The sequence below is a fragment of the Muscardinus avellanarius genome (assembly GCF_963383645.1).
Source record: "Muscardinus avellanarius genome assembly, chromosome: 1".
NCBI lineage: Eukaryota > Metazoa > Chordata > Mammalia > Rodentia > Gliridae > Muscardinus > Muscardinus avellanarius.
In genome coordinates, this window is record NC_137786.1 from 218204645 (window position 1) to 218272982 (window position 68338).

At 52.0% G+C, this 68338-nt stretch overlaps 1 protein-coding gene across 2 annotated transcripts; it reads left to right on the top strand.

The window, feature by feature from the left end:
- Positions 1 to 7163: 7163 nt before the first annotated feature.
- PRDM11 (PR/SET domain 11) lies at positions 7164 to 53292 on the top strand (the record flags this gene model as incomplete). Of its 2 annotated transcripts, XM_080706234.1 has the most annotated exons (7): positions 7164 to 7282; positions 7543 to 7646; positions 8167 to 8429; positions 31581 to 31648; positions 45362 to 45549; positions 49353 to 49979; positions 51128 to 53292. In XM_080706234.1, 7 exons carry the CDS (start codon positions 7164 to 7166, stop codon positions 53290 to 53292), a joined length of 3534 nt encoding a protein of 1177 aa, XP_080562360.1. The 2 variants fall into 2 exon arrangements, with proteins under 2 accessions (XP_080562360.1, XP_080562361.1); XM_080706235.1 differs by lacking the exon at positions 49353 to 49979.
- Positions 53293 to 68338: the final 15046 nt, after the last annotated feature.

A 68338-nucleotide genomic window follows, 5' to 3' on the forward strand; every position in this document is an offset into this window, starting at 1 on the left:
GTCAGCCTAGAGCCCAGTTGGTTTTTCATAGCAATGCCACATCCTGTACAAACATCTCTGCGGTGTGCTAAGGATGCGTTCTGTGGCTGTTCGGAGAGCACAGGGGTGGGAGAAGATAGCACAGATCGTGGCCACTAACAGGTCAGGGCCTGGGAACCTGCCTCCCTGACTCCTTGACCACCTTCTTTGCTGCTTGTTAAAGTCTGATATCTAGCAGCTGTGCCCTGCTGTTACGCCTGGTCTTGGAAACTGATAAGCGCATTCCAGGCTTTGAGTAGCCAGCGTTTGAGCTAAAGCCCAGGAGTGCATTCTCCCTTTATCCCTACGATGGTCCCTCTCCCGTATCAGGACACTTACATGCTTTGTTTTACATTTATTTGGATTTTAATAAGGTTTCATGGTTTTTCATAAAGCATATTGGCCATTCATGGGGTTCTCCTCTTTTTTTCTATTGGGGTAGGTACTTTATAGTATAAATTGATAAAAAGTATTTATAACAGGGGTAGAAACTGCTTATAAAGACATGATTTTTTCTTTTTTTTTTGCCATAATGGGGATGGAACCTGGAGGCATTCTACCACGGAGCTACACCCTCAGCTCTATTTTATTCTTTATTTTGAAACAAGGTCTAAGTTGCGGACGGCCTCATTAAGTAGCTGAGGCTGTCTGCGAACCACACTTTTCCTGCCTCAGCCTCCCAAATGCTGGGGATTACAAGTGTGCGCCACCACACCCGGCTGTAATTTTTTGTTTTTGTTTTTGTTTTTTATTTGGTGCTGAAGATCGAACCCTGGGGCATTTTACCTATGAGCTCCACCCCCCACCAGTCCAATTTTATTTTTTATTTAGAAACAGGGTCTCACAAAGTTGCTGAGAGTCTCAATAAACCGCTGAGCCCGGCTGTGAACCGTCATCCTCTTGTCTCAGCCTCCCAAGTACCAGGATGCCAAGCAGTGCCACCACAGCTGGCTTTTCTTTCTTCTTTTTAAAGAATATGGTGCTGAGAATAAAGCTCCGGGCCTTGCTTATACCAGGCAAGTTCTTTGACACCAAACTACATTGCCATCCTGGTCCTATCTTATTTTGTATGTTTGGTAGTAGGGATTGAACCCAGGGGCATTCGACCTCCAAGGTACACCACCAGCCCTATTTTTTTTTTTTTTTAATTTTGAAATAGGGTTTTCCTAGGTTGATAAGCATCTCACTGTCTGCTGAGGCCTTTCTCAAACCTGTGACCTGATGATCCTCACATCTCAGCCTCCCAAGTACTGGGATTCTAGGCATTCACCACCACACCCCTCCCTCCTCCTATCTTTTAATATCAAGATATTTTCACCAACTACACCTGATGTCTATATACTTTTAAATAATAATAAATTGGAAGATAATAATAACTTACATTTAGAGAGTGTTTATTATAGACCAGGCACTATGATGTATAAAACAGACCAGTAAAGCCCAGTGTCTTGGTACGTGCCTCTGATCTCAGTACTTGGTGCTTGAGAGGCTAAGATGGGAGAATTGCATGTTCAAGGTCAGTCCCATCAACTTAATGAGGGCTTCCACAACCCAGTGAGACTCTGTTTCAAAATTAAAAATTAAATAGGGCTGAGGATGCAGCTCAGAGGTAGAATGCCCCTGGGTTCAATCCCGAGTAACACACACACACACACACACACACACACACACACACACACACACACGTGCGCACGCGCACACACACACACACACACACACACGACCAGTGAGAGAGGTTCTGACCTCGGTCCCACTCTACAGATGGGAAGCCAAGGTGGATGTGGTACTCAGTTGTCTCAGAGTTACACAGCTTGGGCTGTGTAACACCATGCTGGTATGAGTTGGTTAACAAACCAAACAGTGACGTGGGGCTCTTGAATTTAATAACTTTTTAAATAAATTTGTCTTTTGCACATCACAAAAGTATCTACATGCATTTGCAAATCTGTCTCTGTATAGGCAACATTCACTGAGCACGTCAATTCAGTGACTTTCCTTAGAAAATCCAAGCCCTCCCCATCCTCACCCTCATGCTTTACTGTTAAGAACAATTAGTTGACTTCATTATAATATGCGATTACAATGCACTAATAAAATTATATTTAAAAAAGGAAGGAGAACCTGGGTGTGGTGGCGCACACTTGCAATCCCAGTACTTAGGAGGGTGAGACAGGAGGACTGTGGGTTCAAGACCAGCCTCAGCAATTTAGTGAGACTCAGCCACCTACGAGACCCTGTTTCAAAAGCAAAGAATAAAATAGGGCTGGGAGTAGAGCTTGGTGTAGAATAAACCTGGGTTCAATTCTCAGTACAAAAAAAAAAAAGAGCAATTGTTTCCTTCCTTCCTTCCTTCCTTCCTTCCTTCCTTCCTTCCTTCCTGTGTGTGGCACTGAGGATTGACCCAGAGTCATTTTACTTCTGAGCTACATCCCCAGCCCTATTTTATTCATTATTTTAAAACAGGGTCTCAGTACGTTGTGGAGGGCCTCGCTAAGTTGCTGAGACTGGCCCCAGACCTGTGATCCTCTTGTCTTAGCCTCCCAAGTACTGGGATTCTAGGCGTGTGCCACCACACCTGGCATAGCTCTGCTATTTCTCAGGAAGGGGAGATGGAAGCTTGCAGCGCACTTTCTCAGGGTTACCTGAAAAGTTTCTGGCACAACCAGCCCTGAGGCTAGGGCTCGAGATGCTCCGCCCGGGTATGTGTGTTCCTGGGTCAGGCCCTGAACCTATGTCCCTGTGCCATTAGGACGGCAGTAGAGGTGCTGTGCTGGGTACCAGAGCCGACTCACCAGATGCTCAAGGTGCTGAGCTCTAGGGAAACGGAGTGGGCAGGACTCCCGACCCCCAGCTGCTCGGGCTGCGGGGCATTCCAGGATCCTGGCACCCGGCCACGGGTGAAAGCTGAACCGCAGGCTCCCGGGATGCTCACGCCCCTCCTCTTGGGTTTGCAGCTCATCGCTGGCTTTGCAGCAAGCCTAATCTCTGCAGTGCAGACTCAGAGGAGCCAGCCCGGAGGGAGCACTGCCAGCAGCCTGGTGCCCTCCACGAGCTGTGGCCAGTGCTCCCCCAAGCCACTCGCTGGGCAAGTAGGACCAGAGCCCTCTGCAGAAAAGGCTGCTGGCCCTTCCCCTGGCCCGGGGTTTACAGTGCCCGCTGAGATGGACCCAGTGAAAGATACCCGCCCACCTGAACTCGCTCCACAGATGGAAGTACATTTGATCCTACTGCATCCCAGCCTTCAACACAGACACAGAGAGTTTATCTGTTTCAAAGTAGAGGCATCTGTGGTCTACTTCAGAGTTGTAAAGTGTGTGAGTCACACAAATGAGTCTTGGTCCTCGAACTCTAGGCAGCTAGACTCTTCCAAGAATGGTAAGAATTTGTTTATACAGTCAATCAACAGACATCAAATAATGCTGTAACCCATCATGCTTCCCTTCTTGCTCTGCCTGCTGGGAAGCTCAGAACTGTCTGGAAAGCTCAGTCACTATCTTGCAACCGCTTCTTGGTATGACCGGCGCCATTCTTTACTGAGGCCTCTGACACCCCCTAGTTGTCTCTTAACTGTCCTGTTTAGTACAGATTGGACATCCCTACTCCAAAAGTCCACAAAACCTGAAACCTTTTGAGTACTGGCCCTGCCACTCGAAACGTTAAAATTTGGAGGCGTTTCAGACTTTCAGATCTGAGATGCTCAACCAGTAAAGGCGATGCAGACATCCCCAAATCTGAAGACTCTAATGCCTGGAACGCTTCGGGTCCCAAGCATTTTGGATAAGAGATGCGCAACCCATGTGTGCTTGCATTACAAAATCTCGCAAATCTTTCAGCTGACGATGATGAGGTATCAGTGAGAAACAAGACCTGAAAATAAGGGGCCCACAGACACCTCTCCTTGAGATGCAAATACATTTTTCCCACGGGGGTGGCTTTCAGACTCAGAGTCCTGTTGTGGCATCTGTTCCCGACCTGTTCTCCCTGTCTCCCCGCTCTTTCCTCTCTTCCTCTTCACCCTTTATTCTCTCAGGACTGCTGCTCTCCCCCTTCCTCCTCCCCTGCCAGTCCCCCTCCCCTCTTTCTCTCCCTCCCCTGGGCAGCCAGGGTCATCTAACCCTGTGGCACTTGGCTCTTTCCAAGGTCTCCCTCAACCTTTTCTCGGTTATTCCTCACGGGAGCCACCTGGCCACGATGATTTCTATTTTCCCAGTGACGAATCCAAAGCCCAGAGAATCAGGTGACGTGTCACCAAGCCCACACTTCGCAGGGCAGCATCAGAACTGGGCGCCAGGTGTCTCGGATCGATCACACCCTCATCCTCAGCACCCACCTCCCCCCGCCATTGCAGCCAGCGCCTTGCTCGGCAGAGATCCCTGGGAGGGGCAGCTCGCTGTCCCTCCCTGCCTTGCCTTCTGAGGTCTCCCTGGAGCTGAGCTTCTCTGCAGGGCCAGCGAGACAGCGAGACGTAGTGGAGAGGCTTACTTGTTCATGTAGCAAATATTGATTGAGAAATATGCTCTGTGCCGGGCCGGGCTGAGGCCAGCGCAACACGCAAGGCCCCCAGGGCGCAGCGTGGGGGCCTTGTGTGGCCTGAGAGTGTGTTTCGTTGATGCCCGGGCCCCAGCGCCCGGCCCGTTCTCCTGACCTCACCCTGGTGTCGGGGAGTGAAGGAGCCTGCGCGATGCCCTCCGGGGCCGACATCTATTATGGGAAACATCAATCAAACGATGGTGCTAAGCAGAAGACCTTTATAAAAATGGCAGTGCCCTCCGTGTGGCATGGAGCTAGGAAAGGGGGTGACTGGGGACCCCCGTGGCACACGGGTGGTGGGTGGAGGATGCAGGGGTCAGGGCAGGGGAGTCCCCTGCTAATCATTCCTAAGTAGAATGTTCTAACAAAGTGAGAAGGTTTGCAAATGATTGATTTAGAAATAAACACAGTCCAGTGGAGAGAATCCAGGGCCATCACTCGACGAGGCCAGGATCTCTACCCTCGTGGTCAGCTTTCTTCAGGGGGATGTACACACTTGGAGCCCACCCAAGCTCACTTCAGTGCCGTCTATTATTAGCCACGTTTTCGTGAAGAAATAGGAGTGTAGGGTAGTCAGGTGACAGGCTGCATCCACCAGTCTGGGCCGCCGCAGCAAAATAGCCCAGACCAGGGCTTAAACCAGGCACATGCATTCCTGACAGTTCCGGGGCCTGGGAGGCCCAGGGTCAGAGTGCCGGGCTACTTGTGTTCTGGGCCACCTTCTGCTATGTCCACACACCGTGGAGACAGACAGCTCCGCTTTCTCTTCTCTTATTTATTAATTATTATTATTACTCTGTGGTACTGGAGATTGAGCCCAGGGGCATCCTACCTCTGAGCTACACTCCCAGGCCCCGGTCCTTTTTGCTTTGAAACAGGGTCTCTCTAGGTTGCTGAGAGTTTCGCTAAATTGCTGAAGCTGGTCTTGAACCTGCGATGCTCCTGTCTCAGCCTCCCAGATGCTGGGATTACAGGCCTGCACCGCCATTCCCATCTCTTTCTCTTCTTCTAAGGGCACCCATCCTTGAAGGCTCATTTGATCTTCATGACCTCCGCAGAGCCCTAGCTTCAGATTCAGCCTCAATGGGGCTTAGGGTTTCAGCAAATGAATTGGTGGTAGTAAGGGGGGGGGGTGGTATGACACAAACATTCAGTCTGTAACACTCTGCCAGGGCCACACAGCCAATCAGTGGGGTCTGAACTCAGCCGTTCCTGTCCCCAGCCTAGGCACCTAACCACTGGGCTTACTGCCTTGGGGTGCACCGCGTGAATACTGTCCCTCCAAGGGAAAACTACCCTGGGGCAAGGAAGGGGTGGAGGGCACGGGTATTCAGGGGCTCTTTCCACATCCACAGGGCCTTGCCCCACCTGCACACTGGACTGACACGACCCCTGATGGTGGGGTGTTTCTGTCTCAGGTGCTGAGGCTGCGCCCGGCCTCCGGAGCAGACTCCGCGAGGGAGGGTCTGCCTGACCTTAGCCGAGGCACTTGGCAGCTTGCAGCCCAAGTCCTGCCTTGGTGGCCCCTGCCCCGGGCCCTTCCCGGGGGCTGGGGACCTCTGCTCGGGCTGTGAGGTCGGCCAAGCACCGAGCCTGGAGGCCCTGCTGCGGCTGCGGGGCGGCGGGCTGGGAAGGCGCGGTGGCTGCGGGGTCCCCCCCCCCCCCCGGCGGCGCCCCTCCAGCCCGCGCTGTCCCCCCTAGACGCCGGCGCCTTGGCCCGCGGCCCGGCCCTGCTCGGCGGGCCCACCGCCCCCCTGCCGGCCGCCAGCCAGCTGCGTGCCCCCGGGGCCGGCGAGCAGCCACATGCCCCCGCAAGGAATGCCGGGCTGGGGGGGGGCAGCGAGCCCCGAGTCCCCGCCGCGCGCCCCCGGCCGCGGCCCGCGCTCCCTCCCCCGCCGCCCGCTGCTCGGCTGGGGCTGGGGCTGGGGCCCGGCGGGGAGCGGCCGGGAGCGAGGAGCCGGGGTGTGGCCAGCGGGCCGGAGTGAGTCACCCGCTCGCCCGGTCCCGGGGCCCAGCGCCGCCCCGGGCTCGGCATGAGGACCCGGGGGTGCCTGGAGCCCGGCGCGGTGGTGGAGGGCGGTAAGCCGCGGGCCGACCGACCCCTGGGTGGGGCGTGGAGTCGGCTCGCCGGCCGGCCCTCCCCCGCGCCCCCGCCGCCCCTACCTGCTCGGGCTCCCTGGCGGCCGGCGCCCAGGCACGAGGCCAGTGCGGTGGCCCACCCCTCGGCCCAGTTGGAGGGCTTCCCTGCCCGCTCGCCTCGCAGGGTTTTGTGCCCAGGCTCCTGCGGGCCCCTCACGCCCTTTGCCCTTTGGTCTTGGGGTCCCGGCTGAGCTTCCCAGCCTGGCCTCCTGGCCTGAGCGCCCTGGGCCCTGACCCCATGAGGCTGGTGGCTCCAGTCGTCCTCAGGACCAGCCCGGGATAGAAATGGCATTTCCTCTTGGCCTGGCTACAGCTGTTTTTGTTGTCTGTGTTCTCAAGCGCTTCCTCTGGGGATGGCAGGGAGGGTAACCAGACTCCAGGGACCCCTGCTTGCCCTCTCCTCCGCTCACCCCTCTTCCCCTGTCTCTTTGATCCTCTTCCTGCACTGGTCCCGCCTCCCGCGTCCCCAGGACAGAATGACCGAGAACATGAAGGAGTGCCTGGCCCAGACCAGGGCGGCCGTGGGGGACATGGTGACGGTGGTGAAGACAGAGGTCTGCTCGCCACTCCGCGACCAGGAGTATGGCCAGCCCTGGTGAGGCCCCTGTGTGGGGACTGGAGGAGGGCGGCTGGGGTGGGTGGTGGGGACCCAGGGGAAAGTCCCCATTCTCTGCCCACTTCTACCCTGCTTGGGCAGCTGTGGGGCCAGAGGGCCACGCAGGCTATAGGGGAACCTCAGCGATGGCCCAGGAATAGCGGGCTGCCCCTCAGCCTCTGGGCCAGGTCTCAGCCTCTACCCCAGGCTCTCAACTCTGATAGTGTCTTTACTTTCTTTGCCGGCCCCTGTCTGCGTAGCTCCAGGAGACCAGAACCCTCGGCCATGGACCTTGAACCCAAGAAGCTGAAGGGGAAGCGCGACCTCGTCGTGCCCAAGAGCTTCCAGCAAGTGGACTTCTGGTGTAAGTGGGGCTCCAGGTTCCTGCCCGCTGCCCCTTCCCCGGCCCTGGCCTCGGCCCTGGCCCTGCCGATAGGCACGCACCTGTGATGTGCCAGGTGCGGGTCCGTTAGTCCTCATTGTCGGCCACAGTTGGCTGTCGTTGGCCTGTTTTCCAGGTCCCTGAGGCTTGGTGAGGGTAGGTATCCCATCCCGGGCCCCCCGCCCACAATGTACAGTGCAATCCAAACCCAGAGCCACAGGGCTGCAAGGCCATGGTCTTTCTTCTCCTTTTTCAAACTCGAGACAAAGGCAGCACCTGGGGCTGGCTGGCCTGTTCTTGGAGCCCCCAGGGAGGGGAATGGGTCATTGGTCTAGTGACCGGAGGCCTGTGGCTGCCCGAGGCACAGCCAGGGTGGCATGCCCTGTGCTTTCTGCCTGCCCTCATCAGGCTGCCCTTGGGTGGTGCCTGTCTGCCCTCTGGTCTCATTCCTGGGGATCTCAGCAACAACTGAGACCGCCCCCCCTTCTTTCCATCCTTCCAGTCTGTGAGTCCTGCCAGGAGTACTTTGTGGATGAATGCCCCAACCATGGCCCCCCAGTGTTTGTGTCTGACACGCCGGTGCCCATGGGCATCCCAGAGCGGGCGGCGCTCACCATCCCTCAGGGCATGGAGGTGGTCAAGGAGGCCAGTGGAGAGAGTGACGTGAGGTGTGTCAACGAGGTCATCCCCAAGGGCCACATCTTTGGCCCCTACGAGGGGCAGATCTCCACCCAGGACAAATCAGCCGGCTTCTTCTCCTGGCTGGTGAGTGTCCCCTGGGCCGCCCCTGGGAGAGGGTGCCAAGGGACGTACCGGCAGGGGAGTTGCACGCTGGCACGGGAGCTCTCCTGCGGGATCCTCTGGACTGCAGTGATGGACCTTGCTGTCTGCCCCTTGTTCCAGCCGAGTGGCCGTGTCCTGTGCTGCCCAAGGGCCATGCTGAGGGAGCCTGCCTACAGAAACAAGCAGATCCCTGGGTTACCAGGCAGGACCAAGGGGTGTGCTCCCGTGAATGCTGTGTGTGTGACAGTGGCATCTACAGCGGGTTCAGTTGACCCCTGCTCCAAAGTGGATGGCTTGGAGCTGGGGACTGTGGGATGCAGAGGGTGGTATCCAGTTTAGAAAGCAGGCTGGTTGGGTACCAGGTGCTGGAGGTAAAGCCGCACACACGACAGACACGGTTCCTGCCCTCAGGGAACAGCAGTCTTGTGGGAAGACAGGCGCTGGACAAGTACGTACACGGTGATCATTGTGACGGGGCCACACGATGCCCTGGGAGCAGAGCAGAGGGGCCTGGATGTTCGTGGTCCTGAGACCTTGGGGCCTAGTTCGTGTGACCTTGGATGAGTCATTTACTTCTCTGTGGCTGTTTTGTAACACAAAGCTAATAGTTGCTCATCAGCACGGTGCGTGCTTCCCAGTCGACCTGCCTTAGGAAGCTCGGGTGAGTCCAGCTGTTGTTATTGTCACTGACCCGGTTGAGAGGCGGCAGTTAGTCTTGGAAAGGGGACCAAAGAGCTGGGAGAGGAACCTGGGGAGTCCCATGTGGTGGCAGCAAGGAGCCTGAGAGTGGCCACGAGAGGCAAGGGACAGCGGGAGAGGCAGGCAGGGTGCAGCGTCCCCTGAGCCAGGGTGAGGGCACCTTTCATCCTGCGGCCAGGGGAGCCATGCAGAGGTGCCACTGGGTCAGTGGACTGCATGGAAAATTGGGATTCCAGGTGGGAGGCTGGGAGAGGCTTCATGTAAAAAGAAAGAAGGATGCTAAACTTAGGTGCTGACGCTAGGCAGATATGAAAGAGGTTTAGGAGGGAGAAGCCGGAGATTTGAGCACGGCTGGGCTATGAAGGTGAGGAAGAGGCGTTTTCAGAGATAGCAGGAAGGACTGCAGAGGAACCCTGGAGTCTAGCCTGAGCCCCTGGCTGCTGATGCGGAAAGGCGGATCTCAGAGACAGCGAGGCCACGGCACCAGAGCTTCTCCTCAGCCGTTCCACCATGCCGGGCACGGGCCGACCCTGTGGATACAGAGGTGAGCCAGACTAGACATAAATCCTCTCCTCCTGGAGCTTACTCTGTGGGAGATGGGATTAAAGAATAAGATAAATACACCTAAAACTACAACTCTGACCGATGATGGCCAGAGAACAAGAAAGTAATCAGCCAGGGGAGTTGTATGGCCAGAGACGAGTGGAGGCTTGCTAGTACTGATCTGTGATTAAGGAGGAGAATGGCCACCGAATGAGGGCTGGGGGAGGGGTGTCAGGCACGTGGAACTGCATGAGCAAAGGCCCTGTGGCAGGAGAGAGCAGCGTAACTGGTGCCTGGGGATTGGAAGAAGAGTGGAGGTGACCACACAGGGCTCAGAGGGTCAGATGAGAACTTTGGCTGTTTTTTCAGGACAGTGTAAAGCCTTGATTTTGTTGAAAGTGGGGGTAAGGAAGTGGTGAGGTGATCAAATTTATGTTTGTAAGGGCGACTTTGGCTGCAGCCTGGGGGCCTGATTGGGAGTGGAGGGTCAGGTATTGGTCAAGAAGGAGGTCCACACCAGGCCCCAGTTAGAGTGCTATAGTAGTTCTCCAAGTCTGTGGTGGTGGGAGTGTGGGCAGAGAGGCGGAGACCAAGAACCTGGTTCTCCCACTGTTTCAGAGAGGAGGGGTCTGAGTAGCAGCAGACAGGTGGCTCCAGGAGGCAGTGTCAAGGACAGCTGTGCTCCTCCTCCCGTCAGGTGGCCAAGGATGCCTTTCTCAGCACAGTGGATACTGTCAGAAGGGGCTGGCTTGGAGACTGCTTGTGACTTTGATTTTGGCCTTGTTGAATTTGCAGTGGCGATGTCCCAGCTGGGACGTTGAGTAGCGGGTGCCGACGTCGGCTTGGGGCTGGGAGACAAGGCCTAGAGATGTCACCTGTGCAGAAGTGGTCTGTGGGGTTGGGGTGAGAGGGCAGCACCCAGGAGAACGAGCTTAGCACGGGTGGGAGAGACAGAAAGGCTGGATGGGCAGGGAGGAGAGGTATGTGAGGACCTCAGCAGACGACCGTGTCTTCTGCTTGGGTTAAAAAGTGTCCACTGGGCTTCGTGTCATTGGCAACCTTAGCAGTGGGTGGGTCTCTACTTGGGGCGGTTTGTGCCCCCAGGGCATTAGGCGGTTTGTGCCCCCAGGGCATTAGGCAGTTGCCTGGACACACTTTGCTATCACAAGTCAGGGTTGAGGGGTGTGCTACTTGCAACTAGAAAACAGAGGCCAGGGGCCCTGGCTAAAGAGTATGCCAGGTGCAGGGCCCAGGGAGACCCTCACAGCACAGGTATCTGCAGAAACCCCACATAGAGCAGGAGCCCGATTAGCATGGAGATGACCAGCAGAGCCACTTCTTAGAAGTTTGTTTAGAGATAAGATTGGAACTGGAGGAGCTAGAGATAAGGGAAAGAGGAATGGTGGCTGGAGGAAGCCAGGGGCCAGGGGAATTGTTAATTAGAGGGGAGTCGCCATCCACAAGAGCCAGTGTTTCCTGAAGAAACAGTTGGATGCAGAGGTCATATGGGGTCCATATGTTTTTACATCACGGCAGAAAGTTCCAAGGGAACTTTCCAGACATGGAAAAGAGGTGGGGCAGCTGTCACCGGAGGGACAGCCTAAAGAACAGATGGAGGCAGATAGATGGGGGAGGCCAAAAAATGATCCCCACAAAGATGACCACGGGTCCCAGGCCCCCGGGACTTATATGGCAAAAGGGTGTTTGCAGATATGATTAAGAGAAGCATCTTTGGATGGGATATTATCTGGATAAGCTTAGTATAATTATACACATCTTTTTTTTTTGCGGTACGAGGGATGGAACCCAGGGGCATTCTACCTCCAAGGTACACTCCCAGCCCTATTTTTTATTCTTTATTTTGAAACAGGGTCTCACTAAGTTGCAGAGGGCCTCACTAAGTAGCTGAGACTGGCCGCAAACCACAATCCTCCTGTCTCAGTCTCCCAAGTACTGAGATCACAAGCGCACGCCACTGGCTCTTACACATCTTTCTACGAGGGAGGTAGAAAGGTCAGAGTTGGAGAGAGAGATTGGAAGACGGTTCCCCGCAGCCTTGAGGACGCAGGAGGGAGCGGAGTGCAGGGAGGCAGGCAGCCTTAGAAACTGGCAAAAACAAGGAGACAGATTGCTCTTTAGCATTCACAGAAAGGAGACAGTTCTGCCTTCTTGGGTTTTGAGACTTCTGACCTTCAGAAATGTAAGAGAATATTTTTTTTGTTTGTTTGTTTTAAACCACTATGTTTGTGGTATTTTGTCATTGCAGCTATAGGAGTCAAGTACAGTAGTAGGCTCATAGGTTGGGGAGGGGCATCTGCTGAAACATGCCGTGTGGAGGCTTTGACCTTTGTGATCCTGAGAGGGGAGGAGCACAAAGGTATCTGGGGAGAACAGATGCTCAAAATGACCCAAGAAAGCAGGGACCCCTGTGTGTGTTCACGCGTGCATAGTGTATAAGTTTGTTGGGAGCCAGTGTTCAGGCCTCAGTGGGGGAACAGCAGGCGCGAGGAGCAGCTCTGTCACTGGGGTGATGGATGGGAGAGGAAGGAAAAAGGGGAACTGAGCCATGGTATGGTTTGGGGTCCAGGCTCTAGAAACTCTGCCTCCTAAGCTAACTGCATTCATTTGCCAAATCCTATCCCCGAGCCATTGGCTGTCATCTTCTCTTGACTTTCTGCTTGACTGCAAAAGCCCTGGCCCCCATCCATCAAAACACACTTCTGTGCACAACCTCTCAGCACTGTGTGCACACTGCACACCTGTGGGAATGGTGAGGACAGTCACGGTAAGCCCAGCCGTTTACTGAGCACTCACCGCACGTCACCCTGGAAGAGAGCAGCTCCCACTGAGTGCCCCGTGCACGTGAATGCCTGGGTTTCAGCAGCCCAAAGGCCATTTCCATCCACTCTGCAGCTCTCCCTCATGGCCTGGCCTTTGAGGGAGTTTTGTATTCACTTAAAAAAGAAATGTTTGTGTATTTGGGAAGCTAAAACAGGAGGATCACAGGTTTGAAGCCAGCCTCAGCAACTTAGTGAGACTCTCTGCAACCTTGTGAGATTCTGTTTCAAATTAAAGAATTAAAAATAGGGCTGGGAAGCCAGGCATGGTGGCGCATGCTTGTCATCCTAGCGCTTGGGAGGCTGAGACAGGAGGATCGCACAGGTTCGAAGCCAGCCTCAGCTACTCAGTGAGGCTCTCAGCAACTTAGTGAGACCCTGTTTCCAAATAAAATAGAAAATAGGTCTGGGAGTATAGCCTGGAGGTAGAAAGCCCCTGGGTTCCATTCCTGGCACCACACAAAAAAAAAAAAAAATAGGGCTGGGATATATATCTCAGAGACAGAATGCCCCTGGGTTCAATTCCAAGTACTATAAAGAATAAAATAACAAAATAAAATGGTATCGAGGAATAGCTTGAAGGTAGAATGCCGCTGGGTTCAATCTCTAGTACCAAAAAATAAAAATAAAAAATAAAAGCAATGCTTCTTTCTCTGTTTTCTCATCCCACTGGAATCTACAAACGCTGCAAATCTTTGCCAAGGTGGCCCAGGCTAGCCCAAGACACTACAGGCCAAGGGCAGTGCTGAGGGGTGAGGTTCTAGGCGACCCCGCAGCCCCGTGGCTTGGTGAAGGCAGGAGGAAGCGGAGGCAGCTCAGGGTTTCTGTTGAAGTTTCTGATGCAGACTCTATCTCTTTCCAAAAAGGATTTGGGGCAGTCCAGCAAGACATAAAATGCACCATGATCGCATATTACGCCCGGGAGGGAGAGGAGAAAGGGAACAAGGGGCAGGACCCCTAAATGAGCCAGGACCGAGGCCCAGACTGTGCACCATAGTGACCTGCGTGTGTGCCGCTGGCTCTCTGGGGCCCAGATCTGGCAGCATGGGAAAGCCTTTGTTTGTTTCTCTATATGTACCCCCCATTCTTTTTTGTTTGCTTTTTCTAAGCTGTTTAAGATTGAGTTAGAGACATCATAACCCTTTGCCTCTGAAGCCACCTACTAGCGCAGCATCTGTCCATGATGTAAAGAGCTCAGGGACTTTGGAGCAGGGCATCCCTTCCAGGCGCTGGGGCTGGGCGGGTCCCCACCTGTCGGTCACCTCCTGCCTGCCACACTCCTCCTGTTCTGGCAGACGCAGAGGCAGAAGGGCATCTTAGGTCCTCGCGTTCCCATTGCGACTTCCATCCTAAGATGGGGATTCTTTTAAAACGTCAACTTTTGCTCAGCATACAGTTGGAACCCATGAGACGCAACAGGATCGGACTGGTTTGCCCAAGTTCAGGACAACTCAGAGAAGCGGGGAATGACAAGCTTGTTCAGGAAGGAGAGAAGGGACATTTGAGACAGGCGGGGTGTGCACACAGATGAGCAAGTACTTTCTATTAACTCAATTTTGAAAACTTCAAGCTTTCCATATCACATGTCACCTGCACCGTATGACAAACACCCATACGCCCTGTTGCTGGCTTAATCCTTTGCTAACATAACCTTTGCTTTGTCTCTTTATATGGACCCCCATTCTTTTTTTTTCCCCTAAGCTGTTTAAGATTGAGTTTCAGGCACCACAACCCTTTGCCTCTGTAGACTTCAGCCCACACTTCCTAAGAGCAAGGTGTTCCTCCATTCCAAGAGTGGGCAAACATTTTCCTAAAGGGTCATCTGATAAATTATTTCAGACTTTGTAGACCGTGCAGTATCTGACATAGCCACGCCACCCTGCCACCCCAGTGCCAGATGACAGGAGAACGAATGAGTGGGTGCAGCTGTGTGCCAATAAAACTTTATTTGTGCCGGACGTGGTGGTGCACGCTTGTAATCCCCGCACTTGGGAGGCGGGGACAGGAGGATCCCGCAGGTTCGAAGCCAGCCGTGGTGGCTTAGGAGACCCTGTTTCCAAATACAAAAGTATAAAAATAGGTCTGGGAGTGTAGCCCGGAGGTAGAAGGGCTTCCAGGAACCCCAGTACCACCAAAAAAAAAAAAAAACCACTTTATTTGTGAATGCTGAAATCTCAATTTCATGTCATTTCAAATGAAATTTGAATTTCAAAAAATGCGAAAACCACATCAATGAAATTACATGAAGAAAAATTTTCAATTGTTAAAAATATGCAGAAACCAGGTAGGCCTGATGGCCCATGCCAATAATCCCAGGACTTGGGAGGCTGAGACTGATTTGAGGCCAGCCTTAGCAATTTAGCAAGAGCTTATTTCAAAAGAAAAAGGACTGGGGGTATAGCTCAGAGGTAGAATTCCCCTGGGTTCAATCCCCAGTACAAATTAAGTAAATAAATAAATATGCAGAAACTTACCTTACAGGCTGTATGAAAATAGGTTGGGGGGGGCGCAGGATTTGACCAACCATCAGTAGTTGGCTCCACCCCCCCACCCCCCCGTCTTCTATTACCATGATATAATTATTACACCCGGGAAATTTAACATGAATACAGTACTGGTCCTTGATATTCCATGTTCAGATTTCCTTACGTGCCCTGGGCGATGTCCTTCATAATCTCCCCTCGCCCATGCGGAGCCCACGCACATCGCACATCACCTTAGCTGTCCTGTTCAATAACCTCCTATATTCTAGAAGTCTCTCTCCTGTTTTTGTTTTTGTTTTTGTTTTTGTTTTTTTTTTTGCCTTTTGTGATATTGACACTTTTTGAAGAGCCCAGGCGGATTGTTTTCAGAATGTTTCCCGTTTAGATTCGTCTGATGATTTGCCCATGATTGTTTCAGATGACACATTTCTGGCCCAGGCTACGTTGTATCTTTCCAAAGTCAGCTCGTTTGTTTGTTTCGTCTTTTACTCACTGGTCTTAGGACTATTGATGATTCTTGCCTGTATCAGTTATTACTCATGCTTTAAAGTGGTTTTTCTATTTCTTCCATTCCTTTTACATTCATTACTTGACTTTTTCTGTAAAAAAAAAAAAAATCATCTTTATTCTTCATCCATCCCCCATGTAGAAAATATTCTTAGTATTCACATGGGCTCATGAATTCTTTTCTTGCCCAATGTGTTACGGTCCATCCCTGTCATTATTGGTCCTGATGTTTAAATTACCCTGCGTCCGCCCAGTGGGGTCCCTTTCGGATTGGCTTTTCCCTCCTTTGACAAATCCACATCATTATCTGAGCACTGCCTTCGTTTCTCACGCAAAAAGATCTTGCAGCCATCTCTCCTGGGAGTTCTGATTTCTGTTTGCGGGAGATGGTGTTCAGAAAGCAAGATCTCAGGGCCCGCACTGAGCATCTGCTTTGGGGTCTCCTTGCTTCTAGGCCTGAACTAAGTTCTGCAGGGTATGTTGAAACTGGCCTTCAAGTCAGAAACTGAGGGGACCCTGCGTCACAGGCAGAGGCCACAGCATGTGCGAAGGCCTAGGGGCCCCCAGGTAATGCTGAGGAGGAGGGTCAGCAGAGATACAGGCAGACTTGGGAGGAAAATGAGAGATGATGCTAGAGGAGGATGGTTCTAGGATGGTTCTAGGATGGTTCTGGGATGGTTCTAGGATGCTATGGATGGTAAAACGCTGTCGGCTTGATCTCAATGTCTCCAGGAATAGAAATGTTCTCCTCAGTCCTCTGGCTCCACTTTATATCAGAAGCATTGGATGGACTCAGCTTGTGGAGCTGTTTTAGACACTGTTTCAAAATAAAAAATAAAAAAAAATAAGGCTGGGGGTGTAGCTCATAGGTAGAATGTCCCTGGATTCCATTCCCAGTACAATAATAATAATAATAATAATAATAATAATAATAATAACAACAACAACAACAACAATAATAATAATAATGCCGGTCATTCGGTTATTGAGCCACAAACCAAACAAAAGTTCCCCCCACTTCCCCTACAAATATAATATGCTAGTGGTCAATTCTAGCTGGAGGTGAGTCTATAATTCTCAAAATCTATTACATTAGGATGAAAGTAGAGGGTGTGCCAGGCATGGTGATGCCTACCCTAATCCCAGCAACTCGGGAGGCTGAGGCACGAGGATGGCAAGTTCAAGGCCAGCCTGAGCAGCTTAGTGAGACCTTGCTTCAAAACAAGAAATAAAGCTGGGCGTGGTGGTGCACGCTTGTAATCCCAGCATTCGGGAGGCTGAGACTGGAGGATCGCAGTTTGCGGAAAGCCTCAGCTAATTAGTGAGGCCTTCTGCAACTCAGTGAGACCCGGTTTCAAAATAAAGAATAAAAAGCCGGGCGTGGTGGCACACGCTTGTAATTCCCCGCGTTTGGGAGGCAGAGACAGGAGGATCGCGCAGGTTCAAAGCCAGCCGCGCGCGCTGGCTTAGGAGACCCTGTTTCCAAATAAAAATGTAAAAATACGTCTGGGAGTGTAGCCCAGAGGTAGAAGGGCTTCCAGGAACCCCAGTACCACCACAACACACAAACAAACAAACAAACAAACAATAAAAAATAGGGCTGGAGCCAAGTGTGGTGGCGCACGCTTGTAATCCTAGCATTTGAGAGGCTGAGACCAGAGGATCACGGTTCGCAGACAGCCTCAGCTACTTAGTGAGGCCCTCTGCAACTCAGCGAGACCCTGTTTCAAAATAGAGAATAAAAAATAGGGCTGGGGGTGTAGCTCAGAGATAGAATGCCCCTGGGTTCCATCCCCAGTACCACACACAAAAAAATTAGAAATAAAAAAGTCTGGGATATATAGTTCAGTGGTAGAGCACTCAGCTAGCATGCATGAGGCCCTGAGTTCAAGTCCCTACTACCCCCTAAAAAATAGAACATGAAAAATTATTCTGAACTGCTTCAGCATTTCCAGTGAAGACCAGAGACTGACCCTACTGTCTCCTCGCCACTCTTTGGTCCCTTAACAGAGTCTACCACAGCTCCGCTTCCCACGGGTGTCCAGGTGACCGTGTCCGTGGAGTCTCAAGGTTACAGGAATTCAATTTTAATGTTACTCTAAAGGCGGGAACATAAAGCTAGGCAAACACAACATTTCTTATAATTATTACTTTGAAACAACTATAAAAAATCAGAAATATAAAAATGTGAAATGAATAGAACTCCAGAAATCCTAAACGTAATCCAGATGTGCTAGATGTGGTGGCGCACGCCTTTAACCCCAGTACTCGGGAGACTGAGACAGGAGGGGTGCAGCTTTGGGGCTGGCCTCAGCAACCTGGTGAGGTCCTGTTTCAAAATGAAGAAAAATAAAAGGACAGGAGGTCTAGCTCAGGGGTAGAATGCCTCTGGATTCAATCCCTAGTCTTATAATAAATGAACAAACTAAACCCAAATTAACAGTAAAGGGCTGTTTCCCGGGTGGCTGTGGCAGTGGCTCTCGGACCCAGCTTCCTCGGGGTTTAGAGCGCCTGCGTGTTCACGTGTGTGTGCAGTCTCCTTTTCCCGACGTGCATCTCCGTTTGGAACACTGGGGGATCTTTTGTGAGTGAAACTGTCAAGATGTGCTCTGGCCTTTTCTTGGCCAGAATGTGGCATTTGAATATTAAGTTCTCAGTTGTTCTTTTTCTTTTTCATTGGCTCACGGCAAGTAGCAATAACGGGTGTTGTACAGTCAGTTCTCACTGTGAATCAAGCTACCTCCAAGTCCAGTTGCATGGAACTGGTTGGCAGGCCTTTTCCATGAAGGTTCAGATAGTGAGTGTTTTAGGTTTTGTGGACTCTATGGTGTCCATTGCAGTCACAGATTTACAGTGGGCTTCTGTCCCAGTACACTCATTGCATGTTGAAAATATCATAAATCACAAATACATTTAACCCCCCAACCTACCAAACAGTGCTGGTTTCCCCTGTGATTAAGGGGACCTTTGGGAGCTGTGGCTTCCTGGTGCTACCCAGCACCATGAGATAGTATATACGGCAGATTGCTAGCCTGGGGAAAGATCATGACTCAAAATTGCAATTTTGAATGCAATTTTGAATTGCAAAATTGAATTAATAAATAGTTTTTTTGTGTGTGGTACTGGGGATGGAATCCAGGGGCCTTCTACCTCTGGGCTACACTCCTAGACCTATTTTAAAAATATTTTTATTTGGAAATAGCATCTCACTAAGTTGCTGAGAGCCTCATTAAGTAGCTGAGGCTGGCTTCAAACCTGTGCGATCCTCCTGTCTCAGCCTCCTAAGTGCTGGGATTACAAATGTGTACCATCACACCTGGCCTGAATATAGCTTTTGAAGCATCACAAAGTAGAAAAATTGTAAGCCAAACCGTCATAAGCGGGGCCTGTCTCTACTCCACCCTGCTGTGGTAGCTTGAAGGCAGCCACAGGTATGGTGTGCTCCAATAAAAACTTGTTAGTACTGAAATTTGAGCTCCATTTAATTTCCACTTCATAAAATAATCTTCTTTTGCTTAATTATTATCTTATTAATTTCGCTTTCTTACAATACTGAGGGTCAAATAGAACGGAGGGCCTCATGCATGGCAGGCATGCGCTCTACCACTGAGCTACCCTCCCAGGCCCTGATTTATTCTCAACCAATCAAATCTGCAAACCATTCTCAGTGCTGGTCCACGCGGAAGCAGGCAGCAGGCTGGACGTGCCTGCAGGCATTGCTTGCTGGCCCAGCGTAGAACAACTGTCACATTCTTACATGTGCACCTGCTGCCAAGCTGCAGCTCCTCCTTTATAACCAGATTCCCCTGGTCACCTGCAGTTGGGCTGACTTTGCTGGGCTGTCAGGACTGCATGGCTTCAAGCTGCAGGGCGTGCTGGCTCCTGCTCTGGAGCCCCAGAGATCTGGGACATACTGCTCTGGGTCCAGGCTAAAGGACAGAGGATCCCTGGGGAGGCTGATCTGCATTTCTTTCTCTGTTTCTTTTTCTCTTTCTTTTATTTAAGGTACTGGGGATGGAACCCAGGGACACTTTATCACTGAGCTACACCTCTAGCTCTTTTAAAATTTTTTTTTCTTTTTTTGAGACAGGGTCTCATTAAGTTACCACGCATGAACTTGCTTTGAACCTATGATCCTTCTGTCTTAGCATCCCAAATCCTGGGATTACAGGCATGTGCTGTGCACCTGGCAACCTCTTCTGCATTTTAAGACCACTCGCATCATGCTGGTTAAGTCCCATGCCAATGCAAGGGCAAGGACCAGAGGCGTTCAGGCCACCTGTGAGGCAGTTGAGGGCAGAGTCACAGGGAACAGGGTCATAGGGAGGGGGAGATCTGACTCAGTTCTGAACAGAGCACTCCTGTGGGTGTGGAAATCTCTTGGTGATTTTTGTCTATTGATTTTTTTTTAGGGAGGGGTTACTAGGGATTGAACCTGGGTCATTTTTATCTCCAAGCTGTAACCACAATTCTTTTAATTTTTTTTTCTTTTACTTTGAAACAGAGTCTTACTAAGTTGCTGAGAGCCTCACTAAATTGCTGAGGCTGGTCTTGATTCTGTTTTCTTCCTGTCTTGGGTCTCCCAAGTACTGGGATTATAGGTGCCTGCCACCATACCTAGCGTCATTGATTTAAAAAAATGAAAACATTTAATTAAAAATTTTGAGAGTGGGAATGTTTGGATCTTAAGAACATATCCAAAGACTTTAGTTTGAAAAGCATGAATTCCTAGTAAGCTTCCTGGCCTTGACAGTAGGGGGTTGGGGTTCTCTATGCAGAGAAGAGATCTCATCTATGCTCTCAGACCTAGTTCAGCACCCAAACCTAGGGGCCCTCAACAAATTTTGTTTAGGCCTGATGGACAACAATAATAATAACAGCTGCCACTTATGCATACTAAATGATTTCTGTGTCTTAAGCCTGTAGTTAGCCACAGTCCTATGAGAGTGTCATCTCCCTTTACAGACCGGAAACCTTGAGTTTAAAAGCCAGGTTTCCTGTCCAGGCCTGTGCAGCTCATGTAGGTGATAAGCTCAAATTCAAATCAAATCTCAAATTCAAAGGATCCAGGCTTCAAATGTGAGAATCTAAATGCCCACATTACAGTCAAGCGTGGTGGTGCATACCTGTAGTTCTAGTACTTGGCAGGCTGAGATAGGAGGATCGCAGGTTTCAAGCCAGCCTCAGCAGCTTAGGGAGATCCTTATTCAAAATAAAAAATAAGCAGGGTGAGGTGGCGCACACTTGTAATCCCCACGCTTGGGAGGCTGAGATAGGAGGATCTCACAGGTTCGAAGCCAGCCTCAGGTACTGAGTAAGACTCCCAGCAACTTAGTGAGACCCTGTTTCCAAATAAAATATAAAATAGGTCTGGGAGTATACCCCAGAGGTAGAAAAGCCCCCGAGTTCCATCCCCAGTACCACCAATAAAACCCCATAACAATAAGAATAATAAATAATAATAAATAATAATAATAATAATAATAATAATAATAATAATGATGATATAAAATAGGACTGGGGTATAGTATGGAGATAGAATGCTTCTGAGTTCAATTTCCAGTAAAAAAATAAATATAAATAAATAATAAATGTCCACACCACATCCTCAGCTGTCTTCCTACCTACATAGCAGCCTCCAATGTCTTTAGGGAATACTTTTCAAGCATATAGCATAAGGTTATTACCCTTTATTTCTTGGTAAAATCGGGCAGATTTTATTTTATTTTATTATTTTATTATTATTTTTTTTTTGGTGGTACTGGGGATGGAACCCTTTTACCTCCAGGCTACACTCCCAGACCTATTATATATATTTTGAAACAGGGTCTCTAAACCAGCAAGGCTGGCTTCAAACCTGCGCGATCCTCCTGTCTCCACCTCCCAAGCGCAGGGATTACAAGCGTGCGCCACCACGCCTGACAGATTTTATTTTTTTTAGCAGGTTTATTAGATATAATTAACCTAGCACACAATTCACCCAGAGTGTGTAATTCAGCAGTTCGTAGTAGACTCCCAGGTGGGTGCAGCTATGGCGGAAGGTGACTTTCATGACTGAGAAACCCCGTATTCTTGAGCTGCCTTCCTCCTTGTGCCCACCCAACGCTGTGTCACTGTGAGTGCAGCCACTCTCTGGCTCGATGGATTCCCTATGCCCGACGTAACTATGAGCCAGAGCGTATAGCGTGTGGTCTTTTGAGACTGGCGTCTTGCCCTCAGCTGGATGTGTTCAAGGTTCATCCGGTCCTTTCATAGCCAAATAATATTCCCCTGAATGAATGTGCCACGCTTTATCTTTTGTTAAAGAACCGTTGGGTTCTTTGGGCTATTATGAGTAAAGGTAGCTATAAACATTCACACGGAAGTAGGCTTCCTTGTCTCTTTTTCCTACACCTAAGAGTAAAATTGGTGGCTCACATGGTGACTTCACGTTAATCTTTCGAGGGACCGCCAGACTGTTTTCCCCAGCAGCCGGCCCGTTTCTCCGTCCCCAGCACCAGTCTGCGAGGACTCGGCTTCCTCCACATTCTTGCCAGCGCTCGTTTTCATCTGACTTTTTGATGCCAGTCATCCTGGTGGGTGTGCAGCAAGATCTCACGGCGGAGCCTTTTCTACCTTGTTTATTTCACTGGTCACGGCGGGAGGCGGGGGAGCCCCCCAGGAGGGATGTGCAGATTGGACTGAACCATCCCATGGGCTGCTTTCCCCCATCAGCCCTGTGAACTGCTTCCCTCTGCCTCGCTGACCTTGGAAGACACTCCCAGTCTGCAGCATGATATTTAGTTTGTTTCTTTCTGGTTCTTCTCTAAGTAGAGGCCTTTTATCCCCCCCCCCCCAAATTCTGGGAATCAAACCCAGGGCCTCATATGCACCAGGCAAGCACCGTACCTCTGAGCTACACCGCAACCCTTTTTATTTTATTTTGGGACAGGGTCTTGCTATGTTGGCCAGCCTGGCCTTGAACTTGTGATCCTCCTACCTCGGCTGCCCGGGTGGCCAGGATTATAGGTGTTCACTGCTGTGCCGCCTTTCCATTTACATTTTTGCTGCCTCCTGGGTTGGTGGGTTCTTCTGGGCCTCTTTCCTGTCTTTTCCGTCTTGATGCTCGGCATGACTATAGATGAGACTCAGCCCCCCCACACACACACACCGAGGCCCCATTCCAGGACCATGGGATGTCCTCTGCCTTTGCCAGGGGCCATATTGCTTATGAGAATCACAGGGCCTGTGAGAGTGGGTAGGTGGGAGGTTGGTCCTGAGTCTGGCGATGTAGGGTAGAGCCAAGGGTCTTGTGAAGGGAAGAGCTGTCTATGCTGGTTATAGGGCTCTGGACACGGATGGTCCTGGGTTTTACATTTGTCTCTTCCAGCTGCTCAAAGTGCATCTTTGCGTTAGTTTCCTGTTCTCTTTGAGCTCCAGGTTTTAACCATCTAATGGAACACACCCTGGGAGTGGCTGGGGATATTTGGGCTTGCTGCGGGCGTGGAGCCCAGCATCGATGGGCAGATCACAGCCAGATTTACCATTTTTAGTTACCTTCCCCAGGGTGTCAGGAAAGGCTGCATAGGACAGATGGACAAATCCTCCCAGATACCACTTGTATTAGTTAGCTTTCCATTGCTATAACAAAATTTCAGAGATAATTAACTTTTACAGAGAAAAAGGTTATTTTGGCTCACAGTGAAGGAGGTTCTAGTCCACCGTGGCTGGGGGGCTCTGTGGGTGTGCTGGCTGGCAGTGGCAGGGAGCAAACTGCTCTCCTTGTGGACGGGAAGCAAAGGAGTCTGAAGAAGTTAGCCTGATCCCACGGTCCACTCCAGGGCCACGCCCCCAGTGGCCTAGAGGCTTCCCAGTAGGCCCGCCTCCTAAAGGTTCACCACCTCCAATAGCACCACCGCGGGGACCAAACCCTTACAGATGGCCTTTACAGACACGTATCCAAACCCTAGCACCGTGTGTGAAGAATCTAAAATAGTCAAACTCACAGAGCCAAAGAGTTGGATGGTAGTTTCCAGGGCCAGGGAAAGGGAAAATGAGGCGGTATTAATGAAAGGCGGACAGTCTCAGGCATGCAAGATGAGGAGGTGCTGTGTGCTACGCAGCAGGGAGGTAGTGAGCAACGCCGTGGTACACACTCTCCAGCCTTTGCTGGGGGACAGATAGGGCTTGTGTTGTCCTGATAGCAATACTACCACTACTACTACCACCACCACCACTACTACTACCAGTATTACTACCACTACCACTACTACCAGTACTACTACTACTACCACTACCATGACTACGACTACTACCAGTATTAGTACTACTACTACCACTACTACTACTACTACCAGTATTACTACCACTACCACCAGTACTACTACTACTACTACCACAACTACTACTACCACCACCACTACTACTATACTACCACTACCACTACTACCATTATTACTACCACTACTACCACTACCACTACTACCATTATTACTACTACTACCACTACCACTACTACCACTACCACTACTACCAGCATTTCTACCACTACCACTACTACCAGTACTACTACCACTACCACCACCACCACTACTACTAGTACTACTACTACTACCACTACCACAACGACTACTACCACTACCACTACTACCAGTACTACTACTACTACTACCAGTATTACTACTACCACTATCACTACTACTACTGCCAGTACTACTAAAAGTATTACTACCACTACCATTACTACCATTACTACTACTACCACTACCAGTATTACTACCACTACCACTACTACCACTACCACTACTCCTACTATACTATACTACTACCAGTACTACTACTATACTACCACCACCACTACTACTACTACCAGTATTACCACTACTACCACTACTACTACCAGTATTACCATCACCACCACTACTACTACCAGTATTACCACTACTACCACCACTACTACTACCAGTATCACCACCACCACCACTACTACTACTACCAGTACTACTACCACCACTACTACTATACTACTACTACTGCCACTACTACCACTACTACCAGTACTACTACTACTATCAGTACTGCTACTACCAGTACTAGTACTACTACTACCACTACTACACTTTTAAAGCAGGAAGAAACTTGTAAAGGTGGTAGATTTGCTTATGGAACAGTTTTGTAATGATGACTTCACAGATTTGCACTTCTACCCAAACTAGTCCATCCTATGTATGAAATACGTACAGCTTTGGGTTTTCCAATAATATCTCAGTAAAGTGTGTGTATGTGTGCATAGCACTGGGGATTGAACTCAGGGGTGTTCTACCACTGAGCTGTACCCCCAGCCCTTTTTATTTTTTATTTTGAAACAGGGTCTTGCTAAGTTGCCAAGATTAGCTTCAAATTTGTGATTTTCCTATCTTAACCTCCTCAGTGTGCACCACTGTTGCCTGGTTAATAATGTGATTTTTTTTGTTGTTGTTCTAGGGATGGGACCCAGGGGCATTCTACCTCCAAGCTACACCTCCAGCCCTATTTTTTATTCTTTATTTTGAAATAGGATCTCACTGAGTTGCAAAGGGCCTCACTAAGTAGCTTAGACTGTCCTTAAACCGTGATCCTCTGGTCTCAGCCTCCCACATGCTGAGATTACAAGCGTGCACCACCATGCCCAGCAATAATGTGATTTTTAAAAAAGGAAATTGAAGCCAAGCATGATGGCACCTACCTGTAATCCCAGTACTTGGGAGGCTGAAACAGGAGGTGAACAGGTCCAAAGCCAGCCTCAGCAATTTAGTGAGAGCCTCGGCAACTTAGCAAGACCCTGTTTCAAAATAAAAAGGGCTAGGGTGTAGCTCAGAGGTAGAATGCCCCTGAGCTCAATCCCCAGTACAAGAAAGAAAAAAGAATTTAATAAAAGGTAGTTTTAGAACAATGAAAAGTCTAGTTTCCTTGTTAGCTAAATTAGGGTGAGTGGATTAGACCCTGGTTCTTGAACTTCTGGGTCACCTAGGAAGTTATACATACTTATATCTAATATTCACAAAATGCTGTGCATATTTTAAGGGCCACACTGGTGTCCTTGGATACCAGAATCCAGGGTCTGGATAATCTTGAGGGCCCTGTCCAGTTTCTGGGCATAAAAGAAGCCAGAATTCCAGTTCCAGTTCAGGACAGCCTGTTTATCTTTCAGGTCTCCCATCTGCTCAGCTGGGGAGAGGGTGGAGAAGAGGGGACACTGCCCTCCTCCCTGGGATCTCCAGAGAAGCCACTGGGGTGTGCCCAAGCACGTTGCCAACTGTGGCAGGCTTCCCAAATCATTTCGGTACATACTTTGTTCTATGAGGCGGAGCAGGGCCGAAAGCAGATGCTTCATGGACTTGATGGGCTCCTGGAAAGTTGCAGGCAAATCAGGGTTTTGAAAATCCAATCTCTGCAACATCTGGTCCTGACACCACATGGGAGAGCCCAGCAGCAGAGCCTTGGTGGCGCCAGACACGGGCTGCAGGGGACCCATCTTCCCCGTTAGAACGCCGGTCCGTGCTTTGCAAATTGGCTCAAGCCTGAAGCAAAGCCACAGTGTAGACAGGGTGCTGGGAGGAGCCTGGTGGACTGAGGGGGTTTGGGGGCCATGTCCACCACACTTACAGTGGTTAAAGCATGGACCGGACCATCAGAAACCTGAGTCTCAACTCCAGTGTCCCCAGGCACATCTTTTGTGACCTCAGGCAAGGTATCTCATGGCGCTGAAGCTCGGCTTCGTCATGTGTAACAGGAGGACCATCATGGTGGCCGCTTCACAGGCTGAGAGAATTAATGTATCAGTGTATCAGAGTACTTGCCACTGTGAAGGTGCTGCAGGAATGGCCACTGTTGATGACTTTTATTATTGTTATTGGTATTAATTATCACCAGGTCAGAAATAGCTCTCTGGTCCTCATGGACCAGGCGTTACCTAAAAGGCTTTTATATGTAGATGCATTTGAGCATCTGTGATCCAAGAGGCCCAAGTTCCTGCGTGCACATGCGCACGCGTGCACACACAGACACATGTTTTGAGCATCTGTGCTCATAGAATTATCTAATCTTAGTTTCATACAGTTTTGAGGCCCTCAGGACAGATATCCACTCCAAAAGGGAAAATAACTTTTTTTAGCTTTCCCATTACTAGGTCATCTGTTGCCTAAATGAAGGGGGAGGCTCACCCGCTTCCAGGCTGCTCACCTGCTCACGGCGCTGTTCTGCATGCTGGGCAGTGATTCTGGGTGTGGAGTTGGGCCCGCGCTCTCTCCAGAGGCGTGCAGATCCCACCTCCCTACATGGCGACCTTCCTCACTGGATGGCGGCTCTCCTTCCTCCAGCCCCTTCTCTCCAGGAAGAGAGACCCCTTGTCATACTGCTTACCTTCCTCTGGTCCAGTCCAGGGCATCTAGATACTTCTGCACCACCGTGCTCAGAGTTTCATGACTAGTCCAGGAAATGTAGGACCAGAGGGGCTAAGAAATCAGCCTTTACTCATTGCGGCCCTGCCTGACGCATCACTGCGGGGTCATGTGATCTACAGGTCCGTGGGACCCTCCTTTCTCTACCCAGAACACCGTCACCCCTCTTCTCCAAGATCTTGGCATAGACTCAATGTCCCCGAGGGTCTGTGACTGACTCCCAGGCATTCAGCTGTAACTCAGAGTTTTCATAATCCCATGCAATCCCTCACCGTGTAGCACCTGGTGGCGTAGTATCCCGCTGGCCGCTCTGCCGTGTCCCATTGGACTATGGGCTTTCTGAGAGCTGAGGCCGTGTCTTCTGGGAACACCACTGTAAACCCAGAGCTGGTCCCTGCAGCCGCTCTCCTCCTGATACTTGTTGGATGAATGAACACTTGACTAGATAGAGTACTGATTGGAGGGAAAGATAAGCCCACAAGTATCCTTCAGGAAACCTTGGGACCTGGGCAGCATCGGGGGGTCTAAGGCGCCCCAGGTAGAGCTGCAGAAGGCTGATTACAATACGGCAGACCTCCCAGAGTGCAGAGGGAGTAATAACTAACATTTGGTCCATTCAGTAATAATCATCGTGCTCACACAGCTGACAGTGACCGTTTACTCAGTGCCTTCCCCACCTGTCATGAGAGCAGCACTGCAAGGATGATTTACCTCATGTTACAGACAGGAAACGGGGGCATGGCAGTGAAGCCACCTGCCCCAGGCACTCAGTTCTTAGTGGTGGAATGGAGCTTCGAGCTGATTCCTCTGGCCTGGGGCTCTTGCTGTCCACAGTCTCTCCCACTACTGGCTGCAGGACCCAGACAGGACCCAGAAGAGAGATAAGCAGTCAGAAAATGGTACTGGAGGGTAGTTAGTGTTGTCCTAAAAGATAGAGTTCTCAGCCGGGCGTGGTGGCGCACGCTTGTAATCCCAGCACCTGGGAGGCAGAGACAGGAGGATCACACAGGTTCGAAGCCAGCCTCAGCTACTTAGGCTCTCAGCAACTAAGTGAGACCCTGTTTCCAAATAAAATAGAAAATAGGTCTGGGAGTATAGCCTGGAGGTAGAAAAGCCTCTGGGTTCTGCCCCCAGTACCAAAAAAGAGAGAGAGAGAGAGAGAGAGAGAGAGAGAGAGACAGAGACAGAGTTCTCTCTGCCTCTGAAGGAGGGTCCCTGCATCTTGGAGGGGAGGTAGCTAGGGGAGCAGAAGCCAGGGATGCAGGTTTTTATCTTTCTAAATTTTTTTTCAGTACTGGGGAAATCCAGGGGCATTCCACCTCTGAGCTACACCCCCAGCCCTATTTTTTATTCTTTATTTTGAAACAGGGTCTCAATGAGTTGCAAAGGGCCTCACTAAGTAGCTGAGGCTGGCCTTGAACCACAATCCTCCTGTCTCAGCCTCCCAAACGCTGGGATTACAAATGTGCACCACCACAGCAGGCTCTTTCTGAAATTTTTATGACCTGCAGGTAGTTTATTCTCATAAGTAGACAAGTAAAGCAAAAGCACCCGCTGCCCTTTTTGTGCCTTTCTACAGGTTTCCCATTCTGGAGTTTGAAATGTATTTCCCAGACTTCCTGTGCTCGTGTAAGCACATGGGTGTGGGTTGGGGATGTGGCTCAGGGGCGGAGCACTGGCCTAGTAGGGCTGAGGCTCTGGGTTTGACCCACAGAGCTCAGGACACACGGACACACACACGCGCGCGTGCGCGCGCGGGGAAATGTTTGACAGTCTGCTGGGGTTGTGGGGGAATGCGGGCCAATTTCGGAGGTATAAATGCTTCCACTGTGGCTGATTTCAAGCTGGGCAACATGAAATCACTAACTGTGGAGCTGGGAAGGAATATACAGGAACATGTTGTGTATGGTTTTTCCATTGCACAGATTCAGTAGGCCTGAGTCTCTCAAGAAAATATGTGGCAGTCAGTTTTTCATTAGTGTAACAAAATACCCGAGATAATCAACTCATCTGGTGAGGGAAATCATCCCTTACTAAACTGACAGATAAACACCACGATCAACAGAATGCTCACTATAATTAGGGCTTTAAAGAAAGTATCAGGATGGCATGGAGTCAATGATGTAGGTGGCCAGGAGAGTATGTGTGTGAGGGAGGACTTACATTAGGGTCAGATCAAGAAATTCTTATTCTGTGAAGGTGACAATCGGAGCCCTAAAAGATAAAAGAGGCCTGGCCCCTAAAGCTTGGTGGGAAAGAGTTTTTAGAAGGATGTGTTAACTTAGGTGGCATTTCTATGAATTTTTTAAGCATGCAAAATGGTGCCATACATTACTCTTAGAATAATCAGTTCCATTTATAAAAATGGGAAGGCTTCCCACTAGCTTCAAAATGGTGGATACCCTGGGAGGGAGGAAGGAAAGGAGAATGAGCTAGAGAAAGAGAAGGTCTTCAAGTGCATCTTGGGATTTTCTTGGGGCAAAGGGTGAGAAAGCTGAGATCAGTATCACTGGTGTGAATTTATTTGGCTCTACCCAATAAGAGAGATGTCAGCTGCATTGTTCTTTATCATTTCCAAATGCTTGAAATAGTTCATGATTATGATTATTATTAATTTTTTTTGGTGGTACTGGGGTTCCTGGAAGCCCTTCTACCTCCGGGCTACACTCCCAGACCTCTTTTTACATTTTTTTTTTATATTTGGAAACAGGGTCTCCTAAGCCAGCGCGCGCGGCTGGCTTCGAACCTGCGCGATCCTCCTGTTTCCGCCTCCCAAGCGTGGGGATTACAAGCGTGCGCCACCACGCCCGGCTGATTATGATTATTTTTTAAGAGTAGGGAAAAGAGGTTCTAGACATGGAACCAACCAAGGTTATAGCTTCCTCCCAGAGCACCATGTGTGCAGGGAGAAGCCCAAGGTCAATTGAATGGGTTGTCAGGGTCAAAGCTACAGGCTTTGAATACAATGGCCAGGTGTATAGTACTTGCAGTGGATAAATCTTGAGCTGTTTAGTGACATTATCTGATTTACATTAATAGAGAACTACTCTGTTGCTTCAGGGAAAATCAGTGGCGATGTCAGATGGCTTCAAGAGGTCGGAAGTTTAGGCCTATGGGGTGGTTCTGCTCCCCTGAGTCCTTTGGGAACCAACCTTGATCTAGATCCTGTGTCCACACTTAACAGACTGCATATTATATGCCAGTCACATCTCAATTGACCTGTAGGAAAAGAAAAAAGAAAATGTTATAAAGAAATTAAAAGAGACAGAATGGAAGAAGAGGATGGATCTGAAAAAGAAGCAATTAAAAATATGGAAATAAAATTTTTTATTGAATGGAAGGTGCTTGTTTAAATGAGAAGTAAAGGAAAAAAGGAAAACCTTGAGTAGATGGAAGGACCTCTGGGCTGGAGACAGTCAAAGAGAGAATTAGTGAATTGGAAGAGAGTTCTGAGAAATTTTCCTAGAGACTGCCCAGAAAGGTAAAGAGAAACAACTATCTATGGGAGAGTAGTTAAAAGACATAGAAGATACAATGAGCTACTCCCACATGTGTTTACGATTCTACCCCAAGAGACTGGAATCAAAAGTATAATGGCTGAGAATTTTCCAAAATCAAAGAGATTGAAGTTTTTAGTTAGAAAGTGTTCATAAACTAGACAAACTAGATAAAATCTCTATTTCAAAACCACAGAGGAAATGGCAGAAAATCGTGAAGAAAGGAAACCTCTTAAAATTTACCAGAGACAGATTATCTACAAAAGATTAACATTACACTAACAGTAGGTTGCTTATGACTCCATGGCTGGTAGGTTTTTTTGCTTGTTTGTTTGTTTTTGATTTTGTGTTTTGCAGAACTAGGGATTGAACCCAGGGGCATTCTACCTCCGAGCTACACCCCAAACCTATTTTTTTACTCCTTATTTTGAAAGGGCCTCACTAAGTTGAGGAGGAGCTTACTTAGTAGCTGAGGGTGGCTGCGAACCTGCGATCCTCCTGTCTCAGCCTCCCAAGTACTGGGATTACAAGCGTGCACCACCACGCCTGACCTGAAAATAAATTTAGTCAGCCTAGAATTCCATACCTTACTGAAGTCTGATATTCAGGAATGATGGTGAAATAAATGCATTTTTACTGAAGAGGACTGGCCCCACCCAAACTAGAGAATCGTAAGTATTTAGGAGTTGGGGCAAGGAGGCTCCATCTCAAGTCATAATGCACAGTCATTCAGTGGCAGCTTTCATCTTCCACAGAGAGAGAGAAGGGAGGGAGAAGGGCTGGATCCAGCTTTTGTGGCCAGAGCGTACCTGGGGCTGCCGGAGGTGGTGCTCATTGGCTATGGTGCTGGGTATTGCATCCAGATAGAGGAGAGATGGTCCTGTCCAGCTCCCAGGGATCCAGAGCACCGTGAAGGGCTGCATGTGCACCCACCCACATCTCTGGGAGGATGGGGGTAGGTGGCAGGAATGAGACCCTAGCTTGGGGTTTGGCCCTGTGACAGTCAGGATATTCTATGGGGAGGACAGAGAGAAGGGAAACGAGGCAGTGGAAGAGCCAGGCCCTGGACCCGGGGTTGGGACAGAGTCCAGGGGCACCAGAGGCCCTTCTAGAATGGCCCGTCCTGACTCTCTATCTCTCTGTCTTCCAGATTGTGGACAAGAACAACCGTTACAAGTCCATAGATGGGTCAGATGAGTCTAAAGCCAACTGGATGAGGTGAGTCCTGCTGCCTTTCTGGGAGCCCTGCAGCCTCGGGAGAGGCCAAGGGAATGTGTTGGGCCTGTGGGTCTCCAGGGGTGGAGGCCTACAGGACTGCTGTTTATAGCATTTGGGATATGTCTAGCTTTGGGGACCTTCCTATCACCTGGGCTTCCATCAGGACACTGGACAAAGGCCTGTGGCCAGGCTGGCAGGCTTTAGAGACCCCAGAGGCCACACGCAAGGCAGCACTCCTGGGGAGGGAGTGGGAATGTCCCCCAACTAGGACTGTGACACCGTCTCACCAGGCCGATTGCTGCGTGAGGGGGAGTTATGCCAGTGGGGTCCCAGCAACTGTTTAAATGGCGCCCGAGGAGGAAGGGGCCCTGGCAGGGGCTATAGCTGTTTCACACCATGCTTGCTGCTGGGCTGGAGGGATCAGAGGTTCTTAAAGGCCAGCCAGAGAGAGAGAGAGAGAGAGAGAGAGAGAGAGAGAGAGAGAGAGATCAGGAGATGGCCGAGGGTGGCCCTGGTGGCGAGCTGAGCTGCTGTGGTGGGGTCCTGGGGTGGATGTGTGGGTGGGACAGCAGGCTGGTCTCTTGCCCTCTTGGCGGCATCTCTGTGGGACCCAGTGGTGGTGGCTGGGGATGTGGGTCTGGGTGGGGAGGGAAGCGGGGCCTCTGCTGGACCTTGAGCCCGTGGCACCGTGGACCCGGGGCTCTGTGGGCGTTTGTAGCCCACCACCTGTGGGGCTGGCGGGTGGAGGGGTGGTGCAGCGAGGGAGGGGGTTTGCTGCAGTCCAACTCTGAGTGCTTCTGAGCAAATGAGGAGGAGCTGGCCAAAGGCGGGTGGTCACGACGGGGTCTCGGGCAGCCTTCCCTTCTGGTGGCCTCGCTGCCCACATGTGCTCTTTGGAGAAGCCAGGTCAGCCGAGCTGGGTTGAGCCTTCCCAGAGCACGGAGGGGTCATCCTCTCATTCACTGGGGTGTCTGCTCCCACTGCCCCTCTGTCGGCAGGTGCAGAAGCAGGGATAAAGGGCAGACAGACCCGCCTTGCGGCCTGAGGGCAGAGCCCACCCTCCCACCTCCTGACAGGTGCTCTGGCAGCCCCGACAGTGGCCCCGCGGAGGGGGTCGATGCCCCCACAGCCTTCTCCCCACCACCAGGTCCTGGTCAGCGCAGCCATTCCCCAAATACTGAGCATGGTGTGGACTCAGACCTGCGCAGGCCCTGGGGCAGGCAGCCCGGGCCTCCCAGGCTCACACTGTCACCCAGAAGTGACTTTTCTATTGAGTTGTTGCATGGAGTCACAGGCAGTGTGCTGTGTGGGCCAGGTCGGGGAGGAGGGGGCCAGGACTTGGTTTGGGGGCAGCTGGGCCACAACCCTGCCGGGTCTCTACCCCGCCATTCTAGTCCGGTTCCCAGCAAGCGGGAGAGTATGAGCATCCAGCTCCGCGGCCCCACGCTGCTGCGTTCAAGGCTCCAGGAACTTTGGCTCCAGACCCGAGCCCACATTGCTCTTCCTCACGCCCCTGAGCTTTCTCCTGAGGCCAGGAAGGAGAGTCCTCATCTGAACCACCTTAGCCATCGCCTGGCACCCCAGTTTCTGACTGAATGGTGGGGATGAGCGTGGGCCTGGACGCGTGTAAAGCTCTCCGTAGTGATTCTGATGTGCCACTCAGGTTGCAAAGCTCTGCTCTGTTCTGGTCTTTACGACACATTCGTCAAACGGTGGCTCAGAACAGGGCAAAGTCTTGCCCAGGCTGGTGCAGTAGCAGGACAAGAACTAGAAGCCATGACTCTGGACTTCTGGGCCACAGTCCTTTCTATTGGGCGCAGGGACCAGACAAAGCCTGACTCCCTGGGCCGTGGGTGGGCACTGGTGGGCCCTGTCCTGGTCTGAGATGGCGCTGGTGCTCCGTCCCAGCGGGCAGGCCTCAGCTAAGATGTAGTCATGTAGGTGTGTGCTATGCTTCTATGCGGACAGCTCTTTCTGATTTGTAGACACTTTGTTGCGCTGTCACAGCCCAGGGGGTTGGGGACGATTTGATGGATTCAGTTTCTTTACAAAAGAAAGCAGCGGGCAGGAAGGAGATGGGCACTCAGGTTTTGAGCACTGGCCTCGTGGCTACTCTGCCTGTGCGGTGTGTGTTGATTGTTAGCCAGGGCCTGTTTTGTGCCCACAGTTTTGAGTGGGTGGTTGTGGGGTGAAAGTAAAAGCCAAGGATGCTAAGACAGGCGTGGTGGTGCACGCGTGTAATCCCCGTGCTTGGGAGGCTGAGACAGGAGGATCTCGCAGGTTTGAAGCCAGCCTCAGCTACTTAGTGAGGCTCTCAGCAACTTAGTGAGACCCTGTTTCCAAATAAAATAGAAAATAGGTCTTGGAGTATAGCCCAGAGGTAGAAAGCCCCTGGGTTCTACCCCCCAGTAACACACACACACACACACACACACACACACACACACACACACAGCCAAGGATGCTGATAAACACTCTACATTGCAAGATTTTCCCTTCTCCCACAAGGAATTTCCCAGCCCCAAAAGCAATGGGATGATGGAGAGACCTGCATGTATTTCTTCCGGCAACCCTAGGAAGGGGCCCTGGATTAATCCCCCTAGTTTTACCAAGGCCCTGAGGCCCCAAGGAGACTCAGCCTCTGTCCCAGGTCTGTCTGTGTGCAAGGCCTGTGTCTGGTCCTTGCCTCCATCCTCTCCCTGACTTCTGGGCTCTGGTGTTTGGGGTAAGGACAGGAAGGGCGGAGGCTCTTGGTGCCCCTGACCTCCCATGTGGTTTTGGAAGCAGAGGAGTGACTTGGACTCTGCTCCTCTGTGCCTCTGTGTTCTCTCTTGGATGGACTTCTTGACCCTTGTAGCACCAGTTAAAGGGTGGACAGCACCATGATGTGGAAAAGTGGGGTTACAAAGCCAGGGCCAGTGTCAGGTCAGATGGAACAGGGCACTGCTCCGGGTGCCCCTGGCCGCCCCATGGCAGTGGAGCCCAAGGCCACTCCTGGGGTCCATCAGAGTGGAACTTACCTCCTGATGGTTGCTCCTGGGCTCCTCAGATTCTTCCAAAGAAGCTGCAACAGCCATCCCCAAAGGAGCTGCTGCTGGGGTATCTATGGGCGGGGGCCTGCTCCGCACATGCCTTGTCAGGGACCTGGGGGGCAGGTGGGGAGGGGATGTGAGCCACAGCGACGGGCATAAGCTTTCTGTGACCACATCCCAAAGATGGGCACCACCAGCTGAGGCCTCCCGCCACCCCATTCCCCCACTGTGTGGCTGTCTGACATCTGTCTGTAGAGCGGGATCTAATGCCTGCCCTGGCGGGCATCCTTATTCCTTCTTAGGGCATGAGAGTGCGTTTGCATCCTATGCCTTTCCTTCCTTAGCACCAACCCCGAGAGGTTGGTGGGGTTGTGATTCCCACTCGGGATGGGGAGAGCGAGGCAGGAAGGTTAAATGAACTGGATCCGCCCCAGCGCTCGCTGCTGGTAAACGGTAAGGCCCAGCCTACAGCTCGGGCACCACGGCGCCCCACCCGCCTGACCACTCTCCTCCCCGCCCTCCCTTCTGAGGAGAGGTGGAAGGGGCCTCTCAGTCGGAGGGTTTGCGGGGCTGGGTTGCCCCAGGTACCTCCTGGCTCCCTGGCTGGGGGCCAGCGATTAGGAAGGAGGAGGACCACCTGCCCTGACAGTCATTTACCCAATTGTGCTTTGTGGGATATTCAACCCAAGGAACATGGCGCCCCTGGCAGAGCGTAAGAGGAAGCCCAAGTTCTCCAAGGAGGAGCTGGACATTCTGGTCACCGAGGTGACCCGCCACGAAGCGGTTCTCTTTGGGAGGGAGACCTTGCGGCTGTCCCATGCCGACAGGGACAAGATTTGGGAAGGCATAGCTCGGAAAATCACCTCCGTCAGCCAGGTGCCCCGCTCCATCAAGGACATTAAGCACAGATGGGACGACATGAAGCGGAGGGCCAAGGACAAGCTGGCCTTCATGCAGCAGTCCCTGTCGAGCCCCGGTGCTGGGGGCCGGGGGCCCACTATCATGCTTACTGCCCATGAGAGGGCCATCGAGTCGGCGCTGCGCACGGCCCGATCAGGGCACAGCTTCCCCAGGGCAGAACTGGACGTCACCGACAGCCCTTCGACCAGCTGTGAGTATCGCCTGCCTCTGCGGCCGCTGGCCAGGCGCTTGCTCACCGCGTCCCGTCCCCTCGCCTCGCCTGCCCCTCCCTGCTTTGGCCACTCTCCCCAGATCCCCCCTTTCTCCCTCTCCTCCTGTGCCTTCATCCTACAATATTTACTGATGCCGGGAGCCAAGAGGGGAGGTTTGTGTCTAAAACACACAGGCCCTTCCGCCAGGGAGTTCCCGGACCCATGGGAAGAAACCAACTTGAGCTAGATAGTGAAGGAGCCGGCGCTGACCGCTGGCCGCTGACTGCTGACCGCGGGCAGGAGCCCGAGCACCGGGCCCCAGCGGCCGAGGCACTTGCTCACAGCGGCCGGCCCGCGCCTGCCCCTCTCTGCTCCCCCCCCACCTTCATTTGGTTCATTCTGCATAGTTTCAGACCAGGGCCCTGCACTTCATTTTGCATGTGGCCTTGCAAATGCTCCAGCAGCCCTGCCTGAGAGCCAGAGGCCCCTGAGGGGTGACACAGGATCCAGGGAGCCGCGAAGAGTTAACCAGGCCTGGTGTGAGGCGCGGGAGAGGGGAGGGAGGCAGAGCGTGCAGCAAGAACGGCATGTACAGAGGCCGGCAGCGAGGCACTTGGCACGTCCCAGGGACATCGGCAAGCCCCAGGGGCTGCCTGGCCAGTGGGCCGGCCACGGCAAGATCCCTTCCTTTCTCTGTGCCCAGGCCACTTGCTTGGTTTCTGTATTATTTCTGTACCCCATCTTCTGCCCTGGGCTTCCCTCCCCCTTTCTCTGGTTCTCCTCTTTTTGTTTCCCCTGAGGCTAAGCCCCTCTTGGCCCTCCTGGCCCACCTGCCCCTCCTCTCTGCCTCTGTTTTTCCTGCCACCCCCTCCTCCCTGCCTTTCCCCTCTGTTTTCCGTGTGTCCAATGGACTTGGGGCTCTTTCTAGACAGGGTTGTCAGTGAGCAATCGGGGCTCCACGCCTTTCCCTTTCCCAGAGTCTGCCCGCCCTTTAGCCTCAGTCCCCATTGGAGGTGGGAAACAGGCCCAGGGGCCCAGCAGGGTGGGGGGATTTCGCAGGCCCTGCCGCCTTTCCCAGCCCCTTTCCCTGGATCTGTTTATTTCCTGTCTGGCCAGGCTCCTGACAGGTGGGATTCACAGGTTCTTTGACTGGAAAGGAACAGACCATCTAGTCTAACTTCCTTGTTACCTGCACAAGGAAACTAATCTCCAGAAATGGAGGCGGTACCGAGGTCAGTTCAGAACCAGGACTCAAGCCCAGGTCCACCAGCTCCGTGTGAAACAGGGTTTCCCAAAGCCTCAGGCTGATTCCACCCAATTATGAAAAAAAGAAGGGGCCTGGAATCCAGTGAAGCCCCTTCCCTGGATCTGGCCCCGCCCACACCAAAGGCAACCTGGGCTGGCGGGCATGCATCCTCCCCTCCCCCAGGCCTGCGGTGAGCTCCATCAGGGGCTGTGGTGGCAGAAGGCCTTTCAAGGGAGGGGACAGCATGCCACATGGGCCTCCTTCTTTCCAGCCCTCTCTGGGATCCTGGGTGATGGCTGCTCCTACCAAGCAGGATCAGGAAAGACATCAGGGTCTCACTGTGCGTCAGGCCTCAGTGAGACCCTGGGATGCCGCGGGGCTGGCTCTGAGTCCAGCCGTGGCAGGGGAGGGCTGCCTGACGGTGGAGATTGCTTGCCACGTTTTTATTCTGCCATGAAACTCATCAGTCCATGGCCGCAGTCACCTGAGAGCTGAGACCACCTGTGAAGGGCTGGGCCCCCACCTGGGCCCTGCAGCAAGCGGCAGCCTGTCTGACAACCCCAGCATGATGGAGCCTCGTGGGCAGGGGAATGGTGGCTTGACTTGGCAGCTCACCTTGGAGGACAAGGGCTCTCAGGGCTGGTGGCTTGTTCCGCAAAGTCCTTTGCCATCCCTGCCTGCCCTTCTCCAGCCCATGAGGCCCTCTGCAGTGATTTAAAGCTGCAGGCTCCAGCAAGGCCACAAGGTGGCCCCAAGCAACTCAGAAATGGCCTCAGGGTATCGGTGCTCACACCAGAGCATCCCAGTGCCTCCTGTCAGCTCTGCAGAGTGCCTGCAGTCTGTGATCTCTCTCTCTCTCTCTCTCTCTCTCTCTCTCTCTCTCTCTCTCTCTCTCTCCTCCCTCTCCCTCCCTCTCTCCCTCCCTCCCCCCTCCTTCTTTCTCCTTCCCTCTCCCTTTCATTTCCTTGGTACTGGTATTGAACCTGGTGGCATCCTACCTTTGAGCTATACTCCTACTCTCCCCAGCCCTTTTTATTTTTTATTTTTTTTAATTTTGAAACAGGGCCTCACTAAGTTGCTGAGGCTGGCTTTAATCTACGGTCCTCCTGTCTCAGCCTCTCAAGCACTAAGGTTACAGCCATGCACTACCACTCCTGACTTGTGAATTTACTTATTTAACAAGATGGCTGGACAGCCATGGGGGTGGGTAGGTAGGTAGACAGAGCAGTCAGAATCATTACTTTGCAGAAAATGAATGGCAGAGGCCTGAGGGACGCAGTGGTAGTCAGGGAGTCAACAGGCTGTAACCAAGACAGGTGTTTCCAGCTCCCCTGGCCGGGCCCTTTCCCTAGAAAGTGGCTATTTCCATGGGCAGAAGGGGGCCTGCTCATGTTCACCCTTCTCCCGGGGTGCCTGGCCTATGTGTCTCACTGATTTGGGGAGCAGGCCTTTCCTCTTTGGGGGGTGCCAGTCTAACCCAAGGGTGGCAGGGCAGGGGGTGCCAGGGTGTTTTCCCGGATGGGTCCACGCCCTGGGCTGTCCTTTCTCCCTGATGTAATCATTGTCCTTTTCTGCTTCTCTCCCCCAAGATGATGAAGATGAGGAGGTGCCCGGGCCCTCGCGGCAGCCTCTCCGGGTGCCCCTGCAGCGGCCTCCGGAGGACGAGGCCCACCTGGCCAGGCCCGCCCTGCTCTGCTCCTCCTCCTCCTCAGACCAGTCAGAGCCAGCAGGCCCCAAGCCTGAGGCCCTGCCCCGTCCCTCGCCCCAGGCCTCCTGCAGGACCCCGCGGCCGCACCCCAGCTCGCCTGCCCCAGGCCTCGACTGGCAGCTCCTCCACATCCACACCCAGCAGACCGAGGCACTCCAGCAGCTCTGCCAGCAGCTGGTGACCGTGCACCAGGACATGGCCAGCAGCATGCACGCCATTGGCCAGGCCGTGGCCGAGCTGACCAGCCGCGTCAGCCAGATGTGCCAGACGCTGACAGAGATCCGGGATGGGGTTCAGGCATCTCAGAGGGGGCCGGAGGGAGCAGCCCCCGTGGGCTCCACCCCCCAGGCCCAGGCGCCCCCGCCAGATCCCCAGCAAGCTCCCCCGGCACCAGCCCCCGCACGGACTACCAGGTCTCGCAAGAGAAAGCACAATCTCTAACCGGCCCATCTGTGCTGGGAGGAAGAGAGATGGGGTTGGCGTCTGCCCTCGAGACAGAGGCCGGCCTCTGGGGTCCAGGGTCGGGACCTGTGACCCTTGTAGGGCCCGGGGGCACTGCCGCCTGCTTGCCCTGGCCCAGAGCAGGTGGCTGCCTCTGCTCTCACGGAGCATGTGTTCGGCCCTCTCCCTCGTCTTTGGCGGATGCTCAAGATGAAAGAAAAGCTCCCTGCTTGATGCCTGCTTGGCCTGGAGGGTCCTCCCCTCGGTCTGTACCCCATGGCGGTGCGCCTTGCGGGGAAGAGGTAAAAGAGAGGGGAGACCTGAATGGACACCGCCTCTGATCTTGGGGCTGCTGAGTCCACCTCTGGACCTTTGGGGCCCGGTCCGCTGCTTCCCAGCGGGCATGGCTAGAGGCCAGGTGGAATGGCTCAGCCCTTCAAGGAGGGCCTGTCCGCCCTCCCGGCTCTATGCCCCCGGTGGTGCCCCCGCCTTGGCCGTCCGCTCACCCTCGTGCAGTGCGCGTGCTCAGCTGCTGTGCTTGCCTTTTGCGGGGTGGGGAGAAGAACGGGATGGAGTCAGGAGGGAGACCATCGGACATGCTTTCCCTGCACTTGCAGATACGGTGTGATCTCAGGGGTGCTCAGCACGGCCGAGAGGCAGCTCAGCTGGGTGTTATTAGCATCATCTGCGTTTCATAGGTGACAAGTGGTGGGGGAGGGGTCTGGGACTGTGGCTTTTTCCAGCTCTGGTGTTCAGGGGCCAGGTCTGGAGTCATGGGAGCAGGGGTCTTACTCCCTGCTGGCCTATGGCCCCCACGTCTCTGTCCTTGCCTCAGCTCTTCTGGGTGGAAGTAGGGGACACGGCATTTAGGTGCATCTGGCACCCCACCCTGGTCCTAAGAATCGTAGCCAGCCACTGGGGAGAGGCAGAGTCCAGTCTCGGAGCCAGAAGACAACCCCTCCTCTGGCTTCCAAAGGAACCCATTCCATGTCCCAGCATGCCTTGCCTCCGCTTGCTTGGGCTGCATTTGCACTAGCGATACACGTCTCTGGCTTCGTGTTTCCTTTTGAGGTGTGGGGAGAGAGCTGGGTTCTTAGGGCTAGGAAGGGAGGTGGCAGGGGACAGGTGACGCTCAGCTCTGTCTTCTTTGCTGCCCAGCCTGAGGCTGATCCCAGCAGATCTTTCCTGCCCCAGCCCTCCACCCTCTCATCCTGCTCCCTAGAGCTGCAGTGGGGCTGGGAGGCTTGCTATACCAGGTGCCTGCCCAGGCTATTTCTGGAGTGCTGCTTATAAACCTAGACCAAGCTTTGTCCCGGGCAGGGAGACTGGCGGGCACTTGCCATGTCCCTGTGCCTTTGGCCCTGTCCCCCTGCTCTGTGGTTCTCTGGGGGTTCCCACCCCCTGAGCTGACCACTCTTCTGCCCATCAGCCCCCTGGCTTGATTACTGCCTGGAATTGCCCTGCCCTCGTATGCTGGAATCAAAGATTGCCTTCCAGAGTATTTTTGTTAAGATGGCAATAAAAAGAAATCGATCTCACACTTTGAACACACCCAGGCTCCAGATCTTTCTTTGGTGTGTACTCTCTTTCTTTGCTTCCTGTGGAAACCTCAAGGCTCCCCAAGCAGAGGTTAGGGGATTCTGGAAACCCATGCAGGCCAGAAGAGCGCCAGCGGCCCTTGTAGCTCCCTGGTGCCCGTGCCCAGCCCCGTGCTGGCCCTCAGAGGAAAGCAAGGGCCACGTGGCCAGAGGGAAGCCGAGCATCCTCTCTCACACGAGGTCGTACTTCATCCCTCAGCACATCGAGAGTGAGACGGTGCGAAATAAATCTGAGCTTATGTTTCCTAGAAGCAGGTTAGGGTTCCCAGAGGACCAGGGCTGTCCATTTGCCAGCGTACTACCCGGCTAACCCAACACACAAACCTTTTCTGGACATGTCCCTACTGATCTTGGTGTCTGTTTATTACAGGCGAGGCCCTGCCAGCCCAGATCTGAAGCTTCTCACAGTGACTGAAGGGGCTTCCTTGGTGCCCAGGGAGTGTCCTCAGCAGAGCGGGGCCTCCTCCTGTCCATTGCCCTGGTTTGCCACCAGCCACAGAGAGAGCTTCTCCCAGCAGGAATCCCCTTTCTAAAAGGTTCTAACCTACCTTAGGCTTTGGAACGCAGGCCAGCCCCTGCGGATTTGGGCCAAAAAGCATAGGCACAGAAGTCAAGACTATCCAACTTCCAGGAGATGAAAAGTGGTCGTGACACCGCACCCCAAGTCACCCTCCCCCCCGAGGTCAATGTGACTGGCTGGCTTCTCCCTCTGACCCTAGGTCAGGAAGGGCCAAGCTGTAAGCTGTAAGCCTGAAGTGGAAGCAGAGCAAAGGGACAGGGGGTGAAGAGTGTCATCTGTTTGGGATGGAAAAGATTTCCATTTCTGTGTCTTGGCTGCAGTGGGGATAATGAGGCTTGCTCATGGATTCAGGAAGAGGAAATGGGCCAGGGCATGGAAATGGATGGGAAGGGTCAAAGGGAGCCTCCAGTCCTCCAGAAGCCGGCCGGCTAGCATGCTCTCCCAGGCGTGGGGAGTACCCGCTGGGTGAAGGCATCGCCCAAAGCCCCTCCTAGCCAGGAGACCTAAGGCCTGTAAGAAGGTGGAGCCCCACCTCTCCTCCATTCCTGCCTCCCTGATCCAGCTCTGATCCAGGCATCTTCCTTTCCCCTGGAAAACAGTAGGGCTGAGTCTGGCCTTCGCCCATTTTCTGCAACCAAGTGGATGTCTCCTTGGGTTATTGTCTTTATCAAGTCGAAACTGGTAGTCATTTCCTGACCCAGGTAGAAAATAGGGTATGTTTGCTAAGACACATCAGGTGAGGTCTGAGAATTGTCTCTGTGCTCATCCATCCAGTACCTATGAGCAGGAAGGAGGCTGGAATAAAAACAATTCGCTGTCCTCACAAAAGATCCAGCCCAGAACCCTGTCTTCTCCCCCACTGCTACCCAGCCCCTCAGCTGCTTCAGAGATGGAGGTGGGATTTGAACTGCTAGCCAAGGGAGCACCAGACCTTGTTAAGCTGCTCAGCCATGCTGAAGAGAAAGACACTGGCTCCCGGGGAAGCTCTTGCTTACCTGCAGCCACGTGATGGACCAGGTGTGGCCCTTCGTACAGGGGCTATCACCAACGCGGGCGGCGGCCCCTGAGAATGGATCGTGGTTAGGCATCACCACCAAATACTGACGGGGAGACTAGTTAAGACAGAGGTGATGGGTATTGGGACTTAACCGGCTCTATTTCGCTTTGCCTCAAAAGTTACACTGCATAGACATTTGTTCTTGGCAGGCAAATGGATTTTGTAGCTCACTGAGAGTTGCTATATATATATATATATATATATATATATATATATATATATATATATCTTTATTTCAAATGCCAAGTTTTAACACAACCAAATATAAGAGTCTGTACACATTTTGACCTGCCTTTGAAAATACTTTGTGATATCCGCAAAGACCTAGGGTGCTCTTTCTAAAGAACGATTCTTGTTGGCTAGAAAAGTACCCAGGGGTAGAAGGAGAAAATCACTTGAATCTTTCTAAGACTTTTTGACACTCTAGACGTTGAGTAAATAGATCCCCGATGGTAATGTGTTCCCGAGTGATCATTTCCTTTTCAAGTTGAGTGATGGGTAAATAACTCCAGCTCTGAGAGCTGGAAGCGGTGTAGAAGCCAACGGAAGGAGTAAAGGAGCCAGTCTTCTCCTTCTGCGTGCTCTGTGATCCCATGACTCTTTGGAGAACAAAGGTGAATGGAGTGAACTGGGAGCAGGAATGTTTGGTGCTACCTCACTGGGGTTCTGCACTATCCACCAGGCTGGGTATTTCTGGATGTCAAACCCTGGAAAATAATGTAGACATTCAGAAAAATTCTCCGGTATGAAGACAAGGCCAATTCTGTAGCTGGAGAGTTAGGACTGGGACGTGGTAACAGAGAGGACTTCTGCCGGCCCAGGCTTCTCTTTCCTTTTCTGTAAGTTCTTGGCTAATGCCCTCAAGGCTGGGTGCATAGAAATAATTGCTTTCACTGCACGGGGAGGTCAGATTCATAGAACATGATTCTCTGAGGCTAAGATCTGGGACAAGATGCAAGTTCTGGGGATCTCAGCACCAGAAATCCTGCTCCCAGGGTAGAACCTGCCACTTGCTGCCCTCTGAGAAGCCGAGCATCCAAAGCCAGTGTTTTCCTTCCCATCTGCCTGTTCTTAGTTCCTCTGGGGTCCATGGCACATTTTTCTGACAGTATGGATGGCTTTGGGGATCCCAGTGGACCCCTTTATAAGGCAACAGCCTCCTCCTTGTCTGTGCTGAGTAGATTCTGCAGGGGCCTCTTTCCAATAAGGGCAGGACAGGTTTGAGGACGCTGGCCCAGTCCTGGGGGTGTCCCCCGTCTAGATCCTCGGTGCTACTGGCCACTCTGACTATCACTGTGACCTCATCCTGGAATTGATATTTGTGTGTTTCTCTTCTTTTTGTGTGTGAGAGAGAGAAATAGCAAAACATGGTTATTAAGATGACCTGGAAAGTACAGAAAATTACAAAGAAGATCCATCCGTAATGGATAATAACTGTAAAACACTGTATCTCTCCTCCAAGCGGTAGCGAAGGTGGTTTGTAAAGTGTGATGGAAAGCACGGGGTGAATGGCTTTTGCCTCGTTACTCTCGTCCACGCTGTTTACCATATCACGCGTAACGGTCCATCATGCAAGACGTTCCATCGTGTACCAAGCCGCGTGGGTGCTGGGCTCTGGCACCTTTATAAATACTGAAGCAGCCAGCGGGGTGGGAGGCGGGGTTGGCATGGCGGCTCCACGTCTTCCTGCTCCGGCTGCCAGTTTGTTTCCCAGAGGGCCGTGCCAGTTTATTCTGCAACGTCAGTGCGGGAGATGTCTTTCAGACCACCATTAGCAGCATGAATAGTATCGCTGAAAAACGTCTGCGCCAGCGAGACCGTGTCCGCCCTGGGCTCCTTTCCTAATGGATGATGCTGAGTACTTTTCACGTATCTCTTGGCCACTTAAAGTCTTTCTGCGAATCACTGTTTCCCATGGACTCTTTCAAACATCATTCCCCGGGCTCTGCCAGTCAGACTTCTGAGTTCTTCCCTGACTTTTGAGCAGAACCATAGCACGCGGGGCAAAAGGGTTAGCTTCAACTACCAACTTCTTAGATGCTCACGTGGCATGGACCCTAGAACTCCAAATAATCCCCTGTGGCCCTTTGCCACTCAGCCTCACCCCACCTTTTGGAGATGGGTCGGGTGGCAGGTTGGACGGCAGAAATGTCATTTTAGGAACACTGGATGGGGGCGATGCATAGATTATGAGTTTGACAGAACGTGTTGGGTTATCTGGACACTGTTGAGGAGTCGGTACTTTATACGCCCACCTAGGAACCATGGCTCATGAGTGATATTGGGGAAAGCTTGGGCTGCGAAGCTGGATCTCCCCTTTTTAGCTGTGTGACCTCGGACAAGTTACTTAACCTCCGCGAGCCTCATTTTCCTTACCTTCAATCATTTAGTTAGATTAGCCAACCTCTAGTCATCTCTTATTTACCTCCCTCCTCTCTCCTCTATAAAGATTTTAATCCTTGACATTTGGTAAACGATCTCTTGGGCACCCTTGTCAGGTGGGTTATTTCTGCTGGGCTTTGTGAGATACTGAAGACAGCTCAGGGTCTCCAGCCTCACCACCACCAGAGTTCTGCTGATGTTCAGGACCTCTGCAGTTAAGGCAGTGAAGAGGGACTGGGGGTGTGCCCCGCACGTTCGAGGCCCCGAGTTTGATTCCCAGCACTGAAAAGTTAAGTGAGAAGCAGAGATGATCTGTTTTCCAATCGCCTCCACATCCACTGTTGAATCTTCTGCTTAGCATAACTTACTTACACAGGGCAGGCAGATTCAGTGTTGTCTCCATTATCAGAAAACAGAGACTCCTAGAGGTTGAGGGACTTGTTCAAAGTCTCAGGAAGCAGCGCGGCAGGACAGAGAGGGCCCAGGGCTCCTTCCCTGAGCAGGGTAGCGGCTTCCCCAGCCCTCGCCGGCATCCACGTGCGTGCACGCGCAGTCCTGACCTGTAACCACTAGCAGAGGGGCAGCCTGAGAGTCTTACCTGTCTCCCTCACCCCCAGGTACGTGGTCATCTCCCGGGAGGAGAGGGAGCAGAACCTGCTGGCCTTCCAGCACCACGAGCGCATCTACTTCCGGGCATGCAGGGACATCCGGCCAGGCGAGTGGCTGCGGGTCTGGTACAGCGAGGACTACATGAAGCGCCTGCACAGCATGTCCCAGGAAACAATCCACCGGAACCTGGCAAGAGGTGAGCGCCCGGGAGGCCATGCCCACAGGGAGGTGACCATGGGGCTGGACGCAGAGACAGCTCCCAGCAGACGCAGACAGGGACCGCTCAGGGCACGGGATGGTCCAGACGCTCCATGTGAGGCCATGGTCGTGCTGGGTGTCCTCTGCGCTGTGAGATGGTCTCAGAACCCCCCACCACGTGCATATCAGAGCCCTGGGAAGAGACCAGCCCTGCAGAGAGGTAATTTTGTTTTGTCAGCTCTGATCTTGTTTCCCCGTCTCAAACTGATGAAAAGATATGACGAATTACTGATACCTCCATGCCATGACAGCAGTCGTAGCATTTAGTGAGCACTTTCCGTGTGCAAGTTGGGTTTTCTGTGTAATCATGACGCAGCGGCCCCTACCCCACCAGTGTGCGCTGGGGAGTCGAGGGGGGAAGGTGCACGCCACGTTTAGGTCAGTGCTCACCCTGACCCTTGCCTAAGCCTGCAGCCGTAAGCGTTCGGTACCAAGGATCCCATGTGGATCATTAGCCCCATCCTACAAGTGTCCAAGATGACACCAGGTACGAGACACTCAGGGCCACGTTCTAGACCGGGCAGGGCTGGCTCTCTAACCCAAGGCAGTCTGGCTTCAGGCTCTAAGCTCTAGCCTGCAGTGGCCTCTCAGATATCTAAACCAGTCTCTCGCTCCCTTCCCCCTTGTATCGTCCTAAGATGCCATGTGAAAGAGAACGATCTCTCTTGAGGAAGGCTGGGAAGGGTGGCAAGGCGGCCCTAGGCATGGGGAGCCTGGTGGGTTGAGTATCCATCTAAACAAATCATTTGAAAAGGTTTAAAATACTCCCCGGCCCCTAACCTTTATATCCATTCTCATCCTGGCCATGTAAATGGGTGTGTCCAGGTCCTTCTTTCAAGGGGACCGTCTCTGCACTAAAGCCGCACATTCAAGTACCCAGGAACTCGGTCCCAGGAACTCGGGCTGTGCCCAAGGCCTACCATGTCATGTTCCTAGCCAAGCTACTTAAGGGAAATAAGTCTTCACTTGGAATATAAGTGGAGAAGATGGAAAGGGGGTAGAAGTGACTCCTTAAAATTTAACTTTCTTTAAAGATGGAATAGAGCCAAGCAAGCTGTGGACACTGAAGGCACAGCTGCTGTGTGGCTTGGTAAAAGGTACCTGGTGACTGGACAGGCAGTAAGACACCCGGTAGACACCCTTACCTCTTCTTTGGGTCCAGGGTCGGGCACCCGCTGATACCCCTTGGGAAGGCATGCTTCTGTGATGAGGTTGCTGTGGTTTCCACTTGAGCTCTGGAGATGCCGCCTGTGAAAGTTTCTGAAGCTTAGTAGGTGCCCACTAAATCTTTGTGGAACGGATAAAAGAAGAAGTAAATGAAGCCAGCCAAGAAGTTTCTGAAAGAACTCATACTACCAGAAGAAAAGGAAGCCAAGAGAAGTCACATCTGAGGACACAGGTTCCATCCCCTGGCCGTAATCTTCTTGAGTTCTGGATTCCTAATGTTCCTTCTTTCCCCCCAGTGTTTTCTGCAAAACACCCCAAGCTTCATCATCTACAGAGAGCCCGAGACCCCAAGGAGAAGGGAGTGAAGTTCCAGGAGTGGTGGCTCAAAGGAGGCATGGCAGGCGCCTTGCAAGACACACTTGCAAGGAGATATTCGGAGCCGGGTGAAGACACGGGAGGAAAGAGTGTCCACTGCTGGCCAGGCTGAGCAGTAGGAAGCAGGCAGGGAGCTGAGAGCCACCGCAGGACAGTCATGGGGCCGTCTCAGCCCTGAGTCGAGGCCTTGGGCACAGTGGTGGAGCTGAGTGGCATTTGCCTTGTGCCTTTGTAGCCTGTGGTGTTAGCTGACACTGGGTGTCTGAGATTGGCACGCCGGTCCTGCTCTGGAAGCAGATCCCCTGTGCTCAACCCTTGAGGGCTTACAGAGAAGGAGGTGTCTTTGTAATTGGGAGCTGGTACACTACGTACTCCAGAACACGTGTTATTAGTCCGTAGTAAGTAGAAACATGGTTTGGAGCCTAGAACCATGTCCTGAGTAGAGCGTATATTCTTCCTTTGTGGTTACTTTTGAAAGACAGGATACATCTCATGCTTGCATTCAAAACATTTATGTTCCTTGATTGACTTTAGTCACTCATTGACTTTGAGATGTTGTATTCTGTTTTGTTTATTTTTTCTCATAGTTCACGGAGGCTTTCAAATCAGATTCACAATGTTGAGAGGTTACTTCTGACCCAAAAGTGTTTCATGGAAGCCTTCAGGCCAAACAGCCTCCTGCCCATGCTAGGAAATTTGAATGGATTTGTCTTTGAACAGAGGGGCATAGAGAGTCCCTGGTGATTTGTAGCCTTGACCTTCCTGCATCCTCAGCGGTTGGCTGCCCGATTAGTCCCTGAGAAAGTGGGAGGGATGCCCATCCTAACGGGCAGATGCCTATGTGATCTATAAGACAAATGCACTGAATTATTAAAAAAGCAAACTCTCTTCATCTCTCTCTCTGCAGCTCAGCTGGGGAATGGCTTCAGTTCCAGGAGCCTTGAAGATGAGGTTATCCCTTAAGTATTCATGCAAGGACAGGGAGGGACATCCTGAATAGGTTAATCGCTCTCATGTTGTTATTTGTAAGAAACCTGGAGGTACACCCGTGTGCACTGCTCATGGAGATCCCTGGCCCTTCGCTCAGAGCCTTTAGCAAATCCTGCTCTGAGAACCTCGGTTGCAATATGTATATAGGTCAAGTCACTGCTCAGAGATACATCACCGGGAACCCGGCCCCTGATCTAGAAAGCGTTTGAGATTTCCAGGTTCCACAGCTGCTGTCAGAGCTTTCCGACAGCTGAAGAGGCCCCTTTACTTCCTTAGCATCTCACCCACAGGGAGTGTCAGCACTTCTATAGCAGTTTGTGATATGATGCTGACCATTTTAAAGAACCAGCCTAAAGTAATTTACTAGTGGGGAGTTCACCAACATTTTTAAGGCCATCAAAGCAATTAAAAGTGAATTAAAGTGATTCATGAGTGTGGGAGAAAAAAAAATAGAAAGCCACGCCCCTTTCTCCAGGTAAGAAAACGCAACTGTCTTTTGAGATTGCTTCTGGTCGTGGCGGCTACCTTGCCCTTTGTCTTGTTAGAGGCTGCCATCTCGGAGCCTTCAGGCATCTCCCATAGGCATCCTTGGAGAGCCTCTCCTTCTGGTCTTGTCCCTGGTGAGAACCCAAGAGGTTCAGACCCTGCTTTCTCACATGCTCGGAGCCTTCTGATTGCTAGAATTTGAAAAGTCAGTCACTATAGGATGAACTTTTCCCTAAGTGGACCGTCTCCATAACAGCCAGGGTCGGGAAGGAACGGGGCTCATGGTGTTGCCTGTGTACCTTTTACCAAGTTGAAGTGCTGTCTTCTGGTTGTGAGGGCTGGAAGGAAAGCTTCTGGGCTTAGAATCCCTATTATCTGGCTTTGAGCCACTCCCAGCTGGATTAAGTGGGATCTCCTCTCCTAGGGTAAAATGGCAAGTACCTTTGAAAGAACTTCCGGTTACTCTCCCCTAGAGATGTCTCAACTTAGTGTAAAGTTTATATCCACGAGGCTTCTTCAAAACTCCTTCTCAAAACACTCTTTTCACTTTGAGGGTCTTATGGCTCCAGCTCCCTCCGTCCACCCGTTTTCGTAACACCGGCCCCGAGGCAAGCTCCGGAGGGACGCCGTGTGGCCCACTCGCAGAATGCCTACTTTGGTTTCTCTGGGTTCCTCCGCTTGGGGGTTTTCCCCACTTCCTTACGCCCTGGTTTTCCTTCCTAGGAGAGAAGAGGTTGCAGAGAGAGAAGTCCGAGCAGGCTCTGGATAACCCAGCAGACCTGAGGGGGCCCATTCACCTCCCCGTGTTGAGACAGGGCAAAAGTCCCTACAAGCGTGGCTTGGATGAGGGGGACACACATCCCCAAGCCAAGAAGAAGAAGATCGACCTCATTTTCAAGGACGTGCTGGAGGCTTCGCTGGAATCTGCGAAGGCGGAAGCCCGCCAGCCGGCACTGAGCACCTCGCTGGTCATCAGGAAAGTCCCCAAGTACCAGGACGATACCTACAGTCGGTGTGCGGCCACCATGCCCCACGGCGTGCAGAGTGTCAGCCGGACCCAGGGGGAGGGGGACTGGAAGATGCCCCAGGGGGCCACCAAGGAGCCAGGCCCGTTGGAGGATGAAGAAGAGGCGCCTTCGTCGTTCAAGGCCGACAGCCCTGCGGAGGCTTCCCTGGCGTCTGACCCTCACGAGCTCCCCACCACTTCCTTTTGCCCTAACTGTATCCGACTCAAGAAGAAGGTCCGGGAACTGCAGGCAGAACTAGACATGCTTAAGTCTGGGAAACTTCCTGATGCCCCCGTCTTGCCAGCACAGGTACTGGAGCTCCCAGAGTTCTCAGACCCTGCAGGTAAGTCGGTGTGGATGCGATAGATCCTGGCGGAGGGGAGAGCGCACCGTGGGCTGTGTGGAGGGTGGCCGGAGGCTCTCTGCTGGCACCGCCTTCCTGGAGACCGGAGGAGCGCGCCGCGGAGCTGGCCTCCCTGGGTGGGAATCTTGTCCACAGGAGCCGTGGCCGGGCCACCTGCAGCTCCGGCGGATGCTGCGTGGGTTGCCCTGTATCCTCCTTGTCAATAAAGGAAGTTCCGCTGCAGGAGGGGTGTGTGCTGTGTTCTTGACCCGTTGCCTTTCTCGTGGTCCTACTGACGTCTTACCCAAAGCCCAACTTCTTTCTCTCCAGGCCGAAGCAGGGTGACCTGCGGGGAAGCTCTCATGGATCCCAAACTCAGTCCAGAAACACCTCTGTTTATCTCTTTCACAACCTTTCCCACCCCACTTGGTCCCAGCTCCCCAGCCTGGAGTTTGAGGATGAGAACCAGGGGTCCAGAGCCTCACGCTGGATTCTTTCGTCCATCCTTGCCGGCTGCCTGAATCTCTTAATGCTTGGTGGACAGCTGGGGGAGGTTTTCAGCGCTCAGCTGCCGCTGAGTTAGCCTGTTTGCGTAGCATTTCCCCCTCTTAGCCACGCCCCTGCGCTCAGAATCAGGCGCTTCAGATATCTGAAGCATGCGTCCGCAGATGCATTTTGACCCTGAAGTCGCTCTGGGCCACGTCCAAGCTGCCTTCACTGTAGGGCGGTGCACCTCTCCGGCCTTGTTAGTGGTGGTCGTGGGAGTCCCCATTCCTCCACGTGTCACTTGGGAATAGTTCATGTGCCTTTCCTCTTCCTGATCAGAGCCACTCTTCTAGTCTACACTGTCCGGCTGACACAGAAAGTTGCAATCCCTGCAGCACCCGCCAGTTGAGGGTGAGGGTGGGCAGCCTGGGGCGTGGTGTGGGTGACCGAAGGCCACCAGGGGTAACCCACAGAGCTGGATAAGCTGCATGTCCAGCGCCCGCAGGCCAACTCCAGGCTGGGATTCCATCCTTCAGAGGCTGTGGTGGACTTCTGACTTAAACAGCGTGGAACACGCTTTCAGGCAGCATCCCCTGCTCATCTGGGGAAAGCGTACGTTCTTGGTACCAGGTTTAACATTTCTTCCCCATTCATTTTTCCAGCCTCCGAAAGCATGGTCTCCGGCCCCGCCATCTTGGAGGACGACGACCAGGAGGTCGATTCCGCCGATGAGTCCGTCTCCAATGACATGATGACCGCAACCGACGAGCCCTCCAAGATGTCCTCCGCCACCGGGCGCCGGATCCGGCGCTTCAAGCAGGAGTGGCTGAAGAAGTTCTGGTTCCTGAGGTACTCCCCAACGCTCAACGAGATGTGGTGCCACGTGTGCCGCCAGTACACCGTGCAGTCCTCCCGCACCTCGGCCTTCATCATCGGCTCCAAGCAGTTCAAGATCCACACCATCAAACTGCACAGTCAGAGCAACCTGCACAAGAAGTGCCTGCAGCTGTACAAGCTGCGCATGCACCCGGAGAAGACGGAGGAGATGTGCCGCAACATGACCCTGCTCTTCAACACCGCCTACCACCTGGCCCTCGAGGGCAGGCCCTACCTGGACTTCCGGCCGCTGGCCGAGCTGCTGCGCAAGTGCGAGCTCAAGGTGGTGGACCAGTACATGAACGAGGGAGACTGCCAGATCCTCATCCATCACATCGCCCGGGCGCTGCGGGAAGACCTGGTAGAGCGCATCCGCCAGTCGCCCTGCCTGAGCATCATCCTGGATGGCCAGAGCGACGACCTGCTGGCCGACACGGTGGCCGTGTACGTCCAGTACACCAGCAGCGACGGGCCCCCGGCCACAGAGTTCCTGTCCCTGCAGGAGCTGGGCTTCTCTGGCACGGAGAGCTATCTCCAGGCGCTCGACCGGGCCTTTTCTGCCTTGGGCATCCGGCTGCAGGACGAGAAGCCCACCGTGGGCCTGGGCGTGGACGGAGCCAACGTCACCGCCAGCCTGCGCGCCAGCATGTTCATGACGATCCGCAAGACGCTGCCCTGGCTGCTGTGCCTGCCGTTCATGGTGCACCGGCCCCACCTGGAGATCCTGGACGCCATCAGCGGGAAGGAGCTGCCGTGCCTGGAGGAGCTGGAGAACAACCTGAAGCAGCTGCTCAGCTTCTACCGCTACTCGCCTCGCCTCCTGTGCGAGCTGCGCTCCACGGCCGCCACCCTCTGCGAGGAGACCGAGTTCCTGGGCGACATCCGGGCCGTGCGCTGGATCATCGGCGAGCAGAACGTACTCAACGCCCTCATCAAGGACTACCTGGAGGTGGTGGCCCACCTCAAGGACATCAGCAGCCAGACGCAGCGGGCGGACGCCTCGGCCATCGCGCTGGCCCTGCTGCAGTTCCTCATGGACTACCAGTCCGTCAAGCTCATCTACTTCCTGCTGGACGTGATCGCTGTGCTGTCCCGCCTGGCCTATGTCTTCCAGGGCGAGTACCTCCTGGTGTCGCAGGTGGATGACAAGATCGAGGAGGCCATCCAGGAGATCAGCCGGCTGGCCGACTCCCCGGGAGAGTACCTGCAGGAATTCGAAGAGAATTTCCGAGAGAGCTTCAATGGGATTGCGATCAAGAATCTCAGGGTCGCCGAAGCCAAGTTCCAGTCCATCAGGGAGAAGATCTGCCAGAAGACCCAGGTCATCCTGGCGCAGAGGTTCGATTCCCGCAGCCGGATCTTCGTGAAGGCCTGCCAGGTGTTTGACCTGGCCACCTGGCCCAGGAGCAGCGAGGAGTTGGTGAGCTACGGCAAGGAGGACATGGTGCAGATATTTGACCACCTGGAGGGCATCCCGACCTTCTCCAGGGATGTCTGCAGGGAAGGGCTGGACCCCCGGGGAAGTCTGCTGATGGAGTGGCGGGAACTCAAGGCTGATTACTACACCAAAAATGGCTTCAAAGACCTGATCGGCCACGTTTGCAAGTACAAGCAGAGGTTTCCGCTCTTGAACAAGATCATCCAGGTCCTGAAAGTCCTCCCCACTTCCACCGCTTGTTGTGAGAAAGGCCGAAATGCCCTGCAGCGGGTCCGAAAAAACCACCGCTCCCGCCTGACCCTGGAGCAGCTCAGCGACCTGCTGACCATCGCAGTTAACGGACCGCCAATCGCCAACTTTGATGCTAAGCGAGCCCTGGACAGCTGGTTCGAGGAGAAGTCTGGCAACACTTACTCACTGTCGGCCGAGGTCCTCAGCAGGATGTCAGCCTTGGAGCAGAAGCCCGCGCTGCACACCATGGACCACGGGGCCGACTTCTACCCTGACATGTAAGGAGCCCGCGCTGCAGAGTTCACTAAGCTGTTGAATATTTTTTTAATCTATACTCATAAGCTTTGATATATTATATAAATATAAATATATATTATATTATATACATATATATATATATATATATATATAAACCCACACTGAAAATTTTTAAAAAACTAAGGTGACATATCCACCAGAAGCTACTGGAAGCTTTCAGAAAGGAATAATGTCAGAAACTGACTCTTCTCGTCTCCAACATTTGGCAGCTGCGACGCGTGTGGCCGCCGCTCATTTTTACTCACCAAGCATGTGCTGGGGCCACACACGTTCTCTCCCGACAGCCAACCCACAGCATCAGCTAAAGTGACGGGTCTCTGTCGTTGTCGTCATCGTCTTTAGGTAGCGCTTTGTTTACGTCACCGTTTCGGGATGGAGGGCCTCGGGTTGGGTTTGGGTTTACATCCTTGCCTTTTCTTAATGTTCCTATGTTTAACGGTGGTGAGGGTTCTGGGCCTCCCCATTGACCTCTGGTCCGGCTGAATTGGATATCTGATTTCCACGGGCGGGCCATGGATCTTCCCTGGGTGTTTGACCTTTCTTCTTCCCCACCCGACTTCAGCTTGACAGATTTTTACTCATTTCCCCGTGAGGGTTCCTTCACCGTCCTGAAAACAGTAGTGTCGTCAAACTGTGAACCCACCTTCTCTTCCTTCATCACCTCTCCCACCCCTGGGTGGCCGATTCTCTTCCTTTAGTCCCTGAATGCTAAAGTTATTACTTGTTCTACCCAAGGCAAAATTGCCTTACAACCAAGCTTGAAATCCAGGGAAAGGAAGAAGGGGTGAGGTTTTTGCATTCCTGTGTTTCTGTGGTAGAGGATAAGATGCTACAATTCCATTCAGATCCAGGGCTGTTGGGGAGACGAAGAGCCAAGAAATCCAGACCCCAAGAGGGCAGTGATTTTTTTGGCTAAAAACAAGTAAAATGAAAAGTATATATTCACTTTACATGAATTATTTATACTGTGTCTTTATAATCATATAATATGTTGGGGTATTTTGTTTTCCTTTAATAATCAAGTATCTGCTATACAGTTCAGGGGCAGGAGCTGTCGATGCAGGCTATGCCCTGGGTTATACGTAGCTCGAGTGAGAGTCCTGAGGGAGGTCTGTCTTCTCTGCATCTAGGCTGACCATGTGCACCGCAGCCTGGCAGGAAGGTGGTGGGAACTGAGCAATGTATCTATTCCTGTGAACTCTTCCTTTTCTTGAACAGGGTAGAGCAGGGTAGAGATGTCCTAAAGAAAAGAAGAAAAGAGAAAGTGAGACAGGACTCTCATGGCTTCAGCTTACACACACACACACACACACACACACACACCCATCATATAAGCTTTAGAAATGGCCACTTGCCTATTCCCTGGGGCAAGAAATGGTTTAAGCTAGAGGAGTCTGATCTGTGCTCTTTCGGTCATTCAACTACCAGTATACCTCGCAAGGGAGTTTTCCAGTATGTGCGTGAGCTGTTAGAAACTTCTGTTTGTGTTTCTGCATCTGATGTGTGCATCTTTTATGTGCAGAGATCCTGTAAGGTAGATGCAGGTCCTATCAGGTGGAGGGAGGAGAGCTGGATCCCGAGTCCCCGGCTGGCTCTGTGAGAGCTGCCCCTCCCCAGTGGTGGAGGGCGTGGGGATCGGGTCGCAGGCGAGGCCCCCGTGCCCTCCACCTGCTTGGCTCAGACATTCTAGAACTGTGGTGGCTTCCTTCCTTCTTGGTTTATTTTGTCTCTGAGGCCTTGGGCCACTGTCAAGTACCGTAGGGGAAATGTCCTCGACACTGAACGCCACTGCCCCTTCCTGGTCCTGCCAGCCCTCATCCCTCACACATCCTTCCCCTAAACCCCATGGTCTTGGTGCTAAGATAACTTTAGAATCATTGCTGCTAGTCGATAGCTTTTCATTATATATATTATATATATTATATTATTTTTGAAATGTTTTCGTTTTCAATGGTGATGTAGCATGTTATAACAAAACAAAACAAAAACCTGAAAAAACAACAAAAAATAAACCCCACCTGGGTTTCTTCAACTGTCCCACTGCCAGGCCTCATATGCTGCCTTCTTCAAGAACCAATGCACCCATGCCTGGTGACCGTCACCCCCACCCCTCCCCAGCCGCACACATACTTCCCCACCCTCCTCTGAGCAAGCCGAGCACCAGCAGGAACTAGCCAGGAGGTACCCAAAACCCCATTCCTCCCCGATGCTCTGAAACTCCTAGCCTGGCTCCACTTGCTGGCTCTGAGCCAGAATCTCCCTCCACTGGCTCCGCCCACCAGGGCCAAAGCCTAACTGGGGCCAAGGTCACATGGGATGCTCTCACAAAGCACAAGGTCCCTCCTTCTCCCCTACTGCCTGGGGACCCCCTGTCTCCCCACGCGCACAGACTACAGTTGGTCTAGGGAGTGTCACTGAATCGCAGAGGGGATGGCAAGGCAGCCTCTGCGCGGGTAGAAAGCGTGGGCTGAGAGCCTTCCTTCTCGCCGACAGTTGCCTTACGCTTCCTTCCCCCCTGCACCTCCACACTGGCTGCATGGGGACCTTCTTCAGGGAGTGGAGGACCAGACCACTCTTGTGAAACCAGGAGAGATCAGTGTCTGTCTATGCACCTAGTTGGGGCCAGGACTGGTTTCTTCCAAGAGACTGTGGCCAAACGAAGCCCATGCCGGTGCCTACCCTGCATCTCCCGAGAGCACTGGGAGCTGGTGACCTGCCTCTGGGCCTAGAAGAGCTAGCTACCAGTAGTAGCATGTGGCTATAAGTAGTCAATGCTCCACCCCCTGAAGGCTTCAGGACCTTGAAGCAGCTGAGCTCTGGAGGGTGGGCTTAAGTTCAGCAGGGTGCCTCTCAAACTCTGGGTGCTCACAACTTCTGATGAGTTCAGCCAGGGCTGGGCTGTGGCAGATACTCTGTACGCCACTTTGCCTCAGGAGAAGGAGTAACCAGGAAACTGCATGGGTGACGCCGCCACTGCAGTTTACACAAGTTGTCTTCTCAGCCCTGCTGCACATCCTGTGTCTTCTGCTTGTGATCACTTGTGATTTTTTTGGCCCAGGAACCACATGCCTGGCCGGCCTAATACCTTGGGTGGGTAGCAAAACTATGAGCAGGTGGTTCTGGCCTCCTTAATGTGGTCACTTCAGATAAGATGGAGCCCTTTAGCACAGCCCTGGCTTAGGACTGAACAGTGTTTCTGAGGCCGAGACTGGCCGCCACTGGGTGACTATCAGTGAGTTTCTTTGGCTCGTGGAGAGGGTAGAAAGTGGAATCAAGTTTGAGATCCAGGTTTGTGGCCAGCTGTGCCAAGCACCTACACTGCAGAGCCGGGCGGGAGCCAGGAGCCCTTGTGAGTAAAGCGATCCCCCCTTCCCTCATGGCAGGAAAGAGACACATTGCCATCTAGCGCCTGCGAAACGGAAGCCCAGGCCTTTCTGCCATGAATCCTGCCTGCCTGGTGGAGTACGAGAGGCCAGGCATCAGAAACAGCAGCTGCTTTTTTTTTTTTTTTTTTAATCGGCTGCCCTTGCGATCCTGTGAAGCCAAGCGCATCCTCATTTCCATCCTCGCTTGGGCAGGAGGGCAGGAGGGGGCTCCGGGACCCTGGATGGCCAAGTCCAGTCTGTGGTGCTCGGGGGCGGGGGCTCTGCCCTCAGCCCCTGCTCCCTGATTCCACATCAAGTTGTTATTTTGAGCCCCTTCCTCTGACTTGCTTGTGCCAACCCTTTAATTTAGAGAAAAGACCGTGTACTTCAAGCAATGTTGCAGTCTTTTTCCCATTTGTTTGGAGGTGATACAAGAAGAAAGAAACGGGGGACGTGTGTGGGAGGCTGAGCTCGTTAGTGGAAACACTGAGATGCACCACAGATTTAGCCCACCTGGGCCTGGGTTGGGCATCATGTCAGCTATCCACCTGGAGCCGATGGGCCTCAAGAGGTGGCCCAATGGGTTGAGATGTAGCCTCTCTCATCTAGAGCCCCACCCCTTCCGTTATTCCTCTGACCCCTTCTAGGAACAGGAATTCTGCCTCTAGAACTGGTCTGAGTCGTGGTCTGGGTTAATTTCCCAGTAGAATCCGTGCTTTTTCTTGGTCCATGCACCCTACCTTGCAGAAGGCTCCAGTGACAAGGCCCTCTTGCATACCCAGGGCCCCCCCAGGAGGCAGGCCCGGCCTTTCGGACATGATAGGAGGGTATGCGCAGAGCTAGGTATGCCCATTCCAGGCGTTCTACTGGATGGATTCTAGCCTGGCAGCCTCCTCCTGCCCTGGAGGAGAAGGGATATCAAAGGATGTAAGAGGCCCTCCTCCTGCTTCGGGGGAGACCCTTCTCTTGCCCTCTGTTGGTCAGGGTGCTACAGATGAGTGGATGGAGCGATGATTTTTAAAGGAGCCCTTGAGTTGATCTCTGCATGTTAGCCAGAGGGAGAAAAAGTACCCATTTGGGAGGAAATGGTACGGCCCTCCTCTTCCACCTGGCACTTCCCCACCCTGTCCCTTTAAGTGGTATGGCCCTGGAAATACCTATGCAATCCGGTCTCCTTGGGAGGCAGTGCATGGAAGCAGGGGTGTGTGCAGTATCTAATACTGATACTACAGCATATATATTGTATATATGGACATATACAGGACGTATACACACAGAGTAAGAGTAAATCACGTCTATATATCTATAAATAATATCCTATATATTTATACATTTCTATGTTTAAATAGATATAAAAATAGAGTCTATAGAGCTGGAAGAGCAGCGGGGAAGCCTGTTGCCTGCAGTGCAAAGGGGGAGAGGCAGAGCCTTCCAGGGGGAAACAGGGACGCCCAGCAGGCAGGGTTTGCTGGCAATGCGGCCTCCTACCCGGAGCGCTGGAGAGGAGGGTGGCTGAGTCCCGGCTGCCCTGCGCACTTTCTCTCCTTTCCCACAGGCTTGGCCTGAGGTTGAAAGGAGAGATCCCCCAAAGCGGCCCCTACCTCCCCCGCCACAGGCCTGCACCTAAGTGGTCACTGATGCTTGGCAGTAGGGTGTGATCTCTGACCCCTGGTGGAGGGACCACTGTACAAACTCCCCAATACCCTCCCCCACCAGGAATGCGCAGTGTTGGTGGCCATGCAAAAGGTGCAGGCAGGATCAGGACTGGTCAGGAAGGGTGTGGCCCCTCCCCCTGGATGCCTCTGCTGCCCCCTAGAGGCCATGCCTCTGGAGTGCAGCCGTCCTGGCCTCCCTCACCCACTCAACCACTGTTAACTAGGCCGGGAGGAGATGAGGCTGAGCCAGCAGCCCGAGGTTGCCAGGCAGTGCTGCCTGCCATCCGGACGCCCCCTGGCCGGGGTAGCAGTGTCTGCTAATAGGGAGGGATGGGAGAGACGTATCCACACACTCATAAGTTCAGTGGCAACTCAAGTTCAGGAGCTGGGCTTTGGCCCAGCCCACTCTGCGCAGCTGTGGCTGCAAGCCGTACTCAGGACAATGCTGTTTCCTCCTGCATAGAGCCCCCTCCCCACAGTAACCCGACAGGTTTAGTTCACATGCACTGTTCTGATCTGTGACCAAGGCAGAGGCCAGGTGGCCACCACAAGCCCTCAGTTTGTCCCAGCCCCCGCCCTGAGTGGGGTTGGTACATCCAGGAGCCAGAAGGGCCCTGGTGCAGCTGGCAGCATGGCCAAGGGTGTGTGCACCTAAAGAGTCGGGGTTCACCCACTCCCAGTTTCCTCTGGGTCTTTTCTCTCCCCTAGAGGTGGGAGGGGAGGGTCTGACCTGGCCACGGTGACAGGAACCAGGGTAGCTGCCTGCTCTGCCCTGCAGACTAGCCTCTGCCTCTCCGCACCACAAAGGCACTTGTTACCTATCCCAAACCTCCTACTCCTCCTCACCACCCTACCAGCGTACCTCAGTCTCCAGCGGGCCCACCCCTGGACCACAGTCCAGGCCGGTCTGTTCTGCCAATGCCCACCTCCTTGAGCCACAGCTAGCTGCCAAGCGGTCTTAGAACACCTTCTAGTGCCCGGCTCAAGAGAGACCAGGCCCGGCTGAGCCTTCCTCCCACAGCGGTGGGTCCACCCATGGCCAGGGGATGGGCAGCCCCAGTAGCAATCCCACAATGCACTGTACCTCAGAGAGAGAGCATGCCACGCCACGGGCATCTAGGGGACCAGGCCTCCACAGAGGAGGACATCCAGTTACAATACTACTTACAAGAAGACAAAGGCCAGGCAGCCCTCGGGCACCCTGGTCTTCACTTATCTCTCGGGAAGAACCAGCAGTCCCATTCCGTCTTTTTCAGCCCCGTCTCTCTCCATCTCTCCACCCCCACGCTGCTGAACCATTTCCATTTCAATCACAAAGGAAACATAAAGTGGGGGTGGGGATACCTAGGAGTTTATTATCACATGCATATTAATATGTTAATACTTTCTTTCTTTAAAAAAAAACTCAATGTTATTTTGCAGACTACGCTTTATAGTACCTGTGTGCCGGGATGTAGACACTGGATACAGATAGAGCTATGTTGGTTTATCCTACTATGTACGCAGAAACTTTCCTCTTGTCATATTATCCTTGTAATGTAAGAAGATTGTTAATAAAAGCATTTAAATTTACTCACCAAGGTCGAATTCCTGCCTCCTTGCCTCTTTCCCGAGCCTGGTTCTAGATGATTTGAGCCCCCTCGTGAGGGCTCTGGTATCAGCTTGGAGGCTTGTCTACTGCTAGGTTTGGGAAGAACTAGAAGAGACCTCTTTAGCCCATTTTGTATAGTAAATCGTCTTCTCCGTTGGAGTTCACATCTAGCTGGTAACCTGTTTGCCTCGCCACCGATCAGGCCAAAGGAGAATTAACCAAAATCATTGAAAAGAAATGTATTTGCCCCATCTGGGTCTGTCCCGCAGGAGTCTCTTTGAGAATGCCTGTGGAGCCACTGTGGATAATCGAGCCCCAGCTTCCCCTACGGCTGCTTTGTGTGGCTCTTTCCCTGCCTGCCTGGGCCCAGGGAAGGCCCTTTTCTCCCAAGGATGTCCGTGGTGAGCCAGTGGGTGATGGGAGACATTCTGTCCAGATTTCCTTAGGAAAGAGATGGAAGAAAATTCAAGACAGATGTAGATAATAGGTTTGGGATTTTTCCTCCAAGTCATCTGCTCTCAGCTGCCCTCCTGAAGTCCTTTCTCTTCATCTCTGCCTGCCTAGTATCTGACATCTCCCCTCAACCCCATGGGTCATGTATAGACTTCTTGTAAAAGCCACTCATGACCCCTATGGAATCTTCTGGTTCTCTTCTTCTCAAAAGGGGATGAGGGGAGGAAGAAGTCAAAGGGCCCAGCTTTCCACATCTAGGTAGACCAGGATCATCCCACCAGCACTACTTGGCCACCCAGGTTAGCTCCACATTTGAAGCCATTGCCGGAATATGTTAATAATTTAATCACTGCTAAGAAGGAAAGCAAAGACCCCATTAAGTCAGTCACCCCAGAGTGGGCCTTGCAGGATGTGGTTAGGCTGAGGCCTATCCCAGCCCTTCCCTCCTGCATCTCCCTAGCTTCTCTCTCCAGTGTCCCAAGGACAAGTTGAGGTCATCGCAGAGAGAGGGCTCAGGAGATGGCAGGGGCCTGAAGACCTGAAGGATTCCCTGGGACAGTTTCTAGAATGGTCATTTTAGAATGCAGATGCAGCTATGGTATCCTCTCTGCTCACCACTCCTCCAGTGGTTTCCCACTGCCCCTGGGATTCAATCCAAACTCGTAGTCATGGACCATCAGCCTTGCCCTTCCCCATCCGTGTCTGCCTCCCTCATCCCCTTCTCCCTGCACCAGCCACATGGGCCTTCCTACCTCAAGACTTACCCATAATGCCCCGTACCCTCTGCTTGGTATAGCTTTCCCAAGAGGGCTGCAGGGCTGAGCTTACTTTATTTATTTATTTATTTATTTATTTATTTATTTATTATCTATTTATTTATTTTAGATCTTGGCTAAAATGCCACCTTTTCAGAGGGGTTTTTCCAGACCACCCTCTCCACATGGTCACCCTCAAGACACTGTTCTTTATTCCTCTTGATATTTTTCGTCATAATAATTATCTCAGTCTGTAGCCGTATTTATAATACTGCTTGCATATGTGTGAGTGCATGTGTGTGTGCATGCATGTGTGTGAGTGCACGTGTGTGTACATGCATGTGTGTGATTGTCTTATGACGGTCTTCCCACTCCCAATTATAATGCCCACCAGGGACTTGCAGTAGAGGCTTCTTAGTAGAGGCTTGTTACAGTTAAGGTTTAGAATGTGTCCCCTAAAGCTCTTGTGTTGGCAGCACAGAAGGAAGGTTCAGAGGTGGGCATGGCTGGAGATGGTGGATCACCTTGGCATGACCTTGGGGACTAGATGTATTCCATGCCCTCTCTCTTCTCTCTTTCTCCTCTCCGTCTCTCTCTCTCTCTCTCTCTCTCTCTCTCTCTCTCTCTCTCTTTCTCCCTCTCTCTCTCTCTCTGCCTCTCTCTCTCTCTGCCTCTCTCTCTCTGGCCACCATGATAAGAGGGCAATGTTTTCCACCATATTCTACCCCTGCAGATTCTACCTTGGAGCCAGTCTACTATTGACTGAGCCTCTAAAACCGTGAGCCCAAATAGGGCTTTCCTCCTCTAAGCTGTTTTTGTTGGGTATTTTGGTCACAGCAGTGGAAAAGCTGTCTGAGCAAGGCTTTGTAAGACCATTGTGTATAGTGTGTACCACAGAGTAGGCACTTAACGCGTGTGAACTGAAGGGATGAGTGGATTTAGGCAGCTCCCGAGACACAGGTAATTCCAGCAACTGAAGTCCTGGACTCTTCCTCTCTGTATCCATCTTGGTTCCCTCACTTAATCGGTGTCTCTGCACCTGGCCTCTGGCTACGGCTGGCCTTGACACAGCCCCTTCCCTTCAAAGCTGGAGGACATCCCCTGGCATCCCCCTGCACTCCAACTTGCTCTGACCCCAGGGCACTGCTCCACCACACTCATCAGGTGTCTCCTAATCTCTCACGGAACAGCATCTCTCCAGCGTTTGCAGCTCTGCGATTCTTGGATTCCATGGTTCCAGAAGACATTTTGAGGCCGCTATGTCAGCATTTAAGTGGCCTTCCAATGAGGACTGTAGGTTACTGGTTGCACCCCAGGGCTGGGAGGTTATGGTTAAACAGTACTGGATTCAAATTCTTCTCGGTTTCTTAGAAGTCATAAGGCTTATTCAAGTTTCTTTAGTTGCTTAGCACAGAGCAGGAGTTTACTATGCACACATTATTACCATTGCCATCACTATTGGGTGAATGTGGGTCCTGGGAAGCATTGGGGTTCTCTGCTGCATCCTCTTTAATACAGATTTCTTGGGGCTACACTGGGTGAGGGTGGCCTGTGAGTTTTAGTACAGACTCACCAACACCTCTGCCCGAGTGTGTGGGGGCCCGCGTGCCCTCCTAAGAGATACCCTCAGGCACCTTCTCTGCTTCCAATGGCTCATCTCACCTGGCCCTAGAGGGAGGATAGACTACAAAGTTTTATTTGCTTTGGCTGGAAAAGTAGTTTCTCCTTGCTCATCACTGGTTGAAAAGGGACCTCTCTCTCTCTCTCTCTCTCTCTCTCTCTCTCTCTCTCTCTCTCTCACACACACACACACACACACACACACACACACACACACCAACAAGCTTCCCTGAAACATGGAGAAAGAGCGCCGAGGAAATGGGGTGAGAAACTGCGCCCCAGTGAGAAGTACATTAACAGGAGACCAAACCCAACAGGGGATAAGCCACCACAGGGCTCCAGTCACCCGGAACCATTGGGTTTCCATGGTAACGCCTGGCTTCCTGCCGTCTTCCTCTCAGGTAGGTGCCTCTAGCTGTGGGCTGGGAAAGCTGCTGAGGTCCCCGCCAGGGTTCATCCGTGTGGCTCACCTAGAGGACGTGAAGTGGGGACAGTCCTCCCACCCGAAGACAGCACTCAAGCCCTACATCCATCCACAGCCGTGTCGTGGCTTGGTTTTTGCCAGGTGTCTGCCCAGAGTGAGGACGGAACAGATGCTCCAGTGCAGAGCTCCCGAGGTGGTGGCACTTCCAACTGACTAAAAAACAAAACAAAACTTGGGTGGAAAATCACCAGTGGCCCTGTTAGCCATTAAGCAAATGAGGAGAGACTGGCTGAGAGTCTCAGGGGCAGTGTGAATTGTCTACAAGAGCCGGTGGCTGACAGTCGTCAGGAGAGGCTGTGGCATTACCAGATGTGGGCAGGCACACACAGATGTGGGTTTTGTTTATGTACAAAATAGAAGGTGCAGGATCTGTGTAAAAAGCAGGTTGTTGCCAGCTTAGCTCACAGACTCACAGAAAGTGGAATCTGGAAGGGGCTCCGCTGGTCATTTGGTCCAAACCCATTTTACAGGTATGAAAGCTGAGGTTCCAGGTGAAGTGGGTTTGCCCAGGGCCATGATGGGGTCACATCAAAGCCTCACTGAGGAGCAGGTTCTCAGCTCTAGGTGCCCGACTCTAGGCACGAGTCCGTTTCATATGCAGGAGCACGGTGTGTTGTAAGGAATGTCAGGGGAAGGCCCTGTATGTGGTGAGTAATGAACTTCTCTTTCCTCTTTCAGATCTTTTATGTAAATCCAGACTCTTAAATATTAGTTTGGGGCCCAAGTGGGCCATAGTTATAGTTACCTTAGAAGGGAGTCTGTTAATATTTGACTATGTGGGGTAAATCCACTTACTGGACTTTATTGTAAAAATCCTAGTTGTCATTGAGATATAATACATGCTTATGTACAATATAAACTAGAGAATTATAGGCATAGACTTAGAAGGCAAGGGTGTCTCACAGCTTTTTTATGGCTCATTTATCCTATTGAGTAACATCCAGTTTTATTTATACATTCATTTACGTATTTATTTTTATATTTACTTATTTATTGTGATACTAGAACACCCAGGAGTGTTCTCCTGAGATGTACCCCCAGCCCTATTTCTTATTTTTTAAATTTTGAAACAGGGTTTCACTAAGTTGCTGAAGGTCTAAATTGACAAGGTGCGATCCTCCTGTCTTAGCCTCCCAAGTATGGGATTACAGGCGTGCTCCACCGTGCCTAGGCGAATGTTCAATTTTAATTCTGTGTGACCTGGCTGATTTTCTACTGTTTTAAAAAATCAGACTCTGCCCCTTGCTAAATGCCAGAGCCTCTTCCTCCAGAGTCCTGGACTGCAGGGGCCACCCAGAGGGCCCAGGTGGTGGGATTCCAGGAGTCCCCTTGTCCCCACTTGCCACTTGGAGCCCCGGGGTGATCCTGGCTGCTGCATTGACCCCTCTGTTGACAGAGTATTTTATTTCTTTTGGAGATATTAAAATAAGAGAAGCCATGAGTTTCTACTTAATTTTTCTTCTCAGGAATTAAGTCAAAGGCCCAAGAGACCACATCTAGTCCTTGCAGCCCTAATAGTATGTATTTGATTTGGTACTCAAAAAAGGACACTAAAGTGTACATGTGTGCATGTGTGCGCACGCGCACACACACACACACACGTCATAGCATTTCCAATCAATCTTAGGTGTATACAGCTTATAGAAACTCGCCTGAGTACATAGTAGATAAGTGTAGAAATGTCCATAGCAGCATTTGCTATAAGAGAAAGGAAGGAAGGCCAGTATGGACGGAGGAAAAAGAGGAAAGGGAGGGAAGGGGATGAAGGCAGGCAGGGAGGAAAGCAGCAAGAATCAGGAAGGAGGAGAGGAAGAAAGAAAGAAAAGAGGGAGAAAGAAAAGCATCTAAATGTATTATCAACCGAAGAAGGGGGTGTGGTATATCCATGTGATGGAATAGTCTATAGTTGTGAAAGAGAAATGAACTAGAACCATAAATACTTGCAAAAATAAAACTCAATCTAGTGTTGGGCAAAAGTAGCGTGATAGGATTTAAACAAAGGTTAAAACACACACATACCCACATGCTCACACAGTGCCCTTTAGTGCTCAGAGTTCCCATGTATATATAGCAAGAAGAATAGAGGAATGCTTGAGATGACAAGCCCAAGTTCAGGATCCCGGTCTCAGCACGAAAAGGGACTTCCAACCGGAGCTGCCGCCGTTCACTGAACTTGGCAGTATCTCATGAGTGTTTACCGCATTATTTTTTCCCCCTGCATTTTACATCTAAAATATCAAGTAAGCGGAGAAAAGAGAAAAGACGAGCTGCTGACCCCATTGAAAATTATTTATTTATCACTGCAATGTTTTTGCTCCAAAGTCTGACACTAGACATATGACTACAATGTCTCATGCGTCTTTTTGTGCTTTGGTTCATGACTGTAAAACACACATGCGCGCGCACACGTGCACACACACACACGCACACGCACACACACAGCATTTGACGAGAGGCGGAGACACGGAAGGCAAATTCAGATCACGAGGACTAGGTTCTCTTTTGATGGTCCCGTCTTGGCCTGGTTCAGGCTGCGGCCCCCTTCACCCAGGATTTCTTTAATCGCAAGGGACTGGACCCTGCTGAACTGCATTCCTCGCTGGTGCCCTCTGCCTCGCTTCAAGTGGGGCCACGTGTCCTCTCGCAGAACTGAACGGACATTTGCATGCAAGGTCTCAATGAGCAGGTACTCAACAAATAGATCTTGATTTGATGCACGGAGCGGAGTCACTGATTAATGAGGGTGGACTCCTAATTCTCTAACCCCAGGGCCACCTCTGGGATGAACCAGGTCACCGCGTGCATGACAGCCCAGCCGAAATGCTCTCTCGTTTTCTTTCCACTGCTTCACACCCTTTTTAGAAAATGCTCCCTGGCAAAGAACAAGATGTTCTTTTAAAAAATGATCAGCTGGTTCACGCAGACTCGGTCGCTCTCATTTGGAGGTCAATCACAAATGTATCTGGTACAAGTTAAGCTGGTGCAGAGGTTGCCTTTTTATTTGGCAGTCTGACATCTGCAAGTGATTTGCAATCTACCCAAATGGAGTTTTGGTGGAAAAAGCATAGCAATTATATTCTCTTCTTCTGTTAATTGTGCTTTTGTGTGTGTGTGTGTGTGTGTGTGTGTGTGTGTGTGTGTGTACTGGGGATTGAACCCAGGGGCATTCACCTCTCAGCTACACTTTCATCCCTATTTTTATTTTCTATTTTGAAACAGGGCCTTGCTAAGTTGTTGAGGCTGGCCTTGAACCCGTGATCCGCCTATCTCAGCCTCCCAAGTACTGATGTTACACGTGTGTGCCTCCATGCCCAGCTGTTAATTGCATTTTCATGGGAAGCTATGAATGGTCATTGAGCAGTAATTCCCAGTGTCGTGAGTGTCCGAGGCGGCTGCCGAGGTCACCGCACCTTTACCATCGACAGCTCGGCCGGGACTCTCGGTTATGCCATCTGCGGCATCTTTTTCTGGCTACTCCACCATCCTTCATTCATTCATTTCACAAATTCTTGTGGAACATGTGAGACAGCTCTGCCCCAGGCTCTATGAATATACCAGTGAATGGAAACAAAGCCCCTGCAGAGCCCATCTCGTTTCTGCACAGCCCTGCTCCGTGAGGTGACAGCAGATACCTGAGATGTCCTGTGGTATAATGTGACTCCTATCTATCCTGGGGCCTTTGTTCAGGTTCTAGAAAACTGAACCTTTTTTTTTTTTTTTTTTGGTGGTACTGGGGTTCCTGGAAGCCCTTCTACCTCCGGGCTACACTCCCAGACCTATTTTTACATTTTTATTTGGAAACAGGGTCTCTTAAGCCAGCGCGTGTGGCTGGCTTCGAACCTGCGCGATCCTCCTGTCTCCGCCTCCCAAGCGCGGGGATTACAAGCGTGCGCCACCACGCCCGGCTAGAAAACTAAACCTTTGCGATCTAAAGAAATGACTAAGTGTGCCTCGGTGGGACGGCACGAGGCAGGTGAACAGATTTATAAGGATGAAGAGCCTGTGTTTCCAGGTTTTAAGTCTAAACTCCAAGCTTCCCTGGAGTGGCGTAGCGGGTGTCACTAGGAGGCCAGCTCTGGTCAGCTTTCAGCTAACCTAGGGAGCGCGCTGGTCTCTCCTTGCCTGCCAGCCGAGAAGAAGAGACCATTGTGGAGAGGCAAGCTAAGAGACATGTTCCAGGAAACCACTGGTAAGTGCCTTGCCTAGAAAAAACTTGGTAAGTACAGGATGACTGTCAAGATTATGGTTTCCAAATATCTGAAGGACCTGCTCGTGAGGGAGGAGACTTCTATTTTTATTATTATTTCAAGAGTTGGTAAAAGCTATTTTTGAATTTTTTTTTTCTGTTTCTGGGCAGAAAAAGCAAATAATGACCAAAGGCTATAAGGTTTCTGCTCAGACTCTCTGGGAGAGGGTAAGAGTGACTGAACTCGTGGAAGAAATGATCCCCTTACCCAGCTGGTCTAGGAATCCTCACCAGGGAACCGGATGACATATGAAGGTCCAGAGTTTGGATGTTAGTACATAGGAGCCCAAATGCAGAATCTAAGGTTCTGGCAACACCTAGATGGTTCTGGAATTTTCTGGGTGGTCTCAGCTGCTGACATGAAGTAAAAGACAGTAACCTAGCTTCAAGATGCTGAGGCTAGCCTTGAACATGGAATCCTCCCATCTCAGCCTCCCAAGGATGTGTACCACCACACCCCGCTATTGCCCTAGAGCAAAGATGATCTTTAAGTGGCCCCTGTTTGCTTTTAGCCAAGGGATGTCTGTCCCACCACTCCCACAGACAGCTCCTGTGACTTCCTATTTTACCGCTGGCCAAGCTGAGGTTCTGAAGGACATGGACAACAGAAGCCAGGCATCCTGGCTCTCAGGCAAGTATTACATCCACCCAGCGGGGCTCACCATGGACATTTAATTAACGATGAAAGTTTCTATTAAGTTCTAAAAACGGAGGGAAGGAGACATCTTTGCAAAAGATCTCATTTGCTTTTTTTTTTTTTTTTTTTTTTTTGTACTGGGGATGGAACCCAGGGGCATTGTACTTCCGAGCTACACCAACAGCCCAATTTTTATTCTTTATT